Here is a 72,089-nt window from a genome sequence, read left to right as displayed (position 1 = left end):
GAGACAATGGGAGTGCTCATTGATTCAATTAACAAGATTAGTCTGGGCAATAGTGATGATCAACATCCTTTGTCTGTGCAAGAGCCAGAACCCCCACCATCGTGTGTGTCTGGAAAGCTTTGAAGTCCAGCAACCCTCCAAGAAGCTGCTGTTTCAAACAAAGAGATGGTCACATGACCTACCTGCTGGCCAGACTGGGGCTTTGTTGAATTGCACCTCACAGAAAGGAAACAGACTGCAATTTGAAAACCAAGGAGAAGGAAGCTCTCTCCCTGTCTCTCTCTACAGCAAGTCCCAGGAAAGCCACAGCGGCAGCTTCTATGCTTCAAGACTACAGGCAAAGCCTCTCTTCAGCCTTCTGGTACCAGAGAAACAAGCTTGAAATTGTGCATTGAGGCCCAGTGAGGATTCCAAGACCTTAACTTAAATTGAGGATATTGTATCAGTAACTGAATTCCATTTATTATGAAATCTACTTCAACCTGCGCCCACACCCAATTCTTTCTTCCCTTCTGTATCTATTTGTGTGTGTGCCTCTCGTATGCATGCTAGCGTGGTTGTATCATGTATTTTAGTGATTTTAACCAGGTTAGAGTGGTACGGCTAATAAACTTACATCTTTCTTGTTTAAACCTAAGAAAACCTGTCTGATTGGTTCATTTGCAATTACAATTAGAGTGCAGTGAGCAAATGCTCACTGAGATGGCAAGCTAAAATCACTGTGTTTTAAAAGATAAACCCTGTTATGGTCAAACTAGGAAAGGGGCAAGAGGGGAGCCTGAGAGCCCTTCCTCACCAAGTGGTAACAAGTTACAAGCCATTAAACTGACTAACAGTGACTCACATTTCTGTTTTCTTTAGCTGGTGTTCTCTGCTCTGTTTTAGTCAGACCCACAATGGGACTATCTCATTCTCAACCCAAATATTAACCTGCCCTTGTTCCAGATGCTGACGGAGCTTTCGTTCATTTCCAACATTTTCTGTTCAAACTATTTCCTTTGAAAAGCCACTCTGCATTTAAACCATTCAGCACACAAGTCACTCTTATAAAAGAACTGCCAACAACTTCACGGACCTTGAATCAGTGGGAAGGTTTTACGATTTGTTTTTGAAAAGATACAATTGCTTGATTCATTTTCGGGGCCAGATGCTGAAGATTAGACAAATGTATAGTTTTCACTCTCTGTGTGCTCAGTGACACTGACGAGCTGCTCTTTCACATCCCTCGCCCTTCTCATGACCTTACACGAGCCCCGCTGGCCCGGGATTACTGGCTCAAACCAACTTTCCAGATGGTCTCCTGATACTCGGCCCCAACAAAACGTCAAACAGTGTTGATAATTCCTCATTCAGAAAGAAACACTTTGGCAATTGTCCCTCTGACAGCAGCGATTGGCTGCTGAGTGTGGGAAACGCGAAGAAATCCGGACTCACGCTTCTCCCTGTCCATTCGGAGCTATAAATGTAGGAGATGCTGGGCAGAACCTCACCAGACAGGGGATTTGAGAAGCTCCTTTTAAGAGCGTAAGTCTCCACTCACTATCGGCTTCCAAGAATGTTAATTTAGTTACAAGACGATAAAGCATTATCACAGCTAAGGCACAGTATAAGGTAAGTTTACATTTACAAAAGGCTGGAATTGACATGAATTGGATAACAGTAATCAGTCGATGATTTTGTGCGGTGCTAAAATATGTAATTGCTACTTTTCAGCTGTTAAAAGCATCGATAGAGAAGCTGCAGAGATTGGACTGGGCTGAAGAAATATTCAAGGCATCCACAGATTCAAACCGTGTGGCAAATGAGAGGGATTATTATCTGAAACCTTAAAATCAGCAACAAGTCTCCAGTAAGGTACCGAGTTCCTGACACGCAACTATTTTAAGGACTGCAGTTGAAATCAATTTCTTGTTCCCAAATCAATTTTTTCTACCGTATGCTTTTTTTGTGTCTCGTACTTTAGCTCATCTCCCAGTGATTCCACACCAGAATAATCGGGGACCGACACCTGATGTCTGTACGTTGCACCGAGATGCAGGTTAAGAAAAAAAGTTCCCAACGATTTGAAGAGAACTCCAAATCCAGCAGAGGTCCACATATCACACTGCACTGCCGTCCTGACAGACCAGGTCAAGTAAACAGTGCGGTGCAGCAAATCCGGGTTCCCTGGTAGAGCTGAAACATTTGGACCTTTTATAGACTCAAAAAAATGACAGTTGCACAACAGCCATCATTGGAGATGTTCTCTGGTGTAAGACAGTATTCCAGAATGGAAGTAGCGTCATTAATACCTTCACATTGAAGGAGATGGACAGTTTGTAAGAGGGTTATTCCTAATCCTTATCTGTGTGATGTCATAATACGTGACCTGTGTTCTACAATATTTGTAGAGTTAGTCGATAATATATCTGTACATTCAGTGAATATGTGCAGTAGTTGTAATAACGGTGAAATTGTGTAGGAGAAATCTTCATATAGATCCCTGTTGAAGTGTGGGTGGGATAGAAACTGGTTTGTTCTAATGAACAGTTTGTATCTTTTGCAGAAATCTATATCCATTTAGTGAGCACTTTATCTGGTAGAGTCACAGATCTCATACAACAGAAATTATTGGAAGGCGTAAATATCCGAATGATCAATTCCATGAAGATGAAATAAAAAGTCTATGGCGTTTCGCTTCCTCTTAGCGTCCTGAGAGTTAATTTTAAAGATTGTCGTTCTATATTAATTCGCTGTGATCACATTGCTGTGGCACTGAGGTGATTAATATGAATCTCCTAATGAGTATAGGCAAGTGTCTTCATATTGAAAGAGGTGGATAGTTTTTTTTCAAAGGGCTATTTTTCATCCTTACTTCGATAATGTCGCAAAAGGTGACCTATGTTTGTAGAATTACTGAATTATATATCGGAGAGATCGCTCTTATTTTCTCTCTGTGAAGTGCGTCGGAGATGGAAAGTCTTGATGTTGAAGACACATTGTATCCATCCGGGAAAGTTTTAGTTGAGAGGAAGACGGGAAGTGTTAGTACAATAATATTTCCGTGCAAATGATAATGTTCATAATTATCAAACAAGATCGCAGCGCCTTCGAATAGCGGTTCTAAAATTGCTTTGGGGAGGCGGCTGTTGCCCTGTATCAGGGATGAAAAATTATGTTGCTTGTTGAAAACGATTCGTATCTTGTTGTAAAAGGCCTATTATTAAGTGTTTGGAGCCCTGAAAGCTTCAAATCTTGCTCAGCATTCTGTGAATGACCAGGCGGGTATGCTGTTTTATAGCTTTGTCGTGATCTTGTAGAGGTCCACACATTAAAAGGAATAAAGTTAGTGACACTGCTTCGGGATGTGGATTATAGAGCAAGAGGGCATACGTTAAAAAGAACGGTGTAAAGAAAGATTATGACTAATGTCAGGAAGAACTTCTCCAGGCAAAGATGGATCGGCGCTTGGATTGGCCTTCCGGGTAGGACAGTAGAGGCGAAGAGACTCGGTCAGGAGTTAGTTGGACGAAGTGATGGGGGAATGAATGTACATTACTTTAATATTCGGGGTGGATGAGCTGAGAGGAGCCGATTGGGTTCTGTCGTCAGTATCTATTTTGTCATCACTCTGTTGTATGGTTAACTGAAAGGGATGACATTATTAATCGCAGTTGATAATGAATGATCCACATTGGGTGACATTGGGAATGGGAGATTTACAGTTCCGTACATTGTTGCAGTGTCTTAGAACATACATTCGAGGCTACAGCATATATGTACGTATGCTGGACATTAATACAAACTTCCAATAAAATTATTTTACGCTATCGCTGTGTGGAGTGGTTAGTGCAAATGGTACATTAATATACTGCGCACATAACAGTCACCTCACTTGTAGGGGAAAGGGCGCCAGTACCCCCTTGGAAAAAGATATCATGTATATCTTTACAATTCGATGGCATTTAAATTAATTGATTCCATTCCAGAGAGGAGTAGCGTGGCTGTATTTTTTCTGCTGTAGTTCTGCTCACGCACCCGCCTCGTGATTATATGCGGGATTTGAACACAATTAATTAATCCGTCCATGTCTCCGCTTTAAACACGTCTTCAAACGCGCGACATGAAGTCCTGTGACATTGATCACAAGTCGTGGGAGTCAGTTGCCAGTGATCGACAGAGCTGGCGGACAGCCATAAAGGCGGGGCTAAAGAGTGGCGAGTGGAAGCAACTTAGCTGTTGGCAGGAGAAAAAAACGAAGAGCCAACTGTGTAACAGCCCCGACAACCAATTTTATCTGCAGCACCTGTGGAAGAGTCTGTCACTCTAGAACAGGCCTTTATAGCCACTCCAGGCTGATTCACAAACCACTGACCACCTCCAGGGCGCTTACCCATTGTCTCTCGAGACAAGGAGGCCAAAGAAGAATTAATGAATAATGACTAGATAAAAATGTGGAAAATCAGTGACAGTATAGTATATTTAATGAAAAAAGTTAACCATTGAGCATTCTCTTGAGATTAATTAACTCTATTTTCTCAAACCCACCAATATATTGTGGCTTGAGCTCCCATCTAAGTATTTGAAGCGAGGCCCCTACAGTCTATTTCTGAAATGAATGGTTTTATGCTCTTAAAAAGCGCGTTAAGAGACAATGCGGACTCCTGGGCAGCCTGGATCCCCCTATTATTGCCATCGTTATAGCCCAGCCAGGACTGATCAAGAGGTGAAAATTGCAGTTTCCTATGATCCACAGGTAGAGGCTTGGAAGCTTCCGCAGATTCTTTCCTGCCAGTTTTCGGGAGGGGGTAGAATCTGTGCAGGTTGGGTCCAATTACACCTCAAACACGAAGGACTGAATTCAGAGTGGTGGAAATAATATGGCCTGACATTTACTATTTAAACAGTTAATTGTAGTCCCTATGAAACCTGATCGCTCCATCCTTCGGCGTCATTTATATTGTCACCTTCACGTCCTGAGAAAATGACAGTCTGGCTCAGGAATTAGGGTTCGACCTGACTCCAGAGCGATCTGAGACATTCTCTAATCACATGACTTGGGCTTCACAGGGAATGGAGTATAACTCCAGTCCAGTACCATGCAGATTTTTTAAAAATGTGATTAGGATCTTCTAAACACTACAAATTTAGGATAGACACCGTTTCCTGATATGAGATATGAAAGGGGGAGTTCTTTGCTAACATTAAAAGATAGGAACAAGAACAGAAAATGTCGGAAACACACAGCAGGTCAGGCAACATCTATTGAAGGAACAGAAGAGATTGCGCTTCGGATGTGGACCCTTCATCAGAAGAGTCATAGAAGATCTGTTAATCTCAGTTTTACAAGCTCTTAATTCTCCCCAGATTTACGGCACAGAAGGAGGCCATTCAGCCCATGAAGTCTATGCCTGCTCTCCGTAGAGCAATCCAGTCAATCCCATTGCCCCGCTCTATCCCGGTATCCCTGAAATTTCTTTGCCTTCTAAACTAGGGGCGTTAAAGATGTACCAGCATTTTGAAGGTACAGAACAAAGAGGAGGGAACGAGAAACATAGACCTCAACACACGAGAGAGAAGTAGAATGAGCTGCAAAATGCATACATGGGAAACAAGAGATAAAGTGGAAGTGATAATAACATGAGACAATAGGAGGAATAACGAGATAAATTATGAGAGTGTGGGTATAACACAGAGGGGCAAAGCAGGTAGAAATGGAAAGATAAAAACTGGCAGAGCAGAGCAGGCCTTCTGCATTGTTCCAAAGAAGCTCAAGGCAAGTTTGAGGAACAACACCTCATCTTTTTACTTTCCATTTGCAGCCCTATGAGATAAATATTGTCTTTAAATCCAGACCTTAACTTTAGCCACTTGCCAGCTTTTCCTGTTTCCATTTCAGACAAACTCACTATACACAGGTTCCCTTCTCTCTTAAAGATCTGTTACTTCATATCTTCCGATTTCATATTGCTTCTTTCATTTAGCAATTACCTGTTTACAATTTAAGCGCATTACAGTTCATTCTATTTCTAGATTCTTTATTGTGTGTGGAAGTCTATATGTGCTTGTAAGTGTGTGTGTTTGTGAAAGTGTGTTTGTGTAAGTGTGTATGTGTTTGTGTAAGTATGTAAGTGTGTTTGTGTGAGTGTGTGTGTTTGTGTAAGTGTGTTTGTGTAAGTCTATGTGTAAGTATGTATGTTTATGAAAGTGTGTGTGTTTGTGTACGTGTTTGTGTAAGTGTGTGTGTTTGTGTATGTGACTGTGTTTGTGCAATGTATGTTTGTGTAAGTGTGTCTGTTTGTGTGTGTGTGTTTGTGTTTATGCAAGTATATATTTATAATTGTGTGCATATCCTTGCCTTTCCCTTTGACCTTTTAATAGGCTCTTCATTTGTAATTTTTCTCGTTCTGATGATGTGTCATACCCGATAAACTAACCTTCCTGTTCTTTCCACAGATGCTAACAGCCCTGCTGAGCATTTCCAGCACTTTCTGTTTTTATTTCAGATTTCCAACATCCCCAATATTTTGCTTTTATTTTAATACAGATGGTTAACCGCTTACCCCAGCCCAATTGCATTTACATGCTCACGTAACCAAGTTACAGTTACATACTCACCATAGCCAGAGTAGAAACGGTAAATGCTCATGGCAACATGCAGTTTGAAAATGTAGGTTCCTTTAATTTCAATTCCTCGCATACTGCTCTCCCTGGGATCACATAATGTGCAGGGCGGGAGGTATAGGTGGAGTGTTGAGAGGATTTGTGGAGTATTCTACCGGAGATGCTAACAGTGAATTTATATCATTGTGAGTCAAAGGCTAAAAATGAAGTTTTCGCCATCATATCAGATAAACAGTTAATGTCTTTCTATTTCGTTTCTTCTGTCCCCTCTTTTAGCAAAGCTGTAATAAAAGCATGCACTTTAACGACATTGATGCCTCCCATAAATAACGGGCTGAAAATGTCAAACCACATGGCCAAGTGTTCCTTTAATATAGTCAGTTAGTTTTAAATATTCAGTTGCCGATTATCGCAGATAAAGCGCAGGAATACAGCAGCCCCATACTCCGCTTTTCTCCAGTTTAGTGACGGATTTGCTTCATGGAATTGGGCGATTGTTGGTGAGAATTTCCCACGTGCCATTAACACAAAACAGGTCAGAGGTCAAGCACTTGACCAACAGTACAAAGCAAATACTTCTGAACAAGCTGAGCTTTAATGGCCGGGGGTTCCTGGGGGCCGCGTCTCGGGGACTAGGGAGAGTACAATTGAAACAAAAGAATTTTGCGAGGGATTTTCCCTGCATTGAATGCACAATGAACGCGCCGTTGCCACTTCATACCTGTGAACTGCTTCATACCAGTTACATTTTAAACTTAATCTCGTGGACATATTTCTCCAATACTGCTCCTGTTTCATAGAATCTTACAGCGCAGGAGGCCATTTGGCCCTTTGTTCCTGTGTCGGTTCTTTGGAAGAGTTATCCAATTAGTCCATTCCCCTGAACTTTCTCCATAGCCCTGCAATTTTGTTCCTATTTACTAATGAATCAGATTGTCAGCAATGCTATGAGTGAGCAGCGTTTCCAGTTCCATTTTGGAAACTCTTGTGAACCGTGAGGAGGATTGTGATCGACTTCACGAGGACAGAGACAGGTCGATGGAATGCACGGACACGTGGCAGATGAAATTTAACGAAGAGAAGTGTGAAATGATACATTTTGGTAGGAAGAAGGAGGAGAGGCAAAATAAAACAAAGGATACAATTCTAAAGGGCTTGCAGGAACAGAGGGGCCTGTAAGTATATGTGCACAAATCAATGAAGGTTGCAGAGCAGGTTGAGAAAGTGGTTAATAAGATATACAGGCTTTATAAATAGAGGCATAGCATACAAATGCAAGGAAGCTATGGTGAACCTTTATAAAACACTGATTGATCAATCCTCAATCAAGCATTCCCCCCCCCCCCCCGCCCCCCCTTTCACTGTGATTGACAGGGCATTCAACCATGTCTGGCCCATTTCCCGCACCTCTACCCTGACCCCTTCCCCTCCCTCCCAGAAGCACGACACGGTTCTCCTTGTCCTCACTTTCCACCCCACCAGCCTCCACATACAAAGGATCATCCTCCACCATTTCCACCATGTCCAGCATGATGCCACTACTAAATTCATCTTCCCCTCCCCTCCCTTGTCAGCATTCGAAAGGGATCATTCCCTCCATGACACCCTGGTCCACTCCTCCATTACTCCCAACACCTCGTCCCCTTCCCATGGCACCTTCCCATGTAATCGCAGGAGGTGTAATACCTGCCCTTTTACCTCCACTCTCCTCACTATCCAAAGCCCCAAACACTCCTTTCAGGTGAAGCAGCGTTTTACTTGCACTTCTTTCAATGTAGTATACTGTATTCGCTGTTCACAATGTGGTCTCCTCTACATTGGGGAGACCAAACACAGACTGGGTGACCACTTTGTGGAACACCTCCGCTCACTCCAAAAGCATGACCCTGAGCTTCTGGTTGCTCGCCATTTCAACACTCCCCCTGCTCTCATGCTCACATCTCTGTCCTGGACTTGCTGCAGTGTTCCAGTGAACATCAACACAAGCTCGAGGAACAGCATCTCATTCACCGATTAGGCACACTACAGCCTGCCGGACAGAACATTGAGTTCAATAATTTCAGAGCATGATGGGCCCCCCTTTTTATTTTTTAGTTATTTTTTTTTCTTTTTAATTTGTTTATTTTATTTTGTTTTGTTTCATCATTTTTTTTTACCATGTGCCTGCTCACTGTGTTTTTTCATGTTTTGCTTTTGGCTAGGGCTGTTCATTTTTCTATCAATTAACATCCTCTCTACACTAACGCTTTGTCTTTCAGCACCCCATTAACATACCGTTTGCCTTTGCTCCATCACTTTCTGGTCAGTTATTCTCTGTGACGCTGTCCTATCAACATCTTCCCTTTTGTTATTTCTTACCCCCACCCCCGCTTTATTTGCGTCAAACCTAATAGGGCGGAACAGTGGTGCAGTGGTTAGCACCGCAGCCTCACAGCTCCAGCAACCCAGGTTCAATTCTGGGTACTGCCTGTGTGGAGTTTGCAAGTTCTCCCTGTGTCTGCGTGGGTTTCCTCCGGGTGCTCCGGTTTCCTCCCACATGCCAAAGACTTGCAGGTTGATAGGTAAATTGGCTATTAGCAATTGCCCCTAGTATAGGTAGGTGGTAGGGAAATATAGGGACAGGTGGGGATGTGGTAGGAATATGGAATTAGTGTAGGATTAGTATAAATGGGTGGTTGATGGTCGGCACAGACTCGGTGGGCCGAAGGGCCTGTTTCAGTGCTGTATCTCTAAAAACTAAAACTGCAGATGATGAAAATCTGAAATAAAAACAAGAAATGCTGGAAATACTCAGCAGGTCTGGCAGCATCTGTGCAGAGAGAAGCAGAGTTAACGTGAAGAAGGGTCACTGGCCTGAAACGTTAACTCTGCTTCACTCTGCACAGATGCTGCCAGACCTGCTGGGTATTTCCAAAGAACAAAGAACAGTACAGCACAGGAACAGGCCATTCGGCCCTCCAGGCCTGCGCTGACCTTGATGCCTGCCTAAACGAACACCTTCTGCACTTCCGGGGCCCATATCCCTCTATTCCCTTCCTATTCATGTATTTGTCAAGATGTCTCTTAAACATCTCTATCATATCTGCTTCTACCACCTCCCCTGGCAGCAAGTTCCAGGCACTCACCACCCTCTGTGTAAAAAACTTGCCTCGCACATCCCCTCTAAACTTTGCCCCTCGCACCTTAAACCTATGTCCCCTAGTAACTAACTCTTCCACCCTGGGATAAAGCTTCTGACTATCCACTCTGTCCATGCCGCTCATAACTTTGTAAACCTCTATCATGTCGCCCCCTCCACCTCCGTCGTTCCAGTGAAAACAATCCGAGTTTTTCCAACCTCTCCTCATAGCTAATGCCCTCCAGACCAGGCAACATCCTGATAAACCTCTTCTGTACCCTCTCCAAAGCCTCCACGTCCTTCTGGTAGTGTGGCAACCAGAATTGCACGCAATATTCCAAGTGTGGCCTAACTAAGGTTCTGTACAGCTGCAAAATTTCTTGTTTCTACTACATTTCTAACCTTTGCCAGTTCTGATGAAAGGTCACTGACCTGAAACGTCACACACATGCAGGAAATAATTATCTGTGAAGTACAAAGTGGGAGTGGGGGGATCGGGAGATGATTAAATTGCAGCAATGGTACAGAGGAAAAAAGGAGGCATCATGAAAAAGATTTTAAAAAAGGATATTCATAAGGCAGAGTGTGAGAAGAGCTAAAAGGAGATAAGGCAGTAGAATGAGAAACATGAAAAACTGACAGAGAGGGCTCCAACGACCCAGTACTCCTGTGTTTTACTGTAACATTAGAATTCTCCTCGACTAGTCACCATCGCCGAAGGGAATGGGGAGGAATTCGAGGTTTCCTTTCCCTAATTGGTCCGGGGTGTGGCCTCTCCTATGAGATTACATGGCTCCGGTGGGTTGGGAAGTGAAGGTATTGACTGGGACTCGTTTAGTGCTAGGGGCTTGGATGGGGCAGAATTTGTGAGGAGCATCCAGGAGGGCTTCTTGAAACAGTATGTAGATAGTCCAACTAGGGATGGGGCCATTCTGGACCTGGTATTGGGGAATGAGCCCGGCCAGGTGGTCGAAGTTTCAGTGGGGGAGCATTTCGGGAACAGTGATCATAATTCCATAAGTTTTAAGGTACTTGTGGATAAGGATAAGAGTAGTCCTCGGGTGAAGGTGCTAAATTGGGGGAAGGCTAATTATAACAATATTAGGCAGGAACTGAAGAATTTAGATTGGGGGCAGCTGTTTGAGGGTAAATCAACATCTGACATGTGGGAGTCTTTCAAACGTCAGCTGATTAGAATCCAGGACCAGCATGTTCCTGTGAGGTAGAAAGACAAGTTTGGCAAGTTTCAAGAAGCTTGGATAACACGGGATATTGTGAGCCTAGTCAAAAAGAAAAAGGAAGCATTTGTAAGGGCTGGAAAGCTAGGAACAGACGAAGCACTTGAGGAATATAAAGACAGTAGGAAGGAACTTAAGCAAGGAGTTAGGAGGGCTAAAAGGGGTCATGAAAAGTCATTGGCAAACAGGATTAAGGAAAATCCCAAGGCTTTTTATACATATATAAAGAGCAAGAGGGTAACCAGGGAAAGGGTTGGCCCACTCAAGGACAGAGATGGGAATCTATGTGTGGAGCCAGAGGAAATGGGCGAGGTGCTAAATGAGTACTTTGCATCAGTATTCACCAAAGAGAAGGACTTGGTGGATGATGAGCCTAGGGAAGGGAGTGCAGATAGTCTCAGTCATCTCATTATCAATAAGGAGGAGGTGTTGGGTGTCTTGCAAAGCATTAAGGTAGATAAGTCCCCAGGGCCTGATGGGATCTACCCCAGAATACTAAGGGAGGCAAGGGAAGAAATTGCTGTGGCCTTGACAGAAATCTTTGCATCTTCATTGGCTACAGGTGAGGTCCCAGAGGACTGGAGAATAGCCAATGTTGTTCCTTTTTTTAAGAAGGGTGGCAAGGATAATCCAGGAAATTATAGGCCGGTGAGCCTTACGTCAGTGGTAGGGAAACTATTAGAGAGGATTATTTGGGACAGGATTTACTCCCATTTGGAAACAAACTAACTTATTAGCGAGCGACAGCATGGTTTTGTGAAGGAGAGGTCGTGTCTTACTAATTTGATTGAGTTTTTTGAGGAAGTGACGAAGATGATTGATGAAGGAAGGGCAGTGGATGTTATCTATATGGACTTTAGTAAAGCCTTTGACAAGGTCCTGCATGGCAGACTGGTACAAAAGGTGAAGTCACACGGGATCAGAGGTGAGCTGGCAAGATGGATACAGAACTGGCTCGGTCATAGAAGACAGAGGGTATCAGTGGATGGGTGTTTTTCTGAATGGAGGGATGTGACTAGTGGTGTTCCACAGGGATCAGTGCTGGGACCTTTGCTGTTTGTAGTATATATAAATGATTTGGAGGAAAATGTAGCTGGTCTGATTAGTAAGTTTGTGGACGACACAAAGGTTGGTGGAGTTGCGGATAATGATGAGGATTGTCAGAGGATACAACAGGATATAGATCGGTTGGAGACTTGGGCACAGAAATGGCAGATGGAGTTTAATCCGGACAAATGTGAGGTAATGCATTTTGGAAGGTCTAATGCAGGTGGGAGGTATACAGTAAATGGCAGAACCCTTAGGAGTATTGACAGGCAGAGAGATCTGGGCGTACAGGTCCACAGGTCACTGAAAGTGGCAATGCAGGTGGATAAGGTAGTCAAGAAGGCATACGGCATGCTTGCCTTCATCGGTCGAGGCATAGAGTATAAAAATTGGCAAGTCATGTTGCAGCTGTATAGAACCTTAGTTAGGCCACACTTAGAATATTGCGTGCAATTCTGGTCGCCACACTACCAGAAGGACGTGGAGGCTTTGGAGAGGGTACAGAGGAGGTTTACCACGATGTTGCCTGGTCTGGAGGGCATTAGCTATGAGGAGAGGTTGTAAAAACTCGGATTGTTTTCACTGGAACGACGGAGGTGGAGGGGGCGACATGATAGAGGTTTACAAAGTTATGAGCGGCATGGACAGAGTGGATAGTCAGAAGCTTTTTCCCAGGGTGGAAGAGTCAGTTACTAGGGGACATAGGTTTAAGGTGCGAGGGGCAAAGTTTAGAGGGGATGTGCGAGGCAGGTTTTTTACACAGAGGGTGGTGAGTGCCTGGAACTTGCTGCCAGGGGAGGTGGTAGAAGCAGATCCGACAGCGACGTTTAAGAGACATCTTGACAAATACATGAATAGGATGGGAATAGAGGGATATGGGCCCCGGAAGTGCAGAAGGTGTTAGTTTAGGCAGGCATCAAGATCGGCGCAGGCTTGGAGGGCCGAATGGCCTGTTCCTGTGCTGTACTGTTCTTTGTTCTTTGTTCTTTTGTATTGTGATGTATTATAGATTACAACAGTATGGGATAGTCTGAATGAACAACTAGACTTTTACCTGTCTATCACTTTCGCATTTCGTCATTATATTTTATAGGAAATATTTCTGACGATCATCATTGTGCCCTGCACGAGGGAGGAAAGGCAGTTTTTCTGACAAGAACACTAAATTAAGATAAATATCTTGGCACAGATAGACAAGCAATTGGCATATACTTTCTGGTGGATTTAACGCGCATATTCCAGCAGGAGGCGATCGATGTGATCTCGGTTCTACAGGTGAATCGATCATTTGTTGAAAATGTCTGAAATACCATTCTGATACATGGGATGAAAAAAAAAGAGGCTCCCTATTGTGAGTTATTGCTGCAGTTTCCCACGTGCCGCAGACAAATGAATGCGTTCAGTTCTTGCGTTTCAATGAGCAGCGAATTCACTCATTCATCTGAGCACAAGAAGCGTCCTGAGGGGACAATAGACGGAGTAACTCCAAAGGAAAACTGCCCTTCCCCAACTCCAGCTCTTCCCATGCATGAGTGGGAGCGGGAATACTCTCAGAGAACTTCTCCTCCAAGGTGCTTTGTAGCACTCCTCCATTTAAACTCCAGACTGGCCCAGAAAATATATGCAGAATTCAGATCGTTATTTTTGATAACACTTTGCTACGAAAGTTTCGATTTAAATTATTGTAACTGATTGGAAACTGTTCCTTTGCAATTTCCCTTATTAAGCACAAAGCCCATTCTTGTAAAACATTCTCAACTACTTCATGAATCTTTAATAAAATGTATTTAATTCTAAGTAACATTGCATGAAGAGGCGGTCGATAGAACCGATTGTTTTGCTCCTGTGTAGGGTGCCACGTGTGAGACCAATCCCCTCCCCCCAGTTCTCATGACCTTACACGAGCCCCGCTGGCGCGGGATTACTGGCTCATGCCACATCTCCAGATGGTCCCCTTGAGACTCGGCTCCGAAAAGAAAGTCAAAACGCTGTGGATAATTCCTCATTCAGAAAGAGATGTTTCGGTCATTGTCCCTCTGACAGCAGTGATTGGCTGCTGAGTGTGGGAAACGCCAAGAAATCCAGACCCACACTTGCCATCTGATTCAACTCTGTATCGGTCAGAGGCAGAGACTGTCTCATCCTTGCCTCAGGCTTATGGTCCTTCGTGTCTTAAGGATGACTCCAAGAATACTGCTGACACTGGAAGAGGATTCAGGGAAATAGATTCTCAGGAAATAGCAATAAAAATGAGTTGACATTCACAAAATGCTAACAATAATGTGCAACATTACTGCTGATTGTGTGATCTTGGGCACAAAATCTAGGCTGACATGCCAGGACAGTACTGAGGGTGTGGAGATGCTTCTTCTGAATAAGATGCTAAACTGAGACTCTGTCTGCTCTCAGTTGATATATAAGATTTCATGGCACTACTTCAATGAAGAGCAGGGGAATTCTCCTGTGTCAGGGTTATAGGAACATGAGAACAGGAGTAGGCCATTTAGCCCTCGAGCCTGTTGCACCACTCAGTGAGATTATGGCTGATCTGTGACCTAACTCCATAGGCCATCCTTTTCCCCATATCCCTTTATATGTTTGGTTAACAAAAATCTATCAATCCGAGATTTTAAATTGAGCTGGCTTTAATTGCCATTTGAGGGAGAGAGTTCCAAACCTCTACCACCCTTTGAATGTGAAACAGTTTCCTAACTTCACTCCTGAAAGGTTCAACTCTAATTTTTCGACTATGCCCCTGATGCTAGACTCCCAAACTAGCAGAAATAGTTTCTCTCTAGTTGGCCTAACTGTTCCCCTTAATATCGTGAAAACTTCAATCAAGTCTCCTCCTAACCTTCTAAATTCCATGGAATACAACCCTAGTTTGTGTAATTGCTCCTTGTAATTTAACCTTTGGAGTCCAGGTATCATTCTGGTAAATCTATGCTGCACTCCCTCCAAGGTGAATATATCCTTTCTAAAGTGTGATGCCAGAACCCTTGCTGTGCTTAATAAACTCTCTATCTTGATTTAAGAATACCAGAGTCTGTACCTGTTCATGACATTACAATGATATATGCATATAGGCCCCTAAGTCTGTCGGAACTAAAGGGGTAACAAACTGCTATGTTAATCAGTTGTTACTGTATTGCTGTTGTTACTGTACCTGTCCAAGACTAGCCAATGTCTCCCCCTGCTCGCCCTACATAAAAATCTTACAAGTCTCTTTGGACAGTACTCCAAATGTGGTTTAACATGGGCTTTATATAGCTATAGCATAATCTCTTCCTCCTTGTATTCTAGTCCTCGAGATTGAAAGGCCAGCATTCCTTTCGCATTTTTCTGTACATGTTCATGCCAATATAATGATATATGTATATGGGTCCCCAAGTCTGTAGGAACTAAGGGAACAAACTGCCATGTTAATCTGTTGTTACTGTATTGCTTGAATTAAACTGTGCAAGTTATGGGCTGCTGCAATTTGCATGAGGTGCTATGTTTTGAAGGGGAATTCTTTTAGGAAATGATATGGTTACACTAGGAAATAGTTATACTTTGTATGTGTATCAGTGCATTATAGTCGGATTAAGTTGTGTACCTTATGTCTGGAATCATGTTTGTTATATGAAATGTATATTCATATGCTGTATTGGAAAGATGGTGAAAGACAGCATGGCTGCTGTAGGAGAAAGACAGAAATGATTTTGAGATAAGACAGGGCGTCTGATGACTGCCCCTCTCCATTTCAATTAAAGAAACTCAGAGTAATAATAACTGATAGACTTGTAGTCCTCATGGGGATGGAAATGTAAATAAAGATATTTGGAAGCACAATCATAACTGGAATGTTGATGAGGATATCAAACATTCCCCAATGTTTGACAATTACTTCGGCCACCAAACTATTTGTAGAGACAATGTATGGAAGGTGAGGTCATACTTGACCAATCTAAAGGGTTAATTTGGAATATGATCTAATATGGCATGAAGAAACCCTCGAAGAGGGATAAAAGAAGGAGGTTGAGAGAAATGGGGGGATGCACAGATTCAAAGAAGGAGCCAGACTATAGTCAACAGAACTTTTAAAGAGAGAAGTTTGCTCCACAGCAACTCAGGAAGCAAGAACTGAGGATGCTCTGCTGTATAACGACTGCCATTGTTAAGTATTGCTTTGTAAACCCTTGCTGTGCTTAATAAACTCTCTATCTTGATTTAAGAATACCAGAGTCTGTACCTGTTCATGACATTACAATGATATATGCATATGGGCCCCTAAGTCTGTCGGAACTAAAGGGGTAACAAACTGCTATGTTAATCAGTTGTTACTGTATTGCTGTTGTTACTGTACCTGTCCAAGACAAGTCAATGTCTCCCCCCGCTCCCCGGACACAAAAATCTTACAAGTCACTTTGGACCCCCACTGTTTCTAGCTTTTCACCATTAAGAAAGTACTCTGTTCTATCCTTTTTAGGTCCAAAGGGGATGATCTCACATTTGCCTACATTGAAATCCAATTGACACAGTTTTGCCCATTCACTTAATCTATTAGTATCCCTTTGTAATTTTTGCTTGCATCTACACTGTTTAGAATGCTACCTAACTTTGCATCATCAGCAAACTTGGACATGTGGCTTTCTATCCCATCGTCTAAGTCAATAGCAAATACAGTGAATAGTTGCATGACAGCACAAGTCACATTCTGCCAATTAGAGAACCTTCCCATTATCCCCATTCTCTACCTCCTGTCACTCAGCCAATTTTCTGACCAGGTCAATAATTTGCCTTCCATTCCATGAGCTTCAGTTTTAGTTAACAGTCTCTTATGAGGGACTTTATCAAATGCCTTCTGGAAGTCCATACAAATAACATCCATAGACATTCCCCTGTCCACCATTTCCATCACCACTTCAAAACATTCATCAGATTCGTCAGGTATGACCCACCCTTTACAAATCCATGCTGGCTCTCTCTGATCAGCTGAAAAATTTCAAGGTGTTCAGTCACTCGATCCCTAATTATAGTTCTTATTAAAAAATTTAAATAAGGATTCCGTACTTGTATTAGGATCCTTTTGAGGAAATTGGTGCCTGGGGGATCTGACTCAATCATTCTTATGTCCACCCAACAAATCATGGGGGAAACATTCAGGAAGCAAGCTGCAGCAGTGGTATTTAAAAGGATCTTCACCTCCACTAAGGAAGTCACTGGATAGTTGTTTTAGACTCTGGGGATTTCTGAAGGAAATTCTTGATTGTTTTAGATTATTGTGGATGATTGCAGAGACATCATGGCCTTGATGGAAACCTGGCTGATGGGTGATGACACCTTCTCCTAACTGAAGCCTCCCCGTCTGGCTATATCTTTCACCACTTGTCTCATCCAGACACAGTGGTGGTGTGGCTCTTAAAACCAAATCTCACCTTAGTTTGTCCCCTTACTCCTCTGGCACTTTGTCCTCCTTTGAGCATCTTACCTTGTTCCACTCCTCTCATCTCTCACTTAAAATCCTGGTTCTCTCTTACCTGCCCATGTCCCACGCCAATTTTCTCAAACAGCTATCTTCACTGATTTCCTACCTCAGCCTCTGCACCGAGTGGTTTCTCATCTGAGGTGATTTAATCCTTTATCTCAATTCATGTTCCCTCTCCGCTGAGTCCACTGCCATCCTACCCTCCCTTAATCTCACCCTCCATGTAAGCTGCGCAACCCATATTCATAGAATCATTGAATCATAGAATGTTTACGGCACAGAAAGAGGCCACTTGAGCCATTGTATCTGCACCAGCTGAAAAACGAGCCACCCAGCCTAATCCCACCTTCCAGCATTTGGTCCATATCCCTAGAGTTTACAGCACTTGAGGTGTATAGTCAGACACCTTTTAAATGAGTTGAGGGTTTCTGCCTCCACTACCCTTTCAGGCAGTGAGTCCCAGACCCCTACCACCTTCTGGGTGAAAAATTATTTCCTCATCTCCCCTCTAATCTTTCTACCAATCACTTTAAATCGATGCCCCCTAGTCACTGACCTCTCTGCTAAAGTAAATAGGCCCGTTGCATCCAGTCTATCCAGGACCCTCACAATTTTGTACCATTCAATCAAATTTCCCCTCAGCCTTCTCTGTTTCAAGCAGAACAATCCCAGGCTATCCAATCTTTCCTCATAGCTACATTTTTCCAGTCCTGGCAACATCCTCGTAAACTCCTCTGTACTCTCTCCAGTACAATTACATCATTTCTGTAATGAGATGACCAGACCGGCACACCATACTCAAGTTGTGGCCCAACTAATGATTTATACATTTCCAGCATAACCTCCTTGCTCTTAGATTCTATACCTCGGCTAATAAAGAAAGGATTCCATATACCTTCTTACCCACCTTATCGACCTGTCCTGCTACCTTCAGGGATCTGTGAACATTCACTTCAAGGTCCTTCACTTCCTCTAAACCTCTCAGTATTCTACCATTAATTGTGTATTCCTTTGCCTTATTTGACCTCCCCAAATGCATCATCTCACACTTCTCCAGGTTGAATTCCATTGACCATTTTTCTGCCCACCTGACCAGTCCATTCATATCTTCCTGCAGTCTATAGCTATACTCCTAGCTATCAACCACACGGCCAATTTTTGTCATCAGCAAACTTCTTGATCATGCCCCTTACATTTACGTCCAAATCATTAATATATACCACAAAAAACAGGGGACCTAGTACTGAACCCTGCGGAACGCCACTGGAAACAGCCTGCCAGTCGCTAAAACATCCATCAATCATTGCCCTTTGTTTCCCGCCATTGAGCCAATTTTGTATCCAGCTTGCTACTTTTCTCTGGATCCCATGGGCTTTTATTTTATTAACCAGTCCGCCATGTGGAACCATATCAAAAGCCTTGCTAAAATCTATGTAGACCACATCAACTGCACGACCCTCATCAATCCTTGTTACTTCTTCAAAAAACTCAATCAAGTTAGTCAGACAAGATCTTCCTTTAACAAATCCATGTTGACTATCCTTGATTATTTCTTGCCTTTCTAATTGACAGTTTATCCTATCTCTCAGAATTGATTCCAATAATTACCCACTATTGAGGTTAGACTGACTGGCCTGTAATTATTCGGTCTATCCCTTGCTCCCTTTTTAAACAAAGGTACAATGCTAGCAGTCCGCCAATTGTCTGGCACCACAACTGCAAGGACTGGAAAATGATAGTCAGACCTTCCGCTATTTTCTCTCTGGCTTCTTTTAACAGGCTGAGTACATTTCATCCAGCCCTGGTGATTTATCAACTTTCAAGAATGCTAATCCCATTAATACTTCCTCTCTCCCTATGTTTATCACATCCAATATTTCACACTCCTCCTAAACTACAATATCTGCATCGTCCCCCTCTTTTGTGAAGGCAGACACAAAGTATTCATTAAGAACCATACCAACATCTTCCACCCCTACACATAGACCTTTTTGGTCTTTTATGGGCCCCTTTTTCCTTAGTTTCCGCTTACTCATAATGTGTTAAAAAAAGATCTTTGAGTTCACCCTGATTTTGCTTGCCAATATTCTTTCAAGCCCTCTCTTTGTTTTCTTATTTTCCTTTTTGATTTCACCCCTCCACTTTGATACTTCTCCCGGATTTCTGTAGTATTGAGTTCTTGGTGTCGGAGATAAGCTTTCATTTTCTGCCTTATCTTACTCTGTAAGCTCCTTTGACATTCGTGGACCTCTAGATTTGGCCATCTCACCCTTTTTCTTTGTGGGAACATGTTTACTCTGAACCCCTTGAATCCCCCCTTTGAATCCCCCCCACTGCTCTGACACTGATTTACCTTTAAGTACCTGTTACCAATCCACTTTCGCTAAAGTTTAGTAAAATTGGCCTTGCCCCAATTGAGAACTCCTGTTCTATCCATGACATTTTTCATAATTATGTCAAAACTAACTGAATTATGACTAGTACCATCTAAATGCTCTCCCACTGCCACTTTTTTCACCTGCCCAGCTTCATTTCCTAAAACTAAGTCCAAAAGTGCGCCCTCTCTTGTTCGACTTGGTACATACTAGCCAAAACGTTCTCCTGAATGCAGCTCAAGAATTCTGCTCCATCAATTCCTTTCACACTAAAACTATCCCAGTTAATATTGGGGTAGTTAAAATCCCCTACTGTTACTACCATATTGTTTTTGCACTTCTCAGAGATTTGCCTACATATTTGCTCTTCTATCTCCCTCTGACTGATTGGGTGTCTGTAGTACACTTCCACCAGTGTGATTGCCCCTTTTAGCTCAATCCGTATGGCCTCATTTGATGAACCTTCCAACATATCACCCCTCCTCACAACTGTAATTGTTTCCTTGACCAAAATTGCCCCTTCCTTTTTTATCCCCCTCCCTATCGCGCCTGAAAACCCTGTAACCAGGAACGTTGAGCTACCATTCCTGTCCCTCCTTAAGCCACGTTTCTGTAACAGCTATAATATCATACTGACTAGTGTCTATCTGTGCCCTCAGCTCATCTGCTTTATTTGCTATTCTTCTTGTATTGAAATAGATAACCTTGAGCACTGCCAAACTTTTTTTATTTTCTAACCTTTGTTTCCTCTGCCTTCCAGACTCATCCACTCATTTTTTGCCTTCCATTTTCATTTCTGATTTTGTCCCTACTGAGTCTATCCTCAGATTCCCATCCCCCTGCCAAACTAGTTTAAACTGTCCCCAACAGCACTAGCAAAACGTCCCGCAAGGTGTTCAGTCCTGGCTCTGTTCAGGTGCAACCCATCTGGCCTGTACAGGTCCCATCTCCCCCACAGCCGCTCCCAATGTCCCAGAATCTAAAGCCCTCCCTCCTGCACCAACTTTCCAGCCCCACATTTATCTGTTTTATCCTTCTATTCCTGTACTCACTTGTGCGTGGCACTGGGAGTAATCCAGTAATCCAGAGATTACTACTTTTGAGGTCCTTCTTGCTAATTTCTTACTTAGCTCAGTAAACTCTTTCTGCAGGACCACATCCCTCTTTCTATCTATGTCATTGGTACCAATGTGGACCACAACTGCTGGCTGTTCACCCTTCCCATTTAGGATGCTCTGCAACCGCTCAGTGACATCCTTGACCCTGGCACCAGGGAGGCAACACACCATCCTGGATTCACATCTACGGCTATAGAAACACCTGTCTGTTCCCCTGACTATTAAATCTCCTATCACTATCACTCTTCCAGTCTTTCTTGCGCCCCCCCCCCCCCCCCACCCACCCTGTGCAGCTGAGCCACCTGTGGTGGCATGGCCTTGGCTCTGGCTGCACTCCCCAGATGAACCATCACTTTCCCCAGTATTCAGAACTGAATACCTGTTGGAGAGTGAGATGCAGTCAGGAGTCTCTTCCACTATCTGCCTGTTTCTTCTTGACTGTCTGGCAGTCACCCATTCTCTCTCTTCCTGCATACTCTTAAGCTGCAGGGCGACCACATCTATAACCAGGCTATCCACAAAGCTCTCATCCTCATGGATGCACTGCAATGTCGCCAGCTGCTACTCAAGTTCCGAAATCCGGAGCTCAAGCTGTTGCAACTGATTACACTTCCTGCTTATATGGTTATCCAGGACCCAAGAAGTGTCCTTGAGTTCCCACATAGCACAGGATACACTCCAGAGGTTGGAGCAACCCTGCCATTCCTCTATCTTATTAGATAGCAACCTTAGTACTACAACTAAACACTGCTACTAATAAACCCTGCTGCTGCTCATACTAATAACCCTACCAATAGTAATAGTCTTACCAATAGTAACAATAACCTTACTATGGCTAATACTAAACTTTATCAATACTAATCTACCTTTCTGCTATTAATATACCCTGCCAGTACTAAAACATTACCAATATTAGTAATAACCTCATCAATAGTAATAAACCTTATTTAAAAATAAAAGATAAGACTCACCAGCTACCCAATTGTTTCTTGTTATTAATACTTAATATTTTTTATGTTTTTAAACTCCCAGTTATTTAGTCTCATAAGAACATAAGAAATAGGAGCAGGAGTAGGCCATTTGGCCCCTCAAGCTTGCCCTGCCATTCAATAAGATCATGGCTGATTTGCCCCAGACCTCAAATCCTCTTTCTTTCTCAGTCCCTAAGCAGCAAATACTCACCAGCCAATCAACTCTCCGGTTTCCTTCGATGTTATGGTTCGATTTTTTTCTTCTTCTTTTCCAGACTCCAGCGTTTAGAGGTAGTTGTCTCCCCACAGGTCGCCGCTCTCAACTCCCTCCAGGTAAGTGAAGGCCACAAGCCTATGTCTGGATTTATACTCTCTCCGTTTGTTGTCTCCATGCAGGTCTGCTGCTGCTCCCGACTGCTTCCAGGTAAGTGAAGGCCTTGAGCCTGGGTCTGGATTTATACTCTCTCTGGTATTTGTTTCCACGCAGGTCCGCCGCCACTCTCAACTCCTTCCAGGTAAGTGAAGGCCTCAAGCCTGGGTCTGGATTTAAACTCTCTCTGGTAATTGTCTCCACACAGGTCCGCCGCCACTCCTGACTCCCTCCAGATAAGTCCATTCACGGTCACCCACTTGACTTGCCATCTCATGTTACCTTGCTACTCCATAGTATCAATCTTGTATCACTCTCCATCCACATCCCACTTCCCCCTCCAAAATCTACTTCCTTATGTATTTGAGCCGGAGAAAACTCTCCCTAGATTCACTTAGAACTGCACTCTCAAAGTCCCAACTTTCTAGTCTTTGGTCCTCTGTTCACCACAATATTTCTGCAACTGCCAATCTGCTCAACACACACCCTCACCTCCACCTTTAATGCCCTAGTACCTATTAAAACCATTATTCTTTCTCAGCCTGGCCTTTTCCCTTGGCATGGCTCTCATCTCCACTCCCTTAAGTCCAAGGGATGCAGAGTTGAATGGATATGGTAGACAACTAGTTTAGCCATTCACTGCTAGATCTGGCTGGATCATATAACGCACTATCTGGCCTGCTCTCATCTGTGAAAACTGCTCACTATTCCAGGATTATCCTGGAATGCAAAGGCAAGCTCTGGCTCCTTTTCTCTACTGCAAACTATCTTCTTAAAACCCTGCTCCTTGTCTCCTCCAACCTCACCTCCAACGATAACAAGAAAGATCATGGATTCCTTTGTCACCAAGATTGAGGCCATCTGATCAGCTGCCTCTGTCACTTCCCTCCCTTCTCATAGCCCACTGGGCCAAAACTCCTGTAACGCTCCCTCTGCCCTAGTCTTGAACACACAATTTTCTCTAGTTTCTCTCCTGTCTCCTCTCATGCCCTCTCTGAACTCACCTTGTCTATGAGACCCATCTCCTACTCTCTCAACCCAATTTCCCTTCCTGGCTTCCATGTTAGCTGACATTTTTAACAGTTCTGTCTCCTCAGGTCTTGTCCCTCGCTTTTTCAATTCTGCTGTTACCACCTGTCTCCTCAAATTACCAACCCTTAAGCCCTTCGTCCTTACAAGCTCCCATCCCATGTCAAATCTCCCTTTCTTCCCCAAAGTCCTTGAATGTGTTGGCACCTCTCATATTCGTGCCCATCATTCCTGGAACTCCATGTTTGAATCCTTCCGCTCACAGCACTGAAACAGCTCTTATCAAAGTCACAAATGGCATCCTATGTGGCTGTGATAAGTGCAAACCATGTCTCCACGTCCTTCTCAACCTGTCTTCAGCCTTTGACATAGCTGATCACACCATCCTTCTTCAATACCTCTCTACTGTCATCCAGCTGGGTGGGACTGGTCTCACAAACTTACACTTGTACATATGGATGCATTAATCATGCACACACACAGACACAAAGATTCTCACATCTGCAGATATGATCACATGAACAGATTTCCCCACATGGTAAGAATACCTGGCTCAGAAACAAACAATACACATGTGGTCATGCTCACACATACCCAAGCACATTGATGCACATATATTTGAACACTGTTTTGGATTAACTGTTTTAGCTGGGAGATTATTCCACATCTTCATGTTCTGTGATGTAATAATTCATTCTAAACTCAAATTTGTTTGCAAATACTTACTGCTGTACTTGTGTCCTCTAGTTCTGCCCTTACAATCCAATCCAAATAGGCTGTTTGCATTGCATAATTTGTGCCTCACAGCTCTTGACAATTGTCCTTCAAACTTTGCGGTTATAATTTTCAGACCAGTTGTACAGTATAACTGCGTGTATCTGATTGTTTCTCTGTCAGTGAATGAAGAGGCATTTTTGTCTTTGCAAGGTATGTATGTATGTGTGTCTGCATGTGTGTGAGATTCTGATTGTACACCAACATAGGATTATAAAGGACTTGAAAAGAGCTTTGCACTCCACCTGCTTCATACAAGGTTCAACAATGAAGAAGGGTCACTGACCTGAAACGTTAACTCTGCTTCTCTCTCCACAGATGCTGCCAGACCTGCTGAGTATTTCTAGCATTTCTTGTTTTTATTTCAACAATGCCATATATTGTTCTAGCATTTATACCCCTCAATCACCATTTTAGCAAAACATTTTAATTCTCTCTCTTGAAATTACTAACACAATTTATCATTATTGTATGCATTTCTGCCTGAATAAGTGTGTGTTCAAATATATATGCATCAATGCACTTGGGTATGTGTGAGCATGACCACATGTGTTGTTTATTTCTGAGCCAGGTATTCTTACCATGTGGGGAAATCTGTTCATGTGATTATATCTGCAGATGTGAGAATCTTTGTGTGTGTGCGTGTTTGTGTGTGTGCATGTATAACGCATACATATGTGCAAGTGTAAGTTTGTGTATATTTATGTGGTAGTTAGCCATTCAGGTGCCCTGACTTGTCTTTAACTTAATTTGGGTTCAGGACTTTCACATCAGACATAAACAAACATTTATACACACATATATAGAAACCAATTTGATCTTTATTTAGCAGAAGTTCCAGGTACAGCAAAACATGTAATGTCTATCATATCAGCATGAGCACATGCCACGATGGACAACCCTTCATTTCCCAATAATGGATTTGGGTCCTGGCAGCGTGATCATCATCTCATTCTCTCTGATAATTCATTGTAACTTCTCACCTTGGTGCAGACCCTCTCATCACTACTACATGAAACCTTTACATGAGTTTTATTACATTTATCCGAGTAGATGACACCCATTTGTTGAATTAATTCTGGGCTGACCTCATAATTAGCACTACTACCTTATCACCCAACACATTCTTTCCATCTCTAGTGACTATTGGCAATCTGCTATTGATTCCCAGATCTACAGATCCCTGTAGTCCTGCCAAACTCAGCACTTACCACAAGGATATTTGTACACTCTCTTGTCTATTCTCACAGATTTCACTTCCTTAACCATTTCCCACACAGGGTCATTTGTTCAAAAAATACAGAAGAGGCCAGATATTGAGTCAGAGCCATAGAGTCATTTATAGCACAGAAGGAGGCCATTCAGCATAGTCATAGAGCAATCCAGTCAGTCCCATTTCCCCACTCTATCCCCATAGACCTACAAGTTTATTTCCTTCAAATGTCCATTCAATTTCATTTTGAAATCATTGGCTACCCTGATTAGCCCTTGCCTTTCTGATGTATTACCTTCACCTAAAGTTATTGTCCATTAGATAGTATGTAGACATGCTTGTGTAAGTGTGCAGTATATGGGTGTGAGAGAAATTGTGTTTTTACAAAAGCATATGCGAATGTATCTGTATTAGTAAGAGTGCACTACATGAGACTGTATTAGTCTATGCATATGTGTGCTGGGCGTGTGTATCGTAAGCATGCATGTGTTTGTTTGTATCTTAGAATGTGCGCATAAACACTTGTGAAACTGATCATCCTTCATCAGAGTTGAGGGCACCAGCATCAGCCCACATCCTGTATTACTTATTTACAGTGATCAAGTGTAAGTTCCTTTCCAAATTCCATAAATTCAATCAACCACACAGCTTCCTAATTTCTCATCGCAGCACCTGGTATCCCTGGCTGTGTCCCATATTCAAGTTCGATCAGTATTTTTTTGCTTTGTCTACCTTGTTGCATCTATAACATTTGATATCCCCTCTATAATCTGCTTGGCCACATTATAACAGGATCATAGAGTGCAAATACTCATCAATAAATTGCTCACCGATGCCCAGTTTGGATTCTCTCAGGAATAGTCAGTTTCAGACTGCATTACAGCCTTGGTCCAAGCATGAGAAAAGAGCTGAATTATAGAGGTGAGGTGACAGTGACTGCCTTTGACATTAAGACAGTATTTGACTGGTCGTGGCATCAAGGAGCCCTAGTAAAATTGAAGTCAATGGGAAAAACTTGCCACTGGCTGGAGTCAGATCTAGCATAAAGGAAAATGGTTGTGGTTGTTGCAGGCCAATCATCTCAGCCCCAGGACATCACTGTAGCAGTTCCTCAGGGTAGTGTCCTGGGCCCAACTATCTTCAGCTGCTTCATCAATGACCTTCCCTCCATCATAAGGTCAGAGGTGGGGATGCTCACTGATGTTTGCACAGCATTCAGTTCCATTTGCAACACCTCAGATAATGAAGCAGTCCATGCCCACATGCAGCAAGACCTGGACACCATTCAGACTTGGGCTGATAAGTGACAAGTAACATTTGTGTCACACAAGTGACAGGAAATGACCATCTCCAACACAGGAAGTCTAACCATCACCCTTTGACATTCTATTACCATTGCCGAGTTCCCCATCATCAACATCCTGGGGGTTACCAGTAACCAGAAACTTAACTGGGTCAGCCACATAAATACTGTGACTACAAGAGCAGGTCAGAGGCTGGGAATTCTGTGGTAAATAACTTACTTCCTGACTCCCCAAAGCCTTCCCTCATCTACAAGGTGCAGGTCAGGAGTGTAATGGAATACTCTGCACTTGCCTGGATGAGTGCAGCTCTAACAACACTCAAGAAGCTTGACACCATCCAGGGCAAAGTGGCCTGCTTGACTGGCACCTCATCCACCACCTTAAGCATTCATTCCCTCCACCATCAGCACACCATGGTTGCAGTGTGTGCCACCTACAAGACACACTTGCCACGATTTCTTTGACAGTACTTCCTAAAGCTGAGACCTAGAAGGACAAGGACAGCAGGTACATGAGATAACCACCACCTCCAAGATCCCATTCAAGTCACACACCATTCTGACTTGGAAATATATCCCTGTTTCTCCATTTGTGCTGAAAACCTGAAACTCCCTACCTCACAGCACTGGGGAGTACTTTTACCACACATACTGAAGTGGTTCAAGACGGCAGCTCACCACCAACCTCTCAAGGACAAAGAGGGATGGGCAATAAATGCTGTCCTTGTCAGCAATGGCCACAACCCATGAATGAGTAACATATAGTTAACTATATATAATATTGGTTACTATTGGTCATAACGTCATAAGAACTCAGAGCAGGAGTTGGCAATTCAGCCCCTCGAGCCTGCTTCGCCATTCAATACGATCGTGGCTGATCTCATCTCAGCCTCAACTCCACTTTCCTGCTAGTTCTCCATAACCCTTCATCCCATTACTAATTAAAAATCTGTCTATCTCCTCCTTAAATTTACTCAATGTCCCGGCATCCACCGTACTCTGGGGTAGTGAATTCCACAGACATAATGCAGCTTTAAAGTGTGGCTTGATAGTTATTTCATTTTTCGACACAGTCAACTACCTAGTATCACCTGATATGAAAATGTTGTTAACAGAGTATTTAAGGAGATTGGAGCAGATTTGTGGAGTATCCTGGATACTGAAAGATTATAGCAATCTATAGGGATTCTAGGAAAACTGAAAGGGTCCATCCATCTATGCTGGGAAATATTAGGCACAGCCAAAGAACTCCTACATCCTAGTATCACCTGCTCTTTCTAGTTCATAGTAGTTCTAGCTTTAACAAGTGTCAGATCAGTAGACTGATTAATGTACCATGATCCTTAAAGAGCCTTGGTCAATTTTGACATCAAGAGTTTCCCCCTTGTGATATAGGTGCTTGAGTTTAGTCCCTCAGGAAATGGATTAAAATCTGGCAATCATAGGGGTGGATATTCCTGTGCAGTTGTGCCCAGAGACACATGTAATTGAGGTGCAAAGCAAATAACTGATGTAAAAATCTAGGAAACTTGGGTGCAATATGTTATAAATGTAATTATGCTATGCTAGAATTTCCTCACTGTTTTATGCCCATCTATTGATCCCTGTGCCCAAACTCATCTCGGCTCATTATAATGGCTCCAGCCGCTGCAAGCAATAGAGTCGCACATGTATATTTCATGAAATTACATTGGTTGAAAATGAGTGTAAAATTAAGCCCAGAATGTTAAGGCACTGTAGGAAACAAAGTGAATTTTCTTGCATTTTTGATGATGTTTTGAACATTAAAAAAAAACGTGGAGACATGCACTGTATTTTCTGTGCTCACATAGCGGTGTGCACTATGTCAGGAGGGGAGGGCCTTGACCCTGACATTTCTCTGTTCTCTCATGCAGGTCAGGTGGTGCCTACTCAAACAGCCTCCGAGACTGTAGGGGAACCTGCTACCTCTACGTTGCAGACCCCTGGGGCACCGGATGCCTGATGAGCAGCATGGCTCCATTGCTGCTGATGCACCTTTGTGTCCCATAGTGACATTACTCACTATCTTGGCAAATACACCTGCTTCTTCATCTGTGATACTCCTGCTACCTGTGACGGGGGACAGCACCTCAGAGAGTCCATTGTCACCTCATACCCCAGCACCCTCCATCAGCACAGATATTCACATGTCAGAGGGTCTGACTCATGGTTAGATCTGGACACACATCCTGGTGAGTACAACACTCACGCGCCCGAGCAGCTGATGGATGTTGTGACTGCCCAGGCCTCTGACAGTTGGAAGACTCTGGGAGAACCTGCTCACACTGAACCCCAGGCCGATGTTGTATCTTTGATGTCATGAGCAGCATGCAAAAAAAGGTGCGAGGGATAGGCAAAATAATTATAGGCTAGTCAGTCTGACCTCGGTGGTGGGTAAATTATTAGAATCAATTCTGAGAGACAGGATAAACTGCCACTTAGAAAGGCATGGATTAATCAGGGATAGTCAGCATGGATTTGTTTAGGGAAGATCATATCTCACCAACTTAATTGAGTTTTTTGAGGAAGTAACAGGGAGAATTGATAAGGGTAGTGCAGTGGATGTGGTCTACATGGATTTTTGTAAGGCATTTAACAAGGTCCCGCATGGCAGACTGGTCAGTAAAATGAAAGCCCATGGGATACAGGGGAATGTTGCAGGTTGGATCCAAAATTGGCTCAGTGACAGGAAACAAAGGGGAGTAGTTGATGAATGTTTTTGTGAATGGAAAGCAGTTTACAGTGGTGTTCCATAGGGCTCAGTGTTGGGTCCCTTGCTGTTTGTGGTATATATTAATGATTTGGACTTAAATGTGGGAGGCATGATTGGGAAATTTGCAGATGACACAAAAATTGGCCATGTAGTTGATAGTGAAGAAGATAGCTGTGGACTCCAGAATGATATCAATGGTTTGGTTGAGTGGGCGGAAAAGTGGCAAGTGGAATTCAATCTGGAGAAGTGTGAAGTAATGCATTTGGGGAGGGCAAGCAAAGCAATCGAATTCACAATAAACGGGAGGATATTGAGAGGGGTAGAAGAAGTGAGAGACCTTGGAGTGCATGTCCACAGGTCCCTGAGGGTGGCAGGACAGGTAGATAGAGTGGTGAAGAAGGCATATGGAAAGCTTTCCTTTATTGACTGAGGTATAGAATTCAAAAGCAGGGATGTAATACTGGAACAAAAACAAGAAATGCTGGATTCACTCAGCAGGTCTGGCAGCATCTGTGGAAAGAGAAGCAGAGTTAACGTTTCGGGTCAGTGACCCTTCTTCGGAACTGACAAATATTAGAAAAGTCACAGATTATAAACAAGTGAGGTGGGGGTTGGGCAAGAGATAACAAAGGAGAAGGTGCAGATTGGACCAGGCCACATAGCTGACCAAAAGGTCACGGAGAAAAGGCAAACAATATGTTAATGGTGTGTTGAAAGACAAAGCATTAGTACAGATTAGGTGTGAATATACTGAATATTGAACAGCAGCAAGTGCAAACCTGAAGAAAAACAACCTGAAAAAAACAGTGGGTAAGCAAACTGAACAAACTAAGATGAAATGAAATAAATGCAAAAAAAGATTGTAAAAAATGTAAAAAGGAATGTAAAAAAAAAAGGAAGAAAAAATAACTAAAAATGACTAAAAATGAAAGTAAAGTGGGGGGCTGTCATGCTCTGAAATTATTGAACTCAATGTTCAGTCCGGCAGGCTGTAGTGTGCCTAATCGGTAGATGAGATGCTGTTCCTCGAGCTTGTGTTGATGTTCACTGGAACACTGCAGCAATCCCAGGACAGAGATGTGAGCATGAGAGCAGGGGGGAGTGTTGAAATGGCAAGCAACCGGAAGCTCAGGGTCCTGCTTGCGGACTGAGCGGAGATGTTCCGCAAAGCGGTCACCCAGTCTGCGCTTGGTCTCCCCAATGTAGAGGAGACCACACTGTGAGCAGCGAATACAGTATACTACATTGAAAGAAGTACAAGTAAATCGCTGCTTCAACTGAAAGGAGTGTTTGGGGCCTGGGATAGTGAGGAGAGAGGAGGTAAATGGGCAGGTATTACACCTCCTGCGATTGCAAGGGAAGGTGCCCTGGGACGGGGACGAGGTGGTGGGGGTAATGGAGGAGTGGACCAGGGTGTCGCGGAGGGAACGATCCCTTCGGAATGCTGACAGGGGAAGGGAGGGGAAGATGTGACTGGTTGTGGCATCACGCTGGAGGTGGCGAAAATGGCGGAGGATGATCCTTTGGATATGGAGGCTGGTGGGATGAAAAGTGAGGACAAGGGGAACCCTGTCACGGTTCTGGGAGGGAGGGGAAGGGGTGAGGGTAGAGGTGCGGGGAATGGGTCGGACACGGTTGAGGGCCCTGTCAACCACAGTGGGGGGAAATCCTCGGTTGAGGAAAAAGGAGGTCATATCAGAAGCACCGTCCTGGAAGGTAGCATCATCAGAGCAGATGCGTCGGAGACGGAGAAACTGGGAGAATGGAATGGAGTCCTTACAGGAGGTAGGGTGTGAAGAAGTGTAGTCGAGGTAGCTGTGGGAGTCAGTGGGCTTATAATGGATATTGGTAGACAACCTATCCCCAGAGATGGAGACAGAGAAGTCGAGGAAGGGAAGGGAAGTGTCAGAGATGGACCATGTAAAGGTGAGAGAAGGGTGGAAATTGGAAGCAAAGTTGATAAAGTTTTCTAGTTCGGGGCGGGAGCAGGAAACGGCACCGATACAGTCATCAATGTACCGGAGAAAGAGTTGTGGGAGGGGGCCTGAGTAGGACTGGAACAAAGAATGCTCGACATATCCCACAAAAAGACAGGCATAACTAGGACCCATGCGGGTACCCATAGCGACACCTTTTACTTGAAGGAAATGCATGGAGTTGAAGGAGAAGTTGTTCAATGTGAGAACAAGTTCAGCCAGGCGGAGGAGGGTGTTGGTGGATGGGGACTGGTTGGGCCTCTGTTCCAGGAAGAAGCGGAGAGCCGTCAAACCATCCTGGTGGGGGATGGAGGTGTAGAGCGATTGGACGTCCATAGTGAAGAGGAGGCGGTTGGGACCAGGAAACTGGAAATTGTCAAAATGACGTAGGGCGTCAGAAGAGTCACGGATGTAGGTGGGAAGAGACTGGACCAGCGGAGAAAAGATAGAGTCTAGATAGGAAGAAATAAGTTCAATGGGGCAGGAGCAGGCTGACACAGTGGGTCTGCCGGGACAGTCCCGTTTGTGGATTTTGGGAATGAGGTAGAAGCGTGCTGTCCGGGGTTGCGGGACTATGAGGTTGGAAGCTGTAGAGGGAAGATCTCCAGAGGAGATGAGGTCAGTGACAGTCCTTTGGACGGTGGCTTGATGTTCGGTGGTGGGGTCATGGTCCAGAGGGAGATAGGAAGAGGTGTCTGTGAGTTGGCGTTGAGCTTCTGCAAGGTAGAGGTCGGTACGCCATACAACAACAGCACCACCCTTGTCTGCAGGTTTGATGACCATGTCAGGGTTAGACCTGAGAGAACGGAGTGCCTCAAGTTCAGAGGGGGACAGGTTAGAGTGAGTGAGGGGGGCAGAGAAATTGAGACGACCAATGTCTCGCCGACAGTTTTCAATGAAGAGATCAAGAGCGGGTAAGAGGCCTGGGGGAGGGGTCCAGGTAGAGGGAGAATGCTGGAGGCGGGTGAATGGGTCTGCTGGTCGGGGGGAGGACTCCTGGTCGAAGAAGTGAGCCCGGAGGCGGAGGCGACGGAAGAAGAGCTCAACATCATGCCGAGCGCGAAATTCATTGAGGTGGGGGCGTAAGGGGATAAAACTGAGACCTTTGCTGAGTACAGAACGCTCAGCATCAGACAGGGGGAGGTCAGAGGGTATAGTGAATACACGGCAAGGGGTCAGATCAGAAGGGGTGGGGTCAGAGGGAAGTGAAGCGGAAGGAGGATCTGGAGGGGCATTAGTCCCCATCAGCTGCTGGAGCTTGCGTTCCTTAACACCTGAAAGGAAGAAAAAAAGTTTTTTGTTAATGCGTCGGATGAGACGTAAGATGAGATGAAACTGCGGAGTAGAACAGATTTGAGATAAGGTAAGACGGTGCTGCTGGAGAGAGAGGTCCAGTGTGTGCATATGGCGGCGCATAGCACTGAGTGTGGATCTCAGGATGCGGCGAGAGTAGCAGTCCGAGGAACGTTGTATTTCTCGGAGATACCTGTGATCCTGGGTGGTTTCAAAGCATGATGGGTGAAACTGCAGTTGGAATCCACGTGGAATCAGTCGGAGCCGGAGACAGTCACTGAGGAAGGAGATGTGGCTGTGAAAACGAGTTTTGGTAGATACCTTATCAAACACCAGGAGGGAAATAGAAAGCAATGAAGGTGAACAAGGTAAAAGAGACAAACGAAAATCCCGTCGGAGAGAAGAGCAGAGCTTCTTCAAGGTAGGCATTCCTGGAAGAGAAGTGGCAGTGAATTAAACACTAAAATAAAAGCAAAATACTGCGGATGCTGGAAATCTGAAACAAAAACAAGAAATGCTGGATACTGGAACTGTATAAGACGCTGGATAGGCCACAGCTGGAGTATTGCATACAGTAGTGGTCACCACATTATAGGAAGGACATAATTGCTGTGGAGAGAGTACAGAGGAGATTTACAAGAATATTGCCAGTGCTCAAAGGTTGTAGCTATGAGGAAAGATTGGATCGGCACAGGTTGTATTCCTTAGAACAGAGGAGGCTGAGGGGTGACTTAATTGAGGTGTACAAAACTATGAGGGGCCTAGATAGAGCAGACAGGAAGGACCTGTTTCCCCTAGTGGAGAGGTCAATTTCCAGGGTGCACAGATTTAAGGTGATTGGTAGAAGGATTAGAGAGGACATGAGGAAAGACATTTCCACCCAGACGGTGGCAGGTGTCTGGAATTCACTGCCAGGAATGGTTGGTGGAGGCAGAAACCCTCAACTCTTTTAAAAGGTACCTGGACATGCCCCTGAAGTGCTGTAAACTTAAGGCCTTGGACCAGGTGCTGGAAGGTGGGATTAGATTGGGCGGCTAGTTTTCTCTGCTGGTGCAGTCATGATGGGCTGAATGTCCTCCTTCTGTGCCATACTTTTTCCATGGTTCTATGCTTCTAAACGCTGCAACTGCAGAGAGTGGTCTGCTAACATCTGGCAAAGATGCCAGGGGCTATGTACAACCAAGCGCAGATGTTGGAGGAGTCCATCTAGGCTTTAAGCTTTACATGTTCTCTGTGGTGCACAAGTGGCAACCTCTATTGAGAGATTGGCAGCTCTGATGGAAAGCCACATGCAGCAGAGCACTCAGTGTCTGCTGGACATTCATGTAGATCTACATACCCTCGTCTTGATCATGGGCACAAGGCAGCAGTGTCAAAGTGAAGGGAGCTTGGGGGACCTGGAGTCACCACCAGGTCCTCTGCACTGTCAGATCAGCAGGGAGCCAGAAGTCAGGGGGAGTGGCTGCCTCCCGCAGCTGGGGGCTCCTCTCAGGGTGCTCCTGATGTGGGCAGCAGTTCCTCTGCCCCTCTGCCAGTGATGACAGATCCTCCTTCTTCCCTGCTATCAGAGGGTGGTACTGTTTCTGTGCAGGGGCACCCAGCATATCAGGGCCCTCCAGGCCTAAGGCATCCAAAGGATGACCGCCAAGGTCATCTCTAGCCAAGGGGCAGCAAGATCAGCAGCCTGCCTCCACTTCAACTGACAGTGCAGAAGGTGAAGCTCATAGAAGTTCACACATTAGAATAAAGAAAGACACATAGAATCATGGGATTATCATGGGTGATTGTGTCCTTTACATACAAAGGGTAGTGTCTGTTGTACATGTGAATAAATCATTTCTCTAAAGCTTAGATGACCTCCCTCTTCTTCCTTCAGGCCTTTGGCCCTTCCCTGCAGCCCAGCCTCTGTGAAGAGGACGGAAGTGAAACATCATGTTGCGAAGGGTCAACTCTGGAGCCTGACCAGCTCAGCGTTGCACGAATGGTCATTGAACGAGTGCCTCCTGAAGGAAGGAAGGAAGGAAGGAAGACAATAATATGGCTGCATAAGGGTAAGTCTTTATTTGGCAAGGTACAATTGGCAGTTACGTTCAAAGGAAACATGAATGTATAAGGGCGTCTTGAGCCTCTCTGGCATGTATCTCATGGCCACTCTCGTGTTGTCCATTGGATTCTTCATCTGCTGTGATTTGCCCAACTTCCCCCTTTACATCCTCATCATTTGCAGATGCAGTACTCTCCTTGCTATCCTCATTGCGCATCGGTTCCCCTCTGCAGTGCCTGACTGTCAGGTTGTGCAGTGCACAGCAGCCCACCACAATATGTGAGACTTGCTGGGGCATACTGAACGGCTCCACCGGACTGATCTAGGCACCTGAATCTCATCTTCAGCAGACCGATGGCCTGCTTTATGGTTGCTCGTGTTGTCCCGTGGCAGGCATTGTACCTCCCTGCTGCAATATGTGCATGGGTTCCTCACAGGCATCAGTAGCTATGTCGTCTGAGACCCTTTGTCTCCAAGGATACATCCCTGAAGGCAGGAGGGACGCGGAAAAGCTCTGGCACCTGAGACTGCCTCAAAATGTAGGCATCTTCCTGGAATGTGTACACAGACCTGCAGGATCCATTGACAGTGGTCGCAGACCAGTTGTACATTGATAGAGTGGAAGCCCTTCCTGTTGATGTTCACTGCTGGTGTTCAGGAGCCTTGATGGCCACATTCATGCAGTGGATGACACCCTGCACCTGGGAAATCCAGCGATGGCTCTGATCCCAATGGTCCTCTCAGCCTGAGAGTTGGGATCTGTGCAGAAGTGCACATAGTTGCCAGCCCTCCTAAAAAGGGCATTGGTGATCTCCTTCATGCACCAGTGGGCTGATGACTGCGAGATGCCACACATGTCCCCAGTGGATCCCTGGAATGATCCAGAGGTGTAGAAGTTCAGCACCATGGTGACCTTCAGCACCACTGGCATTGGATTTCCACCAAGTCATCTGGGGCACAGCTCGTCCTGTATCAATGTGCAGAGATCAGTGATGGCAACCCTGGAGAGGTGGCGTCTACAGCAACACTACCTCTAAGACATCATTAGGTAGTTGAGCCTCGACCTGTAGACCCTCTCATGAGGGTACCTCCTTTTGCATAGAGGAGTCACTTCTCTTTCCCCTCTGCATCCTTCTCCACCATCTGCTGACCCTTCTGTGGGCTCACAGGCCATTGAAGTGTCACTGCAGGTGCCTGGCCCTCCTCTTCAATGACGTTCCTGAAGCCTGGATGAATGAGGCTCGTAGCCTCTCCCTAGATGCTAGTCCTTCATTTTCAGCTGGCCCCCGCTTCTTGCCCCCATATGAGCTTTGTCAAGGTGGCACTTGCCTGTTGCCCCCCTTGCATTGGCTCCCCTGCAACTCAGATACCTTAGCCCTCACTCCAGTCACAATGTGCAATGCCGTCCCTTCGCCACCCTACCGGGCAGTCGATGGTAAGCCTCCCCTTGCAGCCAGCCATGCTCTCCAGTCTCCAAGTGACCTCCTTGATGGAGGCAAGCCTTTGACGCCCCATGAGACCTTTGCGCCATTTATAAAATTCAAACCCAAACATAAAATCACTTTGAATTGGCCTCTTAACTATCTTCATTATCTGCCCGTTGCATTGCCATCAAAACTCCACTCTTCACCTTTGCTATCAGTGATAAAATCAGGATGGACGTGTCAATGTCAGACTTCCTGTCCAACATGTCTCCTCCACCTCCATTCCCGTCCCCTGGGTCTGCTTAACATTTGGCCCATAGTCACTTCTTTGGCTGGGACTTATACAGTGGTAAACTAAGGTATTTAATATCATGCATTGTCCATCGATTACAAAAGATTCTCAGACTGATTAAAAGGATTTCAGAAAGGTTAGAAGGTTAAATAAAGTTGTAAAGATCCTTGGAAGTATGTCCTCAAAATTTGAAAAAGCGTTCAGTGCAAATTGGAAGGTTACAACAAAATGTGTTTAATTGAATAGAAGTAAACCACAAAGTGTGTCAAAGTTTTTAGTTAATAGTTTAAATATTTGAGTAAAAACATAACAATGCAGAGAAATAATGTGCATAACGTAGTTAAGCTGGCATCCGTAGAAAATAGCTGAAGAATGACAGCCATAAATAATGACTTGCTACCAGCCTCTGTGAAGGTGAAGCCTAAATATCCCAGCGGGATGCATAATTGACAACACCACAGCAGCCAAACTATTAGAAAGAATTATGCTATATATTGTATGATCACATCATAGAGAGATAACCTGAATACTGGGACTTAGCTGTTATATATTAAATTATAACTGTAAACTTGGCCTGGCTAAACTGTACTCTAATCCTTAAAATTGAATATTACTCAGTTATACTGATATTGAGCAAAAGCAGCTAGTACTGAGATATTGCAATACTTTTGCCCTGCCTTGCCAGCTGAGTTCTGTCTTTCTACACACTTAAATAAAGCATGGGTTTGCAGTGACCTTAGTTTCTGTATTGTTCAGTGATGGGGCTGATTCTTGGAATTGGGGACCATTGCTAAATAAATTCTCATGGGCCAATCACATAAAGTAGGTTCGAAGTCAAGTCACTCACAATCAGTAGAAAACAGATTATTTAATAAAAGTTGAATTTTACTGGATAAAGGCTACTTAGACCATACAGGAGCACAGGATTATAAAGGACTGGAAAAGACCTTTGTACTCCACCTGCTTCATCCCAAAGTTCATAAATATCATACTTTGCTCTAATGTTTATGCCCTTCAATCGCCTTTTTAGGCAAAATATTTTCATATTCCTTCTTGAATTTACTAACATTGTCTACCATTATTGTTTGCATGCCTGTCTAAGTCAGTATATTTTTATGTATATGTATATCAATATGTTTGAGTGTGAACATATTCATATGTGTAGTTTATGTCTCAGTCAGGCATTTATTCTGTGTTGGGAATCTGTTTATGTACTTGAATCTGTAGGTGAACACATATGAGAATATTTGTGTGTGTGTATTTACATGTATAAGTGTAAGTTTCTGTATACTTTTGTGTAGTAGTATGTGTAGGCATAATTGTGTAAGAGTGGAGTGTCTGTGAGAGAAATTGTGTATTTGCAAAAGAATCTATGAATGCATCTATGTGTGTGTAAGAGCGTATCACATTACATGGGATTGTATGTGTATGTGCGTGCTTGGTGTGTGTATGATCGGATGCATGAATGTGTTTGTTTGTACTTTAGAATGTATGTATAAACATCTGTACATTTCAATGCGATTGGCATGGTGTAGACTGCAGACACTGATCATCCTACATCAGATGTGGGTGCACCAGCATCAGACCACATACCATATCACAAAAGGTTTCTATTTGCTGCTTAGTTCTAATGATCAAGCATAAGCGTCTTCCAAATTAGTATAATTCAAAGAACCATTCAATAATCTAATTCTTCATGGCTGTGTTTGGCATACTTAGCTGTAGCCCAAATTCAAGTTTGGATGAGAATTTTTTCTTTTCTTTGTTCATCTTATGTCATTTATAATGTATAGCATTTGATTATCTTGAGTTTGCTTCTATGCCTGTGTATATAATGTTCAAAAACACTTGCACTTTCCGCTTTTCCTCTTGCCATTTATTAACAAACGCACATGCTGCATGAATATTTGGATCAATTGCCCAACAAACTGTATCTAGTACTTATTTTTTATTTTCAAATCAGAAATGAAATTAGGTACAGCTGGGTTCCCAATTAGCCACATGTGACCAGTGGCTAACATATTGGTCATCACTATGCTCGGCTACCTGGGACTCTTCTGCTGCTGAGATTTTATTCCTGGGCAGGAGTCTCTGCTTGTCACAAAATATCTCAAGCTTCTTTGATCTTCCTTATAGGTGTCAGGCTCTTGGACCATCTTTCAAACTTCAAGCTACTTCTGACCTTCCTTGCAAATGTTGCATTTCTCCAATGCACCTCACGCATCTGGACTTCCTGAGCTTGCCTAAACCTGGTCTTCTACTGTTTCTTCATTGACTCCACCTTCCGTGAGCCTCCTCATGGACTCGGACCAACCTGACCTCCTTTGAATTCTGTAAGTGTGCTTACACACGCTCAATTTCACAAAGTTCCCTTGCCAACCTTGACAGATCATTGTGTTGGTTACCTCCATTCATCATCTCTTCCTTTACATACTTCCTTGTTAAGCTGAACTCTTTCCCTCTTGTTTATGTGATAAGGTTTCTGCTTCCTCTTCGTAATGAGCTCATGACCTCCTTCTGCTATCCATTTGTTATTTTCTACAACCCATCATAGCATCCAATGCTGGCTCTTTCAGCTTAGCACTGCAGAATGCTTCATGCCCTCTCACAGTGACCAGCTCATCTAACACATTCTGTGGTGCTAACACCCCTAACCTCTTTCTCATCTCCTCTTCGCCTTTCAGCTCCTCAGCCCTCAGTTTGAGAATCGAATTGCATTTGGGGTGGCATAGTGGTAATGTCACTGGGCAAGTAATTTAGGTGCCGAGGCTAATGCTTTGGGGACATGGGTTCAATCCCACTATGGCTGCTGGTGAAATTTGAATTCGATTAATAAATCTGGAATTAAAAGCTAGTCTAATGGTGACCATGAAACCATTGTTGTAAAAGCCCATCTGGTTCACTAATGTCCTTTAAGGAAGGAAATTTGCCATCCTTACCTGCCCACGTGTGACTCCAGACGCAGCACAGCAATGTGGTTGACTCAAATGCCTTCAGTGGGCAATTAGGAATGGGCAATGAGTGCTAGCGAATGAAAAAAACTTCTGTGCCTCCTTCCCCCTCCATTAAAAGTAGCGTTAAAAAAACCTGCTGAGAACGAGCGTTTGATCACTTCACTTACATCTCCCCTCATTCTCCCGCGCCCAAAGACTCATTCCCTACTCTTTCCTCTATGACGTGTCTCGGGATATTTCTATATAAACGTTGTTGTTGCAATTGTAGACCCACTTTTAATATTTACGAATCTTTATTCTGAACTTAGTCCTTTACCAGACTCTGATTTACTTATTTATCCCGCGGTTAAATTCATGAGCATTATTTTGATCTGTAGCTGCTTTATTTAAAAGAGACAGTTACGCAGGCGGGAATTTTGCTCAGTGTGCAAGTATAACGATCAGTGTGAAGATACGTCGAATGTCCAATGTTTATAAGGGAATTTATTTAGTCTTGTGTCGCTGCACACTTTGCAACAAGGTGACGGCAGAAAAGCAAATACATTTTCGTACAGAAGAAAGCCATTCGATAAAAAGAGAAGCTATTCTTCGATTCACGAAATGTTTACAATGATGCAGAAAAGTATGTCACAGTCAGTAACAATTGTTAACAAAATCTCAACGGTAGAGATAATTGTCAACTCACCACCAGAGCTATTTTTCTGCTACACTTTTGAAATATAGTTGGCCCTGAAATTAATCTATGCTAATATTAGCATTGGATGATTAATATATTAACTTTAAGCGGGGTAACATGTCTATTCAAATAGCATATTAACGAATTTCATATAAACATGAAAAAATCCACAGAGCATAATTTGAACGCTCTAAATTGGAAACACATCTATGTATTTAAGTGTCGAAATTACCGTGAAATTTCTGACCCAGCTCTTTCATGGGATGTCCTGAATTTCTCGAGTTGCATTGTTTATCTGCACTTATTTATTGTGCTGAGAAAAACATTTTACACCGCTTCTCAATGATTATTTTGCAACATTCAAACATCTCTCTTATTTGTTGTTATGAAGGACCCTTATTATCTACACGTACTCCCATGCAAAATGTAGAATGGATATAGGCAAATTAATTATCCACAATACTGTAAAATACGGCGTAGTAATATCAGGCAAATATGGGAAAGATGTCTCTCCCGGATTTCAGTTTATTATGTAAAATGTCAGCGGCAAAACCCCGTTCGTTCATGATCAGTTCGTCATTGTCTTTACTAACAAGCACTAATAATTTATCAATTATAATAAACTACAACGGTTATTTAAGTGAAACCTTAAATGTCCGAATCCAGTGTTACGGATAATACGTTTTGCGGCTACGTGCTTATCACATGTAACGTGCTTCTGCAAATATTTCTCTCATTTTCTCCCCTTCACATGCTACCCCTCGCTGTGAATATGTCATTGACGTGTTCTTGTTTACAGCCCACTCCTGGTGTTTGATGATGGTTGAAATTGGATGTGAGGCGGCTGCTACGGCCTCTTTCCCACGCGTTGCAGATTAGCAGAGGTCGAGTCTAACAGCTGCACCGTCAGCACAAAAGCCCCACACTTCTACGGAGTTGAAAGCCACTGACACGCTCTGATATATAAGATTAGTGTTTTGTAAACGCATCAGTAGTGCACTTGGCAAACATCTGGGAAATAACTTTTTTTTGTTCATTCACGGGATGTGGGCGTCGCTGGCAAGGCCAGCGTTTATTGTCCATACATAATTGCCCTTGAGAATGTGGGCCGCTTTCTTGAACCGCTGCAGTCCCTGTGGTGTAGGTACTCCCACAATGATTTAGGTAGGGAGTTCCAGGATTTCTATCCAGCGGATTTGAAAGAAAGGCGATATACTTCCAAGTCAGGATGGTGTATGACTTGAAATGGAACTTGGAAATGCTGATGTTCCCATGCGCCTGCTGCTCTTGTCCTTCTAGGCGGTAGCAGTTGCAGCTTTGGGAAGTGTTGTCCAAGAAGCCTAGGCAAGTTGCTGCAGTGCATTTTGTTAATGGTACACACTGCAGCCAAGATGCACCAGTGGTGGTGGGAGTGAATATTTAGGTTAGTGGATGGGATACCATCAAGCGGGCTTCTTTGTCCTGGAGGGTGCTGAGCTTCCTGAGAGGGTGCTGTGCCAATCCTGGCAAAACATAGAAACAGAACATTTACAGCACAGAAGAAGACCATTCGCCCATTGTATCTGTGCTAGCTGATAAAAAGCTACCCACACTAATCTCGCTTTCCAACTCTTCGCCTGTCACCCTGTAGGTTAGGGCACTTCAATTGCATATCCAAGTACTTGTTTTAAATGTGATGAGGGGTTCTGCCTCTACCACCCTTTAAAGCAGTGAGTTCTACACAGCCACAGCCACCATCCTCTGGCAGAAAAAAATCTCCTCAACTCCTCTCTAATCCTTCTGCAAATTACTTTAAGTCTATGCCTCCTGAATATTGACCTTTCTGCTTGGGAAAATAGGTCCTTCCTCTATCTAGGTCCCTCATAATGTTATGCACCTCAATTACCACTCCCGTTATCCTCCTCTATCCCAAAGAAAACAACTTCAGCCTAAGCAATCTTTCCTCACTGTTAAAGTTCTCCATTCCTGGTAACATTTTTATAGATCTCCTCTGTACTCGCTCTAGACTGATCACATCCTTCCTGTAATGTGGTGACCACCACTGTGACTCTGGCCTAACTAGTGTTTTATTCAGTTCTAGCATAACCTCCTTGCTCTTATAGTCTAAACCCAGCTAAAAAAAGAAAGTATCTGTGCACTTCTTAATCACCTTATCTACTTTTTCTGCTACCTTCAGGGATCTGTGGATATGCACTGTGGATAGCGTCCCTCTGTCCCTCTACACTCCTCAATATCCTACCATTTATTGTGCCTTCTTTGTCCTCCCCTAATACATTACCTCAGACTTCTGTGGATTCGCCATTTTTCTGCCCACCTGACCAGTTACTGCTGCTCAAAGTTAGTCACTAAGGCAACGGTGGCAATAGTAGAATGTGAAATATACGTGGACCGGTATTATCTAATGGTATACAGTCAATACATATCTTGTTTATCTGAGGCAGTGCATAGTTTACTGTGACTCCGTGGATTGTGCAACGTAGTGATAAATTAAACACAATAAATTATCAATATTCGCTACTAAATTTGATATAAAAGTATTGAAATAGAAGCCATGGGTTAGGAGTACTCGACGATTCACATTTTTTTCTCCTGGCGTCAGTTAATTGTTGCTGAAAGTTTCCCACGTGTCGACTTGAGGGTACAATGTGTGACGGGTCAATGGTCCAATGCAAAGCACAATGCACAAGCTTTACTTAGAAACAGCTGTCCCTGCTTGTGCTTCTGCCACTTACCAAGCCTCTCTGACTCATTTTTCTCACAAGAATATAAACAGCTAAACATCTGGAAGACAAGTCATTATAATGACACACTGTTTCAGAAATACTTGACTCCAGAGGGGAAAAAACCCCACCTTGTGTTTATTATTCAAAATATCCTTGGAAGTGGTGCTATGATAAAAGGTTGAAGCGAGAAAGAACTACTTGCATTTATTTAGTGCCTTTTAGAGCCAACGAAGTGTAGTCACTGTGGTAATGTAGGAAACGCTGGAAGCCAATTTGTACATAGCAAGATCCCACAAACAGCAAAGTGATAATGACCACATAATCTGCTTTTAGTGATATTGATTGAGAGAGAAATATTGACCAGGAATAACTCCCCTGCTCGTCTTTGAAATATTGCCATGTGATCTTTTACACCCACCTGAGAGTCCAGGTGGGGCCTTGGTTTTATGCCTTATCTGAAAGATGGCACCTTCCTCAGGACTGTCCTGGATTATCTGCCTCGGTCTATGGGCTCAAGTCTCTGGAGTGGAACTTGAACCCAGAACTTTCTAGCACAGAGGCAAGAGTCCAACAGGGAGGCTGACGTAGCTATATCGGAATATAATGAAAGGTACAAGAGAAGTATCAAATAAAGGAAAAAGTAATTAAAATATTATTTGGCGATTATATCGCGATATGTCAGTAATCGATATATCGGCATATTTTTGTGTTTAGTTTACACTGGCCATCTAGTCTATAATGTCAATTCAGGGAAAATAGCCAAATATTTTTGAATTGTGTTTGTAAAAATATAATTAATGTGGTACTACTCGTGGAGGTGCTTTTTCTTTGGTTATATATTCTGTTTCACGATATTAATTCTCGTGCAAATCAATATTTAAAGTAAGAATTGGCATATAAGTCTGTTTTAAAATACTTAAGCTAGATGTCAAGATGACATTTTGCAGTGTAATATGATTCCGTGTCAGGAAACATGAAATCACCTTTCTCAGATTCTCATAACTCGAAACGTGACTAATTGCCCCGGGTTTGCTCTGTTACACGGACTGTCCAGATGGTCCTCAGAGATTCCCACGCAAAGCAATGTCAAAGCCCATCATTAGTTTGGCATTTACAAGCCAACGATTCGGCTATTGTCCTTCTGAAAGCGCTCGTTGGCCAGAGAGTGTGGGAAACCTCCTGAAACAACGACTCACGCTTTTTTTCATGTAAATGCAGCGGTATAAATAGAGGAGGGTCCCCTCCTGCAGTACCGCACCAGGCGCAAATCCCACTTTGGTCTGTTCCAGTTGTCAAGCATGGCTCCGACCAATGCTGCCGGCGTTGTCACCAGGGAATACTCAGAGGAAAAGTTCACAGCCAAACAGAAAAGCAAAGTAAGCGCAATGACGAGCTAAAAGAATGCATTAAAAATAGAGCCGTTACTTCGCAAATTCAGTGTTCACACTCATATCAAAAATCTTAATCCGTCTTATTTTCAGATAATGAAGATTACGATAGAGAAAAGGCGCCGAGATCGGATAAATAGCAGTATTAACCAGCTGAAGACTTTACTGGGAAGGGAATTTCAAACGGAAGAACCCAACATGAAACTGGAGAAAGCGGACATCCTGAAAATGACTGTGAATTACCTGAAGTATCACAACCAGCAGGTCAGAGGTAAGCCTTATGCTCCTGGGGTGGTTTGCTTGACATTGGTTAGGTTTCAAGTCGTCCCTAGTAAATCTAGACTGTATTTTCCTCTATTTTGCAGCAAGCTGCCCGACCAACAGTCCAGAGCGTGACTATAACGAAGGATACTCCCGGTGCTTGCAGGAGGCCCTGCGCTTTTTCTCTGCCCAAGAAGGCAAGAACGACATTCAGAAGAAGCTGGTGACCCGTTTCCAAAGAACACAACAACAATGCCCCTCCAAGGGCCTGCCTTATTCTTTATCTCTTCCATACTCTGCTCCCTGTCAAACCGGCACCCAGCAGCCAGCTCAGCCCAGCCACGCAGCCCTCTGGAGACCCTGGTAGAGCTTGAACTACAGTGTGTGTGAGACTCTTCCTCGTTTCTAGGTGATGGCGAAGACGATGTAGGAGAATCATTCTCCAGTGTCAGTAATAACGATTTCGTGATAGGATTGGAACTGTAGTAAGTTTTTCTTCATATTGAAGAAGGTGTATTTCCCTGAATTAAGGAGCGCGTCGTTTTCTAGACAATAGCCTGACTTTACGTTACTGGTAGATTAGCCAGACTTCTTGATGCAATAATTTTCATCAACTTAAATAGAATAAAATGTGACTTGTGTAGGAGAAATGTTTTTCCACTCTATCGTCGCAGATCCTGAAAATGGATCATATTTTTCTTCATGGTGAAGAGATGCTGCAATTTTTGGGGTAAATTGTACGAGGATTGGCGGGCGGGACCCTGAGTAGGTGCTTGTTTTCAGATTACTTGTGAGTCAGTGGCAAAACCAGGGGACAGCTTCATTTCTTTCACCATACACGCCCCTTGCCCTCCTTTAACACTTTCCCTTTGCCCCCGCCCCACTTCCTTGAATGGAAAGGGTGGACTTCCCCTAGGGTCTCACCAGCGTCCTCTACAGGCTTTCTGTTGTCCCCCTTCTCTGGACCATCTGCTCAGTAACTGCTCCCTATCTCCCACCTTCACTGTCACCAGGTCTCGGGGTGATCTCCTATCCCGCCACCTCTCTGGTACCCCAACCAACAGCACCACGTCTCTTGCATATTAGACAGAGACTGGAGTCATGGCGTTCGACTGACCTGACTGTCCGTCAACAGATCTGGCTTCAGTAATACCTCCATCTTCGCAGTCCACCCCATATTCGACCAGGTCATTCTCCACCAAAGTACACTTCCGCGGTACTGCGCTCTCATGGTTCCATTCCTACCTGCCCCGACAGAATCAGTACATATCCGCAGAGAATATCCCTTTTTGTGTCCTTAGACCTACCTTGGCATATCTGTTTTTTCCATCCTTGGTCTCTACGCTTCATTATTTACAACCTATCCCTTAGTGACTTCCCCGAAAGGCACGGGGTCGGTTTTCACATGCGGTCAATGATACCGTTAACATTCACTATTGCTGTATTATTTGACTACCTGTTGAATGTTGAGTCTGGATGAGTCATAACTTCCTATAGGTCAATGTAGGCAAAGCTGAAGTCATCTTGCTGGATTTTCACCAGCACCTAGATGTTTCTGGTGCAGATTTCATCGACGTTTCTGGCTTCTTGCTCAGGCCTATCCAAGTGGATCGACTGGTTCGATCGTTTGCTCAGCTTTTATCCCTTATCTAGTCCATTACCAAGATCGCCTGCTTACATCTCTGGAGTATACCTTGCCTTTGCATTCTCATCCTTCGTACGTTCTTTTAGTACACGTTGGGAGCCCGCTTCGTTTCCTGTAAATGGCTCTGAGACGTTTGTTTTTCTTTATCTAAAGACAGCTATATAAATGCAAGTTCTTGAATTAAAGATGAACAGATGTTATTCAGTTCAGTGGTACAATGTCAAAATAAATACCCCGCTTGAATGTACACGAAGCCTTGTATTATATACATGCAGCAGTGAATAAAAATCGATTAAAGCGATGTTAACACTAGAAGAGTGGTTACAGTTATTTGGGTAAACTTGATTTTTGTAGATTTGTTTGCATAATGTATCTAAATAGAACTGGCATAAGTCAGCAATATGAACCGAATAACTGCTTGTTACGTTGACACAATTATTTCACTTCCTCCTTTACTCGTTGTAACATGGTTCTATTGTTAATCACTATCTGGGATTACAAATATCCAGATACTGCTAAACCTTTGCAAAACCAGTAAGTCACAAAAAGCAACCTTTTTAATCGGTAAACGGGAATAAATTGACATCAATTAGTCTACAATATCACAACGACTTGTAAACAGGATCTTTTCAGGATCATGATACATCGGAGTATGTTAAATGAGTAATGGAAAGTTACTAATGCATAATATTGTTAAGTCTAGATAAACAAGACTACAAGACAAGAAAATAAAAGTAATATAGTTTATATATATAGAATATTTGCACCTCAAGCCATTTAGTAACTCTGCAACGGTTTCTAATCCATAAACTTTGTTACAAAAAAAAATACCAGCTACTTTCCTAATGTCTGGCAATTTTACTTGCAATGCCCCCCCCCCCCCCCCCGCGCCCCGTCCCCCACCCCTCCATGTTTTTGGATGAACTACTGAATGGCAAATGTTGACAGCATTCAATCTGTTTGGTTATGAAGACAGGAGGTAAGGGTTATTGGAAGACGCTCAAAGCAACAGAGAAGTTCCAGTTTGGTGAATCCAATTCCTTTAACACGTGCTGTATCCTTCCAATCATTGGAGTCGAAAATCAAAATCATGATAAATCTGTGCCTTTTAGTGATGTCCCAGATTTCATCTCTTACATATAGTGGCGATATAATAAATAACCCAACTTTATGTTATTCCCTAGTCTAGTCAATGATAACTGATTATTTTAAATCTATGCCCCCTGGTTATTGGTCTCTCTGCTAAGGGAAATGAAATAGGTCATTCCTAACCACTCTATCTAGGGCCCCATCATTTTATACACCTTAAGTAAATCTCCGCGGAACCTCCTCTGCTGCAAATAAAACAATGCCAGCCTAACCAATCTTTCCTCTGAGGTAAAATTCTCCAGTCCTGGCAACACCTCATAAATCTTCTCTGTACCCCTTCTAGTATAATCACATCCTCCTGCAATTTGATGACCAAAAAATGTACTCCAGCTGCAATCTAACTAGTGTTTTATACAGTTCTATCAAAACCTCCCTGTACTTATATTCTATGCCTTGGCTAATAAAGTAAAGCTCCCCACCCGCCTTCTTAATTACCCTATCGACCTGTCCTGCTATCTTCAATTGATCTATGAAAATGCACTCCAAGTTCCCTCTGATCCTCCAGACTTCTCAGTGTCCTATTATTTATTTTCTATTCCCTTCCCTTGCCTTGTTTGCCCTCTCCAGATGTATTACCTTATACATCTGCAGATTGAATTCCAATTGCCATTTTACTGCCCACCTGACCAGTCTATTAGTGCATTCCTGCAGTCTACAACTTTCTTCCTCACTATCAACCACAAAGCCAAATCTTGTGTCATCTAAAAACTTTTAAATCATGGTCCACTCTAAATCATTGATATATACACCACGAAAAGTAAGGGACCTCGCACTGAGCCCTGCCGAATCTTATTGGGAACCGACTTCAAGCCACAAAAACACCAACCACACTTTGCTTCCTGCAACTGAGCCAATGTTGGATCCAACTTGTCACTTGTTACGGATCCCATGGGCACTTTTATCTGTCTGCTATGTGAGACCTTGCCAAAAGCCTTGCTCAAATCCATGTAGACTACATCAAACGCGTTACCCTCATGAATCCTCCTTGTTACCTCTTCAAAAATGCTATCAAGTTAGTCTGACACGACCGTCCCTTAACAAATTCATGCTGTCCTCGATTAATCAACGCCTTTCTAAATAATGATTAATAATGTCTCAGAATTGTTTTCCAATTAGTTGATTGCGAATAATTTAATGCCATTTTATATCTTCTCGAGTTATTTAAGAGTGGGTCGTTGCACTCTGGATGAATGAAGTGAGTATCATGAGACGAAAGAATGATTGGAGAGAAAGTTCCTATTCCGAAATATATCAGCAGTCCGATTCTGCTCAGGTTCTTATCCAAGTATAGTGCCAGCTGTAATTTAAAACATGCTCTGCGTCTCCGCGTGGCCTATTGCACTCTTTTAGAATGTACTTGGCTTTGATTTAAATATTTAGAGCGCTTGAGCACTGATACGTATGATGCAAATTCATTTAAAATTTAAAAACTCGATGGGAGCTCTAACTATGTCAGTAAACCTGCTCTATTGGGCAAGAGAATCTCTGTCACACCTAGACAGTATAAAGGAAGTACCTCCTGGCTAGGACCAGTACTGCAGTTAGTTACCAATACATTTGTATTGTGTACAACAAACTGAGAGCGAATTATTCTAGCGTTCCCTCCTGATATGGAGAGTTCATCTTTTGTTAACTTTTGAGAAGCTATTTAAATCAGTTCAGCACATAACTGGGTGCAATGGGGGAGAATTGGGGAGTTGGTGGAGGTAGGTGTATGCGCTGCGTTGAAAAGTACATTATTGTTCTCTTGAGGCACACTGTTGCATTGCCAATGGGCCAGCTGATAGTTTACTGACTAAAATTTAATGATTACCGAAGTCGCCAGCTCGCGATTTTTGAAGCCAAGGAAGTTGTTGCCGTGAGTTCTTCCAAAGATCTAGTGAAACCAACCAGCGAAAAACCAGGTATATTTCACGCTTCTTGAAAAAGCATGCAGTGACTGAGCGGGGGCAATAGGTAAGAATAACAGGTCAAAATGGCAGAAAATACAGGGGGTGGGGTGAGGTTGCCATTGGGTATTAACTCACCAAAACACGGAAAGGATTTGTCACGGGCAGTATTGCGAGGTAATAAAGTGCTTACATATTTTGGAATACTAACTTCCTCTCCAATTATTCTTTCGTCTCATGATGGTCACTTCATTTATCTACAGTGCAATGGCCCACTCTTAAATAACTCTAGGATGCATCGAATGGCATTAAATTATTCGTAATGAACTAACTGGAAAAAACTCTGAAAGACAGCATTAATCATCAGTTAGAAAGGCGTTGATTAATCGAGGACAGTCAGCATGAATTTGTTAAGGGAATGTCATGTCAGACTAACTTGATTGAATTTTTTGAGGAGGTAATAAGGACGATTTCAGAAAACTCTAAAGTTGTTAGGTGGCTTTTGAGTTTTGATCTGTGGCCTGAGTAAATATATCATCATATGTACGGAGGGATCTGGGTCTCTTTGTACATGAATCACAAAAAGTCAGCATACAGGTACAGCAAGTAATTAGGAAGACAAATGGAATGATACCCTTTATTTCAAGGGGGATGGAGTGTAAAAGTCAGGAAGTCTTGTTACAACTGTACAGGGCATTGGTGAGACCGCACCTAGAGTACAGTTTTGGTCACCTTAGTTAAGGAGGGATATACTTGCATTGGAAGCAGTTCAGAGAATGTTCACTTGGTTGATTCCTGGGATGAGGGGTTTGCCTTATGCGGTAAGGTTGAACAGGTTGGGCCTGTACTCATTGGGGTTTAGAAGATTGAGAGGAGATCTTGTTGAAATGTATAAGATTCTGAGGGGGCTTCATAGGGTAGATGCTGAGATGATGTTTCCTCTCATGGGGGCATCTAGAACTGGGGGCACGGTTTCAAATTAAGGGGTCTCCCATTTAAGATGAGGAAGAAAATCTTCTCTCAGAGGGTCGTTAGTGTTTGGAATTCTCTGCCCCAGAGAGCAGTGGACGCTGGTCATTGAATTTATTCAAGGCTGAGTTAGACAAATTTTTGATCTACAAAGGAGTCAAGAGTTATGGGGAATAGGAAGGAAAGGGGAGTTAAGGCCACAATCAGATCAGCCAAGATGTTACTAAATGGCAGAGCAGGCACGAGGGGGCAAATGGGCTACACCTGCTCCTATTTCTTATGTTCTTATGTTCACCACTTACTCAATTAAAATAAAACAACTGAACCCATTGTGTTATAATGAATTTACAATTTGATGATGTTACAGATCTTAGAGTCATTTATGGCACAGAGGAGGCCATTAGACCCGTCAAGTCCATAAGGGCTCTCTACAGAGTTATGCTGTCAGTTTCACGCCCTGGCTCGATCCCCATAGCCCTGCAAGTCTATTACTCTCATGTGACCATCCAACTTCCTCTTGAAGTCATTGATTGTCTCCACTTCCACCACCCTTGTGTGCACTGGGTGCCAAGTCATTACAACCCACTGCATAAAAAAGTGCTTCCTCATATTCCCCCTGCATCTTTTGCACAAAACTTTCAAACTGTGTCGCCTAGTCCTTGTATCATTTTTTTTAATGGGAACAGCTTTTCCTTAGGCTGTCATAATCTCCCTTCAATCTCCTTTGTTCTAAGGATAACAAACCCAGCTTTTGCAACCTAACCTTGCAACTAAAATCCTCCATCCCTGAAACCATTCTGGCAAATCTCCTCTGCACCCTCTCAAGGACCCTTATATCCTTCCTGAAGTGTGGTGACCAGAACTGAACGCAATACTCCAGTTGGGGCCTAACCAAAGTTTTATAGAGGCTCAACATAACTTCCTTGCTTTTGTACTAAATGCCTCTGTTTATGAAGCACAAGATTCCATATGCTTTACAAACCACTCTCTCAATATGTCCTGCCACCTTCAATGATCAATGCACATACACCCCCAGGTTCCTCTGTTCCTGTGCACTATTTAGAACTGTGCCATTAAGTATATATTGCCTCTCCCTATTCCTTCTGCCAAAATACATTACCTCACACTTGACAGTATTAAGTTCCATCTGCCACATGTCTGCCCATTCTGCTAGCCTATGTCCTGTTGCATATCATCCTCACTATTTGCCACACCTCCAAGATTTGTGTCATCAGCAAATTTTGAGATTCTACTCTGTATTCCAAGGTCCAAATCATTTAGCTATATATATATATATATATATATATATAAAGCAGCGCCCCCAGCACTTACCCTTGGGGAATCCCACTGTCAGCCATCCTCTAGTCTGAAAAGTAGCCATTTACTATTACTCACTGTTTTCTGTCCTTAAGCCAAATGTTTTAATCCAATTGGACACTGACCCTCCTATTCCACGAGCTTCAATTTTCTTAACCAGCCTTTTATGTGGTAACTTATGAAATGCTTTCTTAAAATCCATATAAACAACATCAACTGCATTACCTTCATCAACCTTCTCTGTTACTTCATCAAAAAATTCAATTAGATTTGTCAAGCATGATCTGCCTCATGTGGAAATGTAATTAATCTCTCTCAGTTTCAGGGTATTGCATTATTTTTTGTACTTCACGTCAGGATCTCTAACCAAGCAGGCATTGGTGAATGATTTCTCCTGATCGCTATGCATTAGATATTGTTAGATATAAAGCATTGAAAAACATTTGTACTGTGTTTGCAATTAGTGCTCGAAATAATCAACAGAAGAAATTGCATAGAATTGCATATCCTGTATAGCATAGAAACAGGCCATTTGGCCCAACTGGGCCATGCTGATGTTCCATATCCTCCCATCCTTCTTCATTTATTCTAACCCTATCAGCGTAACCTTCTATCCCTTTCTCCCTTATGTATTTATCTAACTTCCCTTAAATGCATCTATGCTATTCGCCTCAACAACTCCTTCTGGTGGCGTGTCCCATATTCTAAGCACTTTCTGGGTCAATAAGTATCTCCTGAAATCCCAGTTGGATTTATTAGTGACCATTTTATATTTATAACCCTTCGTTTTGGTCTCCTCCACATATAAAATATCGTTGCTACTTCTAACCTATTAAACCCTTTTACAAACTCTATCTGGTCATCTCTTAGCCTTCTCTTTTCTGGAAAAAAAGAACCCCAGCCTGTTTAATCTTTCCTGATTTGAATAACTTTCCAGTTCTGGTATCATCTTTATAGATCTCTTTTGTGCCTTCTCTGGTACCTTTCTTTCCTTTTTGTAGTATCGAGACTGAAACTCTACCCAAGTGTGGTCTAACTAATTGATGTTCTATATAAATTTAACATAAATTATCTGCTTTCCAATTCCATCATTCCCATAAATTAATCCCAGTGCTTTGTTTCCTTTTTCATGGTCTTATTAACTTGCGTCACTTCTTTCAGTGATTTGTGTATCTGTAACCCTAGATCCCTTTACTCAACAAGCCCATTCAAACTCTTACTTTCCAAGGGATATGTGGCATCTTTATTCTTCCGCTCAAAATCCACTAATTCAACTTATCTATGGAGAAATGATTTTTGCAGAAATGTCCCTGCTGCGTTTAGTAAGTCGCTATCAGGTAGGGACCAAGCTTATTTCCTCAGTTCTCTCGTTAATAAGGAAGACAGATAAAACATTCTCACTACGTTCCTCACGGGTATACCATTAAATAAATATCAGACACTTTGGTTGTGAATCCTTAGCTAGCGAGCAAACATTCCACCTTATTAATCTGATAACGCATAGTTATGTGATAACATCGGCATGCGAAGCGCCTTGGAACGTTTTGCAACGTTAAAGGCGCTATATAAATGCAAACTGTTATCATACTGTAGCCTCAACGGACGATGGGAAGAAATCCCTTGGTTGCCATGTTTAATGATACGATCAATATATTAATGGAGATTTCCTCTGGTGTCCGTATTTCTAACCAAGTGGTAAAGAGGTTCACCTGGAATTTTTGAGGTGGTGATGGGGGAGTGCGGGATTCTGATCATCTATCTTAACTAAATTGGAAGAACAATAGAAACGCAAAGTTACCGAGTAAGATGAGGAGCAGCTGTAGCAATTCGACCCCCTTATTTTTGATTGCATCGACCATTTGTAGAAACTGCTTACATACAGAATTGTTATTTTAAATGTTCACACAGGCAGACTCAGTTTTAAATATTTATATGAAAGACCAGCAAATATCTTGGCATCTAAGGGGCGGGTAACAAACTTGTATATGCAACATTTTGAAATAATAGATATCTATTACTACATTCTTTCATCGTTTTATATTGGACAATTATTCAAACCTATCACTATTTACTGAACTGCAACAGATTGAAGCCATCCGACACTTTATTTACAATCAAGTATAGACTGGCCTTACTTCATTCATGCGAAAAAACGGTTACCAAAAAGTCTTCTACTCTCAGTTGCTATAGCCTTGAGTTATATAGATCTGTGGTCGCTAGTATCATTGTGCAGGTAGCATATGAACAACCCACTTAGCAAATAAACATCCTACACATTTAACGTGACGGGAACGGCCCCGCTCGGAAAGGAAACCGTTCTTTCCTTATCGATTTGCGCAACAGTTGGCTTGTCCATTTGACTCCATACGTCCAGCTTTCGCCACAAATAGTCTCCTTTTCAGCATTACGATCAGAATCAATGAGTTAGCTATTTTCCAAAACAAGCTCTAGTTCTGAACCACAGAGACAGGCGCAGGGGTTAAGTCTTTGAATAGACTTTAATTTGTATAACTCGGCTATCCCACAAATTGGGCCTAAACCACATGTGCTCAGAGTGCTGGACTGTCGCAGGCAGATCAGGCAAGTTACGGCAGCGACGCATTCTGTGCTAAGAATTCCTCTGTGTTCCACCATAACGCACATAGAAAAGCTCGCTCCAATGTCGCAATTGGTATTTACTCAAGGAATGTGGGAAAAGGGCAGTTTCTGAGCTTCTATTCTAAATGTTAAAACCTTTACCGGAATCATACAAGCTACCCTCAAAACAACAACAGCAGCACCTTATATTTATATGGCGACTTTAATGTAATATAAATGTCCCGAGGCGTTGTACAGGAACAAAGTAAGAAACCGAGCTACAAAAGGAGTTAGTCGGCCAGATGACCAACAGCTTGGTCAAAGAGTTAGGTTTTAAGAAGTGTTTTTTTAAGAAGAAAGCGAGGTAGAGAGGCGGACAGGTGTAGGATGGGTATTCCAGAGCTTGAGGCCTAGGCACTGAACGTATGGCCACCAATGGTGGAGCAATTTAAAGCAGGGATGCGCAAGAGGCCAGAATTAGAGAAGCACAGATATCTGGGAGGGTTGTGGGGCCGGAGGAGATTGCAGAGATAGGGAGGGGTGAGATTTGAAAACAAAAGTGTTCATTTTAAAATCAAGATGTTGCTTGACCCAAACCAACGTAGATAAGTAAGCACAGGGGTGATAGGGGAATTGGACTTGGTACGAACTAAGACATAGACCGCAGAGTTTTGGATAACTTTGAGTTTATGGAGAATAGAATGCGGGAGACCAGCTGGGAGTGCATTGGAATAGTCAAGACTAGAGGTAACCAAGGCAAGAATGAGGCTTTCAGCTGTAGCTGAGCTGAGCCAGGGATGAAGTTGGGCCATGTTATGGAGATGGAAATAGATGAAGAACTAGTTCAATTCTGGGCACACTTCAGTGATTTACAATAACTATCTCAAATACCGGTGCCTCCTTACATTTCCCTTTTCCTCCCTGATACACAAGAATGCAGTGCTGTACTTTATACAATGTGTATTGTCAACAAAGGCATTGCTTACTGATTTAGTATTTATTTAACCTTTCACAAAAAGTATAAATAATCTTCAACACGAAGACAAATCACTTTCTATCCCTGACAAAATGTTTAATTTTGTAATATCGAGAGAAGTCTCCTGCACTACTCTTTGCCATTGTTCCAAATACTGCACACATTCATTATGAACATACAGATATAATAGAGAAACTCAACAAATATTGTAGAACATGGGTCATATATTATGACATTACACAGATAAGGATCTGAATATTCCTTTAGCAAGTTACCCAATCCTTCAATGTGAAGAAACGTGACTATAATTATTAACGGGTTGCCGTTAACCCTTTCAATACCACCGCGACGTGATTACAACGCCGTTACATAGAACCTTTAGAATCTACGCACAAAAATGGTGAGAAGACGCGAAACACAAATGACCAATTTATAAACTGATCATTGGGACATTTCTGTTTAAAACGGCTGGTGTACTCGATCTGTCTGTTATCATGTTGCAAAATACATCACTCAGTTTGCTGGATATCCATTTCCACCAACAATACAAACTGTATCAAGACAGATCACTTTCCATCTCTGACACACTTTAACGGAATCGATATGAATAAATTTCTCCTACACAATGTTTTTATTGTTATTCCAACTACCGTTCACATTCACTGTGAATATACAGAGATATTATTAAGTATTGTACAAATATCGTAGTACACAGGTTCCATATGATATCATACAGGTAAGGATCAGAAATATCCATTTAACAAACTGAACATCTCCTTCAATGTGAAGGCTTTCACCACACTGCTTCCATTCTGGAATACTATTTTACACCAGAGTATATCTCTAGTTTTGTATACCTTGTTTTACATTAGGGTTTTCCCCTCAGTGCTATAAAATGTCCCAGTGTTTTAGCTCTGTCAGGATGCCCGGATTTGCGACGCTGTTGGGCTGAACCGTCTGCTTGCTTCGCTCTAATAGGATGGAAAATGCAGAGGCATTTCCGGAAAACATGTCTCCTTGGCTGGACTTGGAGATCCGCGCACCTGTTTCACGAGTTTACATTGATAACCGTTCTTGGTGCTTTGTAGAGACACAAAGAGGGGCGCTTGCAAATATCCTCCGGTGTATTCTCGATGCAGAATCACTGGGATATCAGCTAAAATATAAGAGAAACACGAGTCATAAGCACTGATCGAGAACAAGAAACTGATTTAAAAGGTACTGTTTACAACTGTTGTGTCGATGCCTTACCAGGGTCCAGCTGCTGATTCCCTCTCATTTCCAGCATGACGCTATGTCATGACTTGAATCTGTGTTTGTTCCCGAATCTGTTTCCAGTCCAGTCTGTAGACGGGTGTTAGGGGCCCCATTCAGCCTCTGCAGCTTCTCTCTATCGTTGTTGTGAGCAACTGAAAAATAACAAACATGTTAGTAATTCAGAAAAATTCCAGAAGATTTACCATCACACATCAATATCACAATACACAATTTATGTTATAATATACAGGTAAAACTAATCCAACATGTTTTAAATATAATCTTACTCTGTGTCCGTTTGGTGAGATGCTATTTCCGAATTCTCTCTTCAGACGTCAGCGATATTCTCACAGCCACTCTGGAGACCCTCTGCAAGTGAAGCCCGAAGCAAGTGCCCGACAGTGCCCTGTCTGCTGCTGGTTCCTAACATCTCCTGCATTTATAGCTCCGACTGGACAGGGAGAAGCGTGAGTCCGGGTTTCTTCGCGATTCCCACACTCAACAGCCAATCGCTGCTGTCAGAGGGACAATGGCCTAAGTGCTTCTATCTGAATGAGGAATTATCCACACTGACGTTTCTTTGCAGTCAATTCATGGGACCATCTGGAAAGCTGGTATGAGTCAATAATCCCGGTGCACAGATTATGTGAAACTGAGACAAATTCTCCAACGTGCCACCCAGCATAAAGATAAACAATAAGCACATCTGTCTCATCTTTAGCTTTCTGTGTCAAAGAATGTTCAAGAAAATGTATTAAAAATAAAATAAATTCCATTGAAGATCATAGACGGATGCTAGATCCACTAGTTAGTAGTTCTTTGAAACAACAATTTGAATGTTGAAATAATTTAGAACATGTTTAGTGTTTCTACGATTTCCTTATTCCCCGTTATAATTTCACTTGTCTCTGCCCCTAATGGGCCGACGTTTACTTTTACTATTCTTATTTACATAGCTATAGAAAGGTTTACAAGTTGTTTTTATGTCTATTGCTAGTTTACTTATATTCGCTTTTTTTCCTTTCCTTATCAATTCCTTGATCCTCCTTTGCTGAATTCTAAAATTTTCCCAATCCTCAGGCTTACTACTGTTTTGGCAACATTATAAGCCTCTTCCTTTGATCTAATACTATCTTTAACTCCCCTTGTTAGCCACGGTTGAACCACTTTTTCTGCAGTGTCTTTGTACCTTAAAGAAATGTATATCTGTTGCAAATTATGTATTAATTATTTGAATGCTAGCCATTGCTTGTGTGCCATTGTATCTATTAATGTAGTTTCCCAATCTACCTTAGGCTACTCGCCCCTCATTTTCTTTTTCCAAAATATACTTTCTTCATAAAAATCTGTAAAAATTACATTACCAGTTTCAAACAGCACCAGGTCAAAAAATACAAACAGTGCAAAGGAGGTCCGTTTGCTTCATTACAATCATAAGTTGCCTCACAACCCTTCCATTCCACATTTGTCATGCCAATTACATTTTAACATTTTACAGCAAATGAAAATTTTCCCGATACAGTTCGAGGGGTTTCCCATGGATCCAGCCCCTCAGTTCAGGTTGGTGGGGGGACCTTACACTGTGGTCTTTCCCCAGTGAGCCTTTGCTGTGGCTGCCCCAAGCTTTAGTGCGTCCCTCAGCACGTAGTCCTGGACCTTGGAATGTGCCAGTCTGCAACATTCGGTCGTGGACAACTCTTTGCGCTGGAAGACCAGCAAGTTTCGGGCAGACCAAAGGGCGCCTTTCACCGAATGGATAGTCCTCCAGCAGCAGTTGATGTTTGTCTCGGTGTGCGTCCCTGGGAACAGCCCGTAGAGCACAGACTCCTGTGTTACAGAGCTGCTAGGGATGAACCTTGACAAAAACCACTGCATCTCCTTCCACACCTGCTTTGCAAAGACACATTCCAGGAGGAGGTGGGCAACCATCTCTTCCCCACCACAGCCACCACGGGGGCATTGCATGGAGGGGACGAGACTTCGGGCGTGCAGGAAGGATCTGATGGGGAGGGCTCTTCTCATCACCAGCCAAGCTACATCTTGGTGCTTGTTTGAAAGTTCCGGCGATGAGGCATTCCGCCAAATGACTTTGGCGGTCTGCTCGGGGAACCATTCGACAGGATCCACCATCTCCTTTTCCCGTAGGGCCTTGAGGACATTCCGTGCAGACCACTGCCTGATGGATCGGTGGTCAAAGGTGTTTTCCTGCAGAAACTGCTCCACGAAGGATAGGTGGTACGGCACGGTCCAACTGCATGGAGCGTTCTGTGGCAATGTGACCAGGCCCATCCTTCGCAACACCGGGGACAGATAGAACCTCAGCATGTAGTGACACTTGGGGTTTGCATACTGGAGGTCTACACACAGCTTGATGCAGCTGCACACGAAGGTGGTCATCAGGATGAGGGCCACGTTGGGTACATTTTTCCCGCCCTTATACAGAGGTTTGAACATCGTGTCCCTCCGGACCCGGTCTATTTTAGATCCCCAGATGAAGCGGAAAATGGCTCGGGTGACTGCCACGGCGCAGGAGTGGGGTATGGGCCAGACCTGCGCCACGTAGAGCAACAACGTGAGCGCCTCGCACCTGATGACCAGGTTCTTACCCACAATGGAGAGAGATCGCTGCCCCCACATGCTCAACTTTTGTTGTACCTTGGCTACTATCTCCTCCCAGGTTTTGGTGCACGCCCCGGCCCTTCCAAACCATATCCCCAGCACCTTCAGGTAGTCAGACCTGATGGTGAAGGGGACAAAGGATCGGTCAGCCCAGTTTCCAAAGAACATGGCCTCACTCTTGCCGTGGTTAACCTTGGCTCCTGAGGCCAGTTCGAACTGGTCGCAGATGCTCATCAGTCTGTGCAGAGACAGCGGATCCGAGCAGAAGACGGCAATGTCATCCATGTACAGGGAGGTTTTAACCTGAGTGCCTCCGCTGCCTGGGATTGTCACCCCTCTCATGCTCGCATCCGTCCTAATAGACTCAGCAAAGCATTCAATACAGCAAACAAACAAGACCAGGGAGAGAGGACAGCCCTGTCTGACTCCAGATTGGAACGGGAAATTTTCCTATTCCCACCTATTGATTGAGACTGCGCTACTGATGTTTGTGTAGAGCAGTTTGATCCAATTGCAGATTCCCTCCCCAAATCCCATTTTGGAAAGCACGTCCATCATGTAGGTGTATGATATCCTGTCAAAAGCCTTCTCCTGGTCCAGGCTGATGAGGCAGGTGTCCACCCTCCTGTCCTGTACATAGGCTATCGTATCCCTGAGTAGCGCGAGACTATCAGAGATCTTCCTGCTGGGTACAGTGCAGGTCTGGTCAGGGTGAATCACCAGCTCCACAGCAGACTTGACTCGACTGGCTATGACTTTGGACAGAACCTTGTAGTCAACATTTAGCAGTGAGATGGGCTGCCAATTTCTGATTTCTGCCCTCTCCCCCTTCCGCTTGTAGATGAGGGCGATGATGCCTTTCCTCATGGATTCTGACATGCTGCCAGCCAGGAGCAAACTCTCGTATACTTCCAGTAGGTCCGGGCTGACCCAGTCCCTCGTACCTACATAATTTGCTTTGTTTAGATTAAAGACCCTAGTTTTGGCTTTAACTTTCAAACTCAGTATAAAATTCTATCATATTATGGTCACTCTTCCCTAGAGGCCTCTTTACTAAAAGTTTGTTCATTAATTCTTTCGCATTGCATAATACACGATCCAAAAATCGACTGTTCCCTAGTTGGTTCCTTACCAACATACTGATCTAGAAAAATATCTTGTATGCACTCCATGAACTCGTCTTCCACACTCATATTGAAATTTGGCTTGCTAAGTTTACATGAAGATTAAAGTCTGTGCCTCTAATTTTCTGATTTAAACTCTGTCCTACACTACAAATACAGTTAGGGGGGCTATAAACAACTCGCACCAATGTTTTTTTTGCCTCTTCCTGTTTCTTAGCTGCACCCAAACTGATTTTACTTTTTGACTTCCTGCATTAAGATCTATTCTTTCTACTGTCTTTATCACGTCCTTTATTATTGGGACTACGCCTTCTCCTTTTCCATAATTGTTCTAAAAGTTAAGTATCCTGAAATGTTTCTTCCCAACATTGGTCACTTTGCAACCATGCCTCTGCAATAGTAATTAGATCAAACCTATTAATTTCAATGTGTACTATTAATTCATTGAGTTTGTTGTGGATGCTTTGCACATTCAGTTATAATGCCTTTAGCTTTGACTTTTTTTCTAATTTTCTCTGACGTCACCTTAGTCACTCTCACTGTCCCTTTCTGACTCACACGGCTTATTTTTATTTAAAACGTTGTTCTGATCTATAGCCTTCACATTTCCCATGCTTCGTTCACCCTTTCCTGAATCTCCACTCCCACCCCAGTTTTTAGTTTAAAATCTGTCTACCTGTCTACTACCTTAGTTATTTGATTCGCCAGGACATTGGTCCCAGCCCGGTTTAGATGGAGCCTGTCCCAATGGAACAGATGCCTGTTTTCCTGTACTGGAGTAGTGCCCATGAAGTGAAATCCCTGTCTCTTGCAATATTCCTTCAGCCACACATTTAACCTTCTAATCTGTTTGATCCTGTGCCAATCGTCACGTGTCTCAGACAACAATCCAGAGATTATTCCTTTTGAGGCTCTGCTTTTTAATTTGGACCCTAACCCCTCAAACTCTCTCAGCAGAACATCATTGGTCTACCTATGTCGTTGGTTCCCACATGGACCATGACAACCGGAACTTCCCTCTCCCACTCCAAGTTCTTCACCTTGGCACAAGACAGGCAACACAACCTTCAGAACTCTCAGTTCTGGCTGCAGAAAGCAGTATCCATTCCCCTGTCGATAATATCTCCTATCACTACCACTATCACTACTCACATGGCTTGGCCATGTGAGCCGCATGGAAGATGGCAGGATCCCCAAAGACACATTGTACAGCGAGCTCGCCACTGGTATCAGACCCACCGGCCGTCCATGTCTCCGCTATAAAGACGTCTGCAAACGCGACATGAAATCGTGTGACATTGATCACAAGTCATGGGAGTCAGTTGCCAGCATTCGCCAGAGCTGGCGGGCAGCCATAAAGACAGGGCTAAATTGTGGCGAGTCGAAGAGACTTAGTAGTTGGCAGGAAAAAAGACAGAGGCGCAAGGGGAGAGCCAACTGTGCAACAGCCCCGACAAACAAATTTCTCTGCAGCACCTGTGGAAGAGCCTGTCACTCCAGAATTGGCCTTTATAGCCACTCCAGGCGCTGTTTCACAAACCACTGACCACCCCCAGGCGCGTATCCATTGTCTCTCGAGATAAGGAGGCCCAAAAAGAAGGAAAAAAAAGAAAAAGACTACCACATTCCTTTCCACTCCCCCCACTTGAATGACTTCCTGCACCATGGTGCTATGGTTAGTTTTCCCATCTATCCTGCAGTCCTTGTTCTCATCAACATAGGTAGCAAATTCCTCATACCTGTTGATTAAAAATTCCCAAATTTAGCATTCCGTTACTGAAGCACTCTTATAGGATCACTTTGCGCTCCACGCTCTCTTCCTTTAAGTGATACATCTCCAATTCTTCCATTTGCTCTATCTATCTCTCGTAATGAGATTCCCAATTACAAACCCACAACTCGCATGCCTATTTGGATCGTGTGTTTCCATGTTCTTCCACTAAAAAATCCATTGATTTTCCTCAGTTCCTTGAGTTTCATGGTATCTGACGACCTCAATATGGGCACCAATGCTTTTCAAATGTCCTTTTTCTTCATCCGAGCCTTCTCCTACGTTATATTCAACAGAGGCATTGGCTGTGTTCACTCTATTTCCTACCCCTTTGCTAAGACTCCTTCTCCCCTTTCTCCTTCCACCAACAGGGGAATATCTTTTCCCTCACCTTCTACCCATCAGCCTTCATATGCGCCAGATTCTATCTCGTCATTTCCGCATTTACAACTTATATTTCGTTTTCCAGCACTGACCACATCTCCAATCCCTCCACTGCAACCAGAAACCCTTCCCTATGGGATTTACTCATTAATTATTTTACAAATACGACGTCCAGCTCCCATTCCCCATCATCTTCCCGTGCAAATGTAGGAGGTAAAATACCTATTCAGTCCTCTCTTCCCCAATACTCCTTCTATGCTAGAAAACAATCACATGTGCTCTTCCTTCAATCTAGTATGCTGTGTGCACAGCGCATCTTCTCCTTATCCAGGAGACCAAACTCAGATTGAGTGTTCCAAACACTTCTGCACACCACCATTCCATCCATAACTATGATCCTGATCTCCCTGTCACTCACCGCTTCAACCTCCCCTCTGATTTCCACCCTGGTCTTCTACTCCGTTCCAACCAAATTGAAATCTAGAATAATAGTTATCTTTTAACCCGAATCACTCAGGTAGGAATACTGACTAAAAATTTCAGACTTTGCTGGCTCCACTTTTCGATAGAGATGGGATTTTGAGGAAGCACACTGGATTGTCATCCAAATTACTTTGTGGTTAGACTCCTTATTTACCTGATAAGTGAACAGCTTTGAAGAACAAGTTTAATGGATATATTAAAAACCTAGTTTGCTTCTAGTAATTTACTTTAAACTTTAAGCATTTTGTTCAGCCCGTGAGTGATAATTATCCCACATTTGCTGCCGCCAAATGGTTAACATTTCAACTTTTCCGAATTGCGTTCACAACAAAAAAATCAGTTTGCACAAGTGGATGAAATCACTTGCGACCCAAAACCTGCGTCCTGTACCTAAAATTTCGGAGTCATAATAGCCATACACAACAGCACTCTATTTATTGTGTCATTCGTTACGAGAGATTAAAAGGGTAACCCACCATGTTTGTTCGTCTTCAAAAGGTAGAAAAAAACATAGTATAGGCCAAAGCATCTAGGTTGAAAGGAATGGTCAAATTTATTTGCAAATGGGATATACAGAGGCAGTAAAGCATGGCTTTGATTGAGCAATTGATACTTTTTTTTGGCCGATTGGTATGAGCTCTGTTAACATGTAAAATATCCTTTCTAAAAGGCCAATAATTTGATTAACTTGGTTTCAAAGGCTACTGGGACTTGCACCCAAATAGCTCATCTTGGTACTCCATTTTGAATTTTGCTAAAGAAAAAGTCTGCTTCTAATTGAAGTCTAACAAGATTACAATAAAGAACATTTACATTCTACTTTAAAAATAATTTTCAGGATGTGGGCGGAGCAGCAAGGCCGACAGCCTCGTGGCCGCATAGGCTGATACCAGATATTTTAAAGTGAATTCAAAAACTCCCATAACACAAAAGCAAAATGATGCCGATGGAAATCTGAAGCAAAAACAGAAATTGCTGGAAAAACTCAGCAGGTCAGGCAGCATCTATGGAGAGAGAAGCATATCGTTAACGTTTCATATCGATAACCGTTCGTCAGAACTGAAAAACGAAGTTAGAGATGTAACAAGTTTTAAACAAGGAATAGAGGCAGGGGAAGGGGGAGAGGGGGAAGAACAAACGGGAAGGTCTGTGATGACAAAAGAGATAATGATGCAAGGCAAAAAGAGATGGTAATGGGACAAGTAAAGAGGTAAAAGATGAGTCTAGAGGTGTAAATAAAAATGGCTGAATTATCACCAACTACCAAAATGAGATTTGAGCTCAAAATCTTTGTATTTTTGTTCAGATCTCTGGATCACTAATCCAGTAATCTAACTACTATACTGCCATGTATACACTGTAATGTTGCAATGTGCCAGGCTTCACATCGATTGCTATGTTCCTACACCACCATAAAATTAACTATTTGAACGAGTAGTGCAAAGAGAAATTAAACAGATCTATAAGGAAATATTAAAGATGCGCGCGAACGTTGCAGTTCAGAAAGGACCTGATAAAATGTATAAAATTAAAATAAACTCTGCGCAAATACAGGATTACTATTGTGAATTCGTGAATAGTAAATTTGGAGCAGATAACTGGGAAAAAAACAATTTATACCTAAAGAATATAAATATTTTGAGCAATCCAGATTACAAGGCAATAGAGCCCAAACATTTGGCATATTCAAAATAAAATTAGATGAGAGTGGGTGAGCTTCCGTGGTCTGACTTTTCATAAAATATTACGGTGAATGTGTGCAAGAGCAGGGATTAACCGTATCACTGGCCATCACCATTACTCCTTATTTACATCAAGCCAATATGGCGAGGCAGGATGTACTTACGTACGAATAGAATTTTAACCAAGGGAGTAAATGACGTGGCGCCGTGTGCAGTGAAATAATGTGCTATGAACGCAAAAAATGTTCGTACAGTCATCGAACATAACATTTTTATTAGAAATTTCCAATTGATACAGTGCAGATCACATACTTTCCAAAAGCACGCGTGCATCGCACTCAACTGTAAACCTCTTACTCTGAACGTTAACCAATGTGGATCATTTAATGCTGCACTGATTTACTAGTCTGATTCACTAGATAATTCTTAGGATTTCTGTTGACCCACTCAGAAACAGGGCCAGGTTACCTCAGAAAAAGAACCAAATATTACTGTTTCTATATTTCATTCACAGAATATTAAGACTGGACCAATCCATTTTGCTGCTTCCAATCAACAGTAAGTTATCAAGCATCTTTAAGAAGGACCATTAATCGTTCATCACAGATACTCTCAGAGTGTACAATGTTCTCTACCTGACTGTCGTTAACTATTATACCTCGAGGTGACGGCTCGTTACATTTCATCTTTATAATATTGAACATTACATGCTTACACAAGAATGATTTATATTAATCCATTTTAAACGCTGTGTGTATGAATAAGATACGTAGCACTCATTGAGTTCGTAATTAGTGAAACCTTTCACAGATAGGTACAAATCATCTTCAACACAAAGACAAATCAGTTTCCATCCCTGAAACACTTGGATATGGGGAAAAAATTCTCCTACACAATTGTTTCAGTCATTACAACTACTGCATATATTCACTGTGAATATACTGGCATATTGTTTAGAAACTGTACAAATATTGTAGAACACAGGTCACATTTATGACATCACACAAGATAGGATGAGAAATATGCTTTTAACTCATTACTCTTTAACTTCAATGTGAAGGTACCAATGACATTGCTTCCAACCTGGAATATTGTTTTATACCAGTTATGATCAGCCCCAAAAACAGTTTTTGAACCATCCAAAATGTTTCAGCTGCAGCACGATCTGCAAAGTGCGGTGGCTGAAGTCAGTTTGACAGGAAGGAAATATATCGCCCAAGCAGTTGGCTGAGTCTGAGAACTTTGCAGAGGATCGAGGAGTTTCTTCTGAATGTCCTTCCTGCGGTTTATCCACGCTGTAAGTATGGCGTCTGTTGTAAATAAAAATGAAACAATCCCATTTAGAACGGTCCTTACAGGAGAATGAAAGTTATCATAATGATACTGAGAAAGTCTGATACTTCATATTCATATGCGTAGCATTGTACCGAAACTCACCGGTGAACGGTCTGTACTTGAGCTTTTTCATGCGTTTGATAGCCACTTTCAGGCTGACAGTCTATTGTCGTTTCATGTTTATTTCATTCTGATCTTTTCCCTGTAAATCCCTGGCTGGTTGACGCTCCTGTTCATCCGCCGCTATAGGCATCTTTTCTGTAAAACTAAATTCGTCAACTGAAAAAGAAGAGAATGGAATTATGAAAGCTTGGTCACCCAACACGGGGTTGAAGATTTATTTAATTCTGTAATGGTTCAGGTTTTTCTGCTGCTCGACTGTGTAAGAACCGGAACTGTCGGCTGGTTTCACACAATGATCGCAGAGAATCATGTTTAAAAGACCGAAGTCACTTACTCTGAAGGTTCTCTCGGACTGTTCCTCCCAGTACATCAGCCTCATAGCCTGCAGAGATTGCTTTCTTGAGACTGTGCCGAGACTGACGGTGACTGACTCGGTGCACCTGCCTGTCCCAGAGTCACAGGCTGTAGCTCGGTAGTCCCGCTATTTATTGTACAGGAGATTCTCGGCTTTGCGTTTCTCGGGGTTTCCCACACTCAGGGTCCAATCAGCTCTGCGGGTGAACAAAGCTGCAGCTACTCTTTGTAAACGATAAAGCGTTCACAATAGCAGGAACATCTGGCCAGCACAGATGACACTTTAGTCCCCGTCGAATTCATTGATTTGAGGTTAGGAGATCCTGGGAATGTCCCGCCCATCGTCTTACAAACAATTCTGTTACTGAGTAAAAGCTGCTTTAGGCATCTGGTTAACAGGAATTTCAAAATGTCAGACTATTTATTTTCTAAAAGTTCAGGTCGCTGTTACTGAGGGATAAATGACGACTGACGACGTGAACCTGAAATATCAAACCTGTTTACTTAACTCTTGTAATTCATCAGGCTTTGCTCCCCGTACACACACCAACTGACGGCGGGACTGACACCCTTCCAGTTATTAATACAACATGGCAGTGTGATTGATATCCTTCCAGTTATTAATAACAATACAATGTGTTGCCTCCTGCCCTTGACTGCTGTTGTGTTCAGAGTAATGAACTCAGTAATGAACTCAGAGCCCTTTCCTATCCTGAGTGGTGTGAAACAGGGCTGTGTTCTCGCACCCACACTTTTTGGGATTTTCTTCTCCCTGCTGCTTTCACATGCGTTCAAATCCTCTGAAGAAGGAATTTTCCTCCACACAAGATCAGGGGGCAGGTTGTTCAACCTTGCCCGTCTAAGAGCGAAGTCCAAAGTACGGAAAGTCCTCATCAGAGAACTCCTCTTTGCTGACGATGCTGCTTTAACATCTCACACTGAAGGATGCCTGCAGAGTCTCATCGACAGGTTTGCGTCTGCCTGCAATGAATTTGGCCTAACCATCAGCCTCAAGAAAACGAACATCATGGGGCAGGATGTCAGAAATGCTCCATCCATCAATATTGGCGACCACGCTCTGGAAGTGGTTCAAGAGTTCACCTACCTAGGCTCAACTATCACCAGTAACCTGTCTCTAGATGCAGAAATCAACAAGCGCATGGGTAAGGCTTCCACTGCTATGTTCAGACTGGCCAAGAGAGTGTGGGAAAATGGCGCACTGACACGGAACACAAAAGTCCGAGTGTATCAGGCCTGTGTCCTCAGTACCTTGCTCTACGGCAGCGAGGCCTGGACAACGTATGCCAGCCAAGAGCGACGTCTCAATTCATTCCATCTTCGCTGCCTTCGGAGAATACTTGGCATCAGGTGGCAGGACTATATCTCCAACACAGAAGTCCTTGAAGCGGCCAACATCCCCAGCTTATACACACTACTGAGTCAGCGGCGCTTGAGATGGCTTGGCCATGTGAGCCGCATGGAAGATGGCAGGATCCCCAAAGACACATTGTACAGCGAGCTCGCCACTGGTATCAGATCCACCGGCCGTCCATGTCTCCGTTATAAAGACGTCTGCAAACGCGACATGAAATCGTGTGACATTGATCACAAGTCTTGGGAGTCAGTTGCCAGCATTCGCCAGAGCTGGCGGGCAGCCATAAAGACAGGGCTAAATTGTGGCGAGTCGAAGAGACTTAGTAGTTGGCAGGAAAAAAGACAGAGGCGCAAGGGGAGAGCCAACTGTGCAACAGCCCCAACAAACAAATTTCTCTGCAGCACCTGTGGAAGAGCCTGTCACTCCAGAATTGGCCTTTATAGCCACTCCAGGCGCTGCTTCACAAACCACTGACCACCTCCAGGCGCGTATCCATTGTCTCTCGAGATAAGGAGGCCCAAAAGAAATGAACTCAATCAGTCTGAGAAACGCAACAGTTTTTATTCGTGTGATGTATCTTGCAGATTATTTCCCACGCGCTAAAGCTCAGGTTTAACTGCTTCTTGGAGCAAAAGGACTGAATTCGTCCGCGTAGAAACAATGAAGATTGACAGGCTGAGGTTGAGGAGAATAGCTTTCAATCAAAGGCGTCTCTGTCCGCTTTAATGCGCAATTATTCAGAGATTGTGTCCTATATTTATGCAATTAAACATACCTCACTGATGTTTAATATTTCTAAATTAAAAACAGTTTCTTGTAGCCTTTTTAGTGCATTGTATTTCAAAGTTAAGTTCGCCATCAGATCTGTGACAATTGAAATGGTTTTAGCAAGCACAGCGAGGTACCTCAAGAAAGGAATTCGGTACCAGTGTGGAAGAGTTGAATCTTTCAGAAGTAATGTAGTAGGGAAAGGTGGTTAATAAGAAAGATTTGGGGGTAGGCTCGGCTCCCGATTGTGAGGCAGAGGAAGAGAAACCAAGCAGCAACCGAGAGTGAGAGGAACGGTGAGTATGGGCTGGAGACGAATTCCCAGGAATGGTACGAGGAGGTCCTCTAAGAATTTGCGGCCAAGCACCCGAGGGGAGCTTGACAAGAGCGGGGTGATGGAGGAGCAGGACTTTGTTTCAGCGTATTAATGGCACTTGCTGAGTTATACTGAATTCTTATCACATTAGTTAAGACGATTGTTTAAACTAAAATCTGAGCAGCAACAAACCTGTATTGGGTTACAATTCGAGGAGTGAGAGAGCTGTCGCTCAGTTTCCCGCCTGTTGCTAATACCAAGAGGTCAGAGGTGGCCCCATGCATATGAAGTCAATGCACTAAATCAAAAAATGTCAGAACAGCACCAGATGCTGATCTGTGACAGATTTTCGGTAAATCAGCTCTACCTCTGACCTCTCAGGTGGGTGTAAAAGATCCCATAGCAACATTCGAAATGGAGCCTCGGTGTCATTGGAACATAAGAAATAGGAGCAGGAGTGGGCCATTCGGCCCCTCGAGCCTGCTCCGCTATTTAACTAAATCGTGGCTGATCTTCTACCTCAACGCTGTTTTCCCGCACTATCCCCATATCCATTGATGCCTTTAACATCTAGAAATCTATCGATCTCTGTCTTGAACATACACAATAATTGAGCCTCCACAGCCTCAAGGGTAGAGAATTCCAAAGATTCACCACCACCCGAGTGAAGAAATTCCTCCTCATCTCAGTTCTCAGTTATAAGGTTGTCAATATTTATCCAGAAACCAACATCACCAAGATGAATTTCATCTATTTGTGGGACCATGTAGTGTTACCAAATTGACTACCCCGTGTCCCTACATTGTATACCTCAGGGACTGTGAGAAGCTTTGGAACGTCCAGTGGTTGTGAAAGGCGCGAAATAAATGCAAATTCTTTGTTTCTTTCACATTCCTTTGGCAAGTGCGGTTATAAATTGACACTTTGCGCAACTTCCGTTCTGTTTTATAGATTTAAGCAACGCGTCAATGTACGTTACATACTTTACAATGCTATGGCACTTGTACAAACAGAACACGCAGTGTAAGTCTCTTATGGGTGTAATCGGTCAGTAATACAGATAAAGTGAATAAAAGGGGATCTGTTTGGTGAGAATCCATATATAATATTCAATGTAACTTACTTTCTAACATATAAGCTAAACTAAAAACGGATGTCAGAAACACTGAGTGTGGCTCCACCACACAGTGCTCGGGTCACCGATCATTCCAGTTACTGCTCGTGTTTCCCACGTGCCGCATCTAGCCGGATTTGCCCATTAGTTGTGTTTCAGTGAACTCATTCGTCTGAGCACAGCAACAACCTGAGGGGACAGGAGGTGAGCAACGATCAAGGAACATCCCTTCTCAAATATCGCAGATCTGCATCAGATGGGAAACACTCGGAAAATATTTCCTGACCCGGAATCAGCTACGTTGCAGATTTTTCAAGCAAGACTACATTGATTTTAACTTCCATCCGATTCTGCTGCAAATTTTGCTGTAAATAGTATAATTCTCAGGAAACATTATTAATGGGTTTACTTTGAAACTTTTGCCCGATCTCTCGCCAGACAAGACATTCTTAACAAGAACATGCAGAATGAGACAGATGGTCACATTACTGTCCTCCTGTACTCGGTGGAAAATTGGCGGGTTGTGGGGCGGGTGAGTTTCTCTTCTGCTCCCATAACCTTACACGAGCCCTGTTGGCTCGGGATTATTGACTCGTTCCAACTTTCCAGATGGTCTTCTGACGCGCGTTGCTCCAATAATAAGTCAAACAGTGGTGTTAATTCCTCATTCAGAAAGAAACACTCTGTTCATTGTCCTTCTGACAGCAGAGATTGGTTGCTGAGTGTGGGAAACGCGAAGGAACCCGGACTCACGCTTTTCCCTGTCCATTCGGAGCTATAAGTACAGGAGTTGTGTGATTTGGCTGCAGCAGACGGGGCCTGTCGGGCACTTGTTTTAGGCTGCACTGCAGAGTCCAGAGCGGCTGGAAGAATACCGTTTGAAGACAGTTTTCGGGAACAGAATCCCACCCAAAGAACAACAAAGCGTGGGTCAGGTTATATTTAAAACATATTGGAGTAACTTTAGCTGCATAATATTAATGTTATGTTAGCCAAGCGGTTTATGTGGGGTTATTGAAGCATTTATTTATGATTTTCAGTACACCGACAGAAGGTGGAGAGATGAGATGGGATGAGATCGAATAAGAAAGCAACACCCGTCTATTGGAGCTAGATTCAGAAATGTCCACAGATGGAAATCTTTACATTGCCCGGTTCTGGAAATGAGAGCGGATGACCTGAAACTACCAGCAAGTCTCTGGTAAGACACCAAGTCTTTCACACACAATTGTAAGAGTACAGTTGAAATCAGTTTCTTGTTCCCAGATTATTTCTGATTCATGCTTTCGTTGCATTTCAGCTGACCTCCCAGTGACTCCGCATCGCGATTACATAGAGAATACTCCCAAGCTGCATAAAGGGACGGCAACTCTTGTCCACTCTGCACACCCCGAAGGATCTTAGACAGGAAACCCACGGAACACTTCCACAGAGGTCGAAATCCAGATATTGTTTTCCGTTTCTAGTCAGACCAGACCCAGCAGACAGTTCAGCGCCTCAACAGATTGGGGGATGCTGATGGAGCTGAAACATTTGCAAGAACTGAGGAACTGATAGTTACCCAATACAGAGCTCTAGAGTTGTATCCTGGTGTCAAGCAGTATTCCAAAATGGAAGCAGTGTCATACCTTCACATTGAAGGCGATGGTCAGTTTATCAGTGTAATGTCATAAATTGTGACCTCTTCTAATTTTTGTAATTTCTCAGCAGTGCACTAGTATGTTCACAGTCAATATGTACGCTAATTGGAGTGATGCAGGTAGCTGTACCAGCTTGGCTGATATTCGCACCTCTGAACCCAAGCGTCATGATTTCAAGTTCTATTATGAACTTGAGCACATAACCTAAACTGACACTTCAGTGCAGCACTGAGGGCGCGCTGCAGTGAAAGAACAGCACAGACTGGATGAACAAACGCCCTCTTTCAGTATTGTAACTTCTACGAAGCTATATATGCCGGAGAAATCTCTCCATATTGATTCTGTTGGTGTGCGTTGAAGATGGAAAGCAATTTGTTTTGATAGGTAAAGTTTGTATTTTTGGTAGTTAAAAGATATCCAGTAAACTGAGCATTGTATTGTGAAACGTGATAAGTCAGACCGAGTACTATAGTTTTTTTGATTAACTTAGCTCTCTTAATGATCAATTATATAACATTTTATAAAATTGATCATAGGTGCTTCGTTTTTTTGAAGCATTTTCGTGAGTGAATCCTAAAAGTTATAATTCTATGTAACAGGGCCATGACCACGTCTCTGCTGCTGAAAGGGTTAGTAGAAACACTTTAATCATTATAGTCACACACCTTCACATTGAAGGGGATGGTTAGTTTCTTAAAGGGATATTAATATATGTAATGTGTAATGTCATATGTGATCCATGTTCTACAATAATTATAGAATGTACACATAATATCTGTATATTCATAGTGAATATATGCAGTAGTTGGAATAACAGCAAGAAACGGT

General features: G+C 43.1%; 1 protein-coding gene and 2 long non-coding RNA genes across 3 annotated transcripts; 2 read left to right on the top strand and 1 right to left on the bottom strand.

The window, feature by feature from the left end:
- The first annotated feature begins 44,043 nt into the window (after positions 1-44,043).
- LOC137383024 (transcription factor HES-5-like) lies at positions 44,044-44,761 on the top strand. The gene is made up of 3 exons (XM_068055611.1): positions 44,044-44,121; positions 44,227-44,404; positions 44,499-44,761. Exons 1-3 carry the CDS (start codon positions 44,044-44,046, stop codon positions 44,759-44,761), a joined length of 519 nt encoding a protein of 172 aa, XP_067911712.1.
- A 10,966-nt stretch (positions 44,762-55,727) lies between these two features.
- Positions 55,728-56,565, bottom strand: LOC137383022 (uncharacterized). The gene is made up of 3 exons (XR_010977328.1): positions 56,461-56,565; positions 56,168-56,325; positions 55,728-56,072 (listed from the first exon to the last, which is right to left on the bottom strand). It is a non-coding gene; the product is annotated as an uncharacterized lncRNA (long non-coding RNA).
- A 13,904-nt stretch (positions 56,566-70,469) lies between these two features.
- On the top strand, positions 70,470-71,320 carry LOC137383021 (uncharacterized). The gene is made up of 3 exons (XR_010977327.1): positions 70,470-70,551; positions 70,662-70,822; positions 70,922-71,320. It is a non-coding gene; the product is annotated as an uncharacterized lncRNA (long non-coding RNA).
- The last annotated feature ends 769 nt before the right edge of the window (positions 71,321-72,089 follow it).

The sequence above is a fragment of the Heterodontus francisci genome, chromosome 23, assembly GCF_036365525.1.
Source record: "Heterodontus francisci isolate sHetFra1 chromosome 23, sHetFra1.hap1, whole genome shotgun sequence".
NCBI classification, from domain to species: Eukaryota; Metazoa; Chordata; class Chondrichthyes; order Heterodontiformes; family Heterodontidae; genus Heterodontus; species Heterodontus francisci.
This window is presented reverse-complemented; position numbering and strand designations above follow the sequence as displayed.

Coding starts and splice junctions, on each gene's coding strand:
- LOC137383024 (XM_068055611.1), top strand. CDS start 44,044: ATGGCTCCGACCAATGCTGCCGGCGTTGTCACCAGGGAATACTCAGAG. Junction 44,122..44,226: donor CAGCCAAACAGAAAAGCAAA/GTAAGCGCAATG, acceptor TCTTATTTTCAG/ATAATGAAGATTACGATAGA. Junction 44,405..44,498: donor TCACAACCAGCAGGTCAGAG/GTAAGCCTTATG, acceptor TCTATTTTGCAG/CAAGCTGCCCGACCAACAGT.